This window comes from Zingiber officinale, chromosome 7A, assembly GCF_018446385.1.
Source record: "Zingiber officinale cultivar Zhangliang chromosome 7A, Zo_v1.1, whole genome shotgun sequence".
Lineage (NCBI taxonomy): Eukaryota > Viridiplantae > Streptophyta > Magnoliopsida > Zingiberales > Zingiberaceae > Zingiber > Zingiber officinale.
The window spans coordinates 98,948,292-99,020,380 of record NC_055998.1 but is presented as its reverse complement, the minus strand read 5'-3'; the positions used below and the strand labels follow the sequence as shown (position 1 = coordinate 99,020,380).

At 39.9% G+C, this 72,089-nt stretch overlaps 3 protein-coding genes across 4 annotated transcripts; all 3 read right to left on the bottom strand.

Annotated features, from left to right (window-relative positions):
* Positions 1 to 30,027: 30,027 nt before the first annotated feature.
* Positions 30,028 to 36,734, bottom strand: LOC122001878 (probable alpha-1,6-mannosyltransferase MNN10). Its single transcript, XM_042556854.1, has 6 exons — positions 36,178 to 36,734; positions 36,046 to 36,078; positions 35,863 to 35,953; positions 30,434 to 30,694; positions 30,282 to 30,363; positions 30,028 to 30,162 (listed from the first exon to the last, which is right to left on the bottom strand). Exons 1-6 carry the CDS (start codon positions 36,631 to 36,633, stop codon positions 30,099 to 30,101), a joined length of 987 nt encoding a protein of 328 aa, XP_042412788.1. The 5' UTR covers positions 36,634 to 36,734; the 3' UTR covers positions 30,028 to 30,098.
* A 194-nt stretch (positions 36,735 to 36,928) lies between these two features.
* On the bottom strand, positions 36,929 to 37,835 carry LOC122001879. The gene is made up of 3 exons (XM_042556855.1): positions 37,650 to 37,835; positions 37,468 to 37,529; positions 36,929 to 37,358 (listed from the first exon to the last, which is right to left on the bottom strand). The coding sequence occupies exons 1-3, from the start codon at positions 37,749 to 37,751 to the stop codon at positions 37,031 to 37,033; spliced, it is 492 nt and encodes a 163-aa protein (XP_042412789.1). The 5' UTR covers positions 37,752 to 37,835; the 3' UTR covers positions 36,929 to 37,030.
* A 10,269-nt stretch (positions 37,836 to 48,104) lies between these two features.
* LOC122001877 (xyloglucan galactosyltransferase KATAMARI1 homolog) lies at positions 48,105 to 50,648 on the bottom strand. 2 transcript variants are annotated; one of them, XM_042556853.1, is made up of 2 exons: positions 50,372 to 50,648; positions 48,105 to 50,229 (listed from the first exon to the last, which is right to left on the bottom strand). In XM_042556853.1, the coding sequence occupies exon 2, from the start codon at positions 50,135 to 50,137 to the stop codon at positions 48,446 to 48,448; it is 1,692 nt and encodes a 563-aa protein (XP_042412787.1). In that variant the 5' UTR covers positions 50,138 to 50,229; positions 50,372 to 50,648; the 3' UTR covers positions 48,105 to 48,445. The 2 variants fall into 2 exon arrangements, with proteins under 2 accessions (XP_042412787.1, XP_042412786.1); XM_042556852.1 differs by having other exon boundaries at positions 48,105 to 50,213; positions 50,372 to 50,647.
* Between the last annotated feature and the right edge of the window lie 21,441 nt (positions 50,649 to 72,089).

The window sequence follows — 72,089 nt, the reverse complement described above, 5'->3', positions numbered from 1 at the left end:
CAAGTCTAATTGGAGTTTAAACTTCCCTAAGCCTTTTATTTCTTCTTGGACGAAACTTCAAGGGCATGTTCCTAGATTTTTAAGCAACATCAACCATGAATAGCATATTAATAACATCACATAACATATTAGGTATCATGAGAGAAAGCATAAGCAAGTCTAATCGGAGTTTAAACTTTCCTAAGCCTTTTATTTCTTCTTGGCCGAAACATTACAAGGGCATGTTCCTAGGTGTTTAAGCTACATAAATCATGAATAACATCTTAATAGCATCACATAACATATTAGGTATCATGAGAGAAAGCATAAGCAAGTCTCATTGGAGTTTAAACTTCCGTAAGCCTTTTATTTCTTCTTGGCCGAAACTTCAAGGGCATGTTACTAGGTTTTTAAACTACATAAATCATGAATAGTATCTTAATAACATCACATAACATATTAGGTATCATGAGAGAAAGCATAAGCAAGTCTAATTGGAGTTTAAACTTCCCTAAGCCTTTTATTTCTTCTTGGCCGAAACTTCAAGGGCATGTTCCTAGATTTTTAAGCAACATCAACCATGAATAGCATCTTAATAACATCACATAACATATTAGATATCATGAGAGAAAGCATAAGCAAGTCTAATCGGAGTTTAAACTTTCCTAAGCCTTTTATTTCTTCTTGGCCGAAACATTACAAGGGCATGTTCCTAGGTTTTTAAGCTACATAAATCATGAATAGCATCTTAATAACATCACATAACATATTAGGTATCATGAGAGAAAACATAAGCAAGTCTCATTGGAGTTTAAACTTCCCTAAGCCTTTTATTTCTTCTTGGCCGAAACTTCAACGGCATGTTCCTAGGTTTTTAAGCTACATAAATCATGAATAGCATCTTAATAACATCACATAACATATTATGTATCATGAGAGAAAGCATAAGCAAGTCTCATTGGAGTTTAAACTTCCCTAAGCCTTTTATTTCTTCTTGGACGAAACTTCAAGGGCATGTTCCTAGGGTTTTAACCTACATAAATCATGAATAGCATCATAATAACATCACATAACATATTAGGTATCATGAGAGAAAGCATAAGCAAGTCTCATTGGAGTTTAAACTTCCCTAAGCCTTTATTTCTTCTTGGCCGAAACTTCAAGGGCATGTTCCTAGGTTTTTAAGTTACATAAATCATGAATAGCATCTTAATAACATCACATAACATATTATGTATCATGAGAGAAAGCATAAGCAAGTCTCATAGGAGTTTAAACTTCCCTAAGCCTTTTATTTCTTCTTGGCTGAAACTTCAAGGGCATGTTCCTAGGTTTTTAAGCTACATAAATCATGAATAGCATCTTAATAACATCACAAAACATATTAGGTATCATGAGAGAAATCATAAGCAAGTCTCATTGGAGTTTAAACTTCTCTGAGCCTTTTATTTCTTTTTGGCCGAAACTTCAAGGGCATGTTCCTAGGTTTTTAAGCAACATAAACAAAACAACGAGGAAAACTACTTGTACTGCAGGTGAGGGGAAATACTTACATCATCTTGCTTGGTTTACTAAGAAAATACCCTTGGTGGAGAAGAAGAAGAAGACTTTTCGTTTCTAGAACTCCCTTTTCCTTATTTTGCTTGTAAGAAGAAGTATATTTTAAGGACCTCTCTTTGTGAAGTTTTCCTAGGAAGAAACCTTTAGCTTGAATTCGGCAATGGGAGAGAAGAGGCTTAGGCTTTCGGTGGAGGGAGAAGAAGGAGGAAGAAGAAAAAGAATAACTTTTCTTTCTCTTATTTCCATTTATTCTAAATGAAGGGTGAAAAGAAAATGAACTTTTCATTCTAAGTGGAGGGAGAAAGGAAAGATAAACTTTTCTTCTAAGTGAAGGGAGAAAGGAAAGATAAACTTTTCTTCTAAGTGAAGGGAGAAAGGTGTCCCTTCACCCTCCCTACCCTTAACCACAAATTCCATTTCCTTTCTAACAATACTTCCTCCTGGGCTATTGGTTATCCCATACTACTTAAAACTTACCACTTGTTAAGAGGTTCAAGGTTCAAGCCTTGACCACTCTTCTTTTTCTTTTCTTTTTGGTTCCATTTTCTCTTATTCTTAAAAGAAATTCATATGAAATTGCTGGGCGTTACAATCCCCCATACCTTCTAAAAAGTTCGTCCTCGAACTTAGAATAGCTCTGGGAATTTTTGTTTCATATCGTCCTCACGTTCCCAGGTGGCTTCTTCAAATCGTTGATTTTGCAACCGGACCTTTACTAAGGGCACTTCTTTGTTCCTTAGTCTTTTGACTTCTCGATCTAGTATCTGAATTGGACGACTTTCATAACTTAGGTCCTCTTGAACTTGCACTGTCTATGGCTCGATCACTTGATTCATATTGGGAATATATTTCTTGAGCATTAAAACATGGAACACGTTGTGAATAGCCGACATCTCCGGAGGTAGCTTTAGTTCGTAAGCTACCTTGCCGATTCTTTTCAGGATCTGATACGGTCCCACATAGCGCGGGCTTAGCTTACCCTTCTTTCCGAATCTCATCACTCCTTTCATAGGAGCTACCTTGAGAAACACTGAATTCCAACGGCCTACGTCGCTTATCTGTATAGTTCTTTTGCCGGCTCTGAGCAGTTTCTATTCTTTGGGGAATGTTCTGTATAGCCCGGGTGGTGTCGTCAATGAAATCTGTTCGGAGTCTCATCTCCTTCTTTTCACCACCTTTGTACCAGCATATAGGGGACCTACATCTCCTCCCGTAAAGAGCCTCATAGGGCGCCATTCCAATAGTAGCTTGGTAGCTATTATTGTAGGCAAATTCCGCTAAGCATAGATATCGGCACCAACTCCCCTTAAAATCTAAGGCGCAAGCTCATAACATATCTTCTAGTACTTGATTCACCCTTTCTGTTTGTCCGTCAGTCTGAGGATGGAAGGCAGTACTGAATAATAGTTTCGTGCCAAGAGCCTTCAGAACATATTCCCAGAAATAAGAAATAAAGTGACCATCTCTATCAGAATTGATGATCTTCGGAATCCCATGTAATCTAATAATTTCCTTAGTATATAATTGAGTCAGTTGCTCAGTCGAGTAGGTCATCTTGATTGCTAGGAAGCGGGCGGATTTCGTCAATCTGTCTACGATTACCCATATAGCATCATATCCGTTCGTCATTTTGGGTAGTCCTGAGATGAAATCCATAGAAATATCCTCCCATTTCTATTCTGGAATCTGAATTGGCTGTAGTACTCCTCCAGGTCTCTGGTGTTCTGCTTTAACTCTCTGGCAGGTCAAGCAGGTACTGACATACTGAGCAACGTCTCTTTTCATACCGAACCACCAGAATTTCCTTTTCAGGTCTTGGTACATCTTGGTGGATCCAGGATGCATCGCATAGGGTGTTATGTGAGCTTCCTCAAATATACTTTTTCGTAACTCTGAATCGTTGGGAATACATAAACGATCTCTGAGGTATAGTACCCCGCTGCCAGCGATACGGAATCCATCATCCTTTCCTTCTAGGACCTCCTGCTTGATCCTTTGGATGCTTGGGTCACGTGCTTGCTTTTCTAATATATCGTCGAACAACGTCAATGCTATTGTCAAGGTAGAGAGTTGTCCGGACATGATTTCGATCCCGTAACACATAATTTCCCTTTGCTTTCCAATAAATTCAAACATCGGTTCTGCTTCAGGCCGGAAGATCACCCTTCTTTTACGGCACTCGATCGAAGCACCGTACTTGCTCAGGAAATCCATGCCCAATATAATGTCATAATCCTGCATGTCGAGCACTATTAGATCACAATAGAGTTCTCTGTCTACGATTCTGATGGGTGCGGCTCGCAACATATGAGTAGATGACATCACTTTTCCCGATGGTAGGGTCGTTAAGAACTTGCAATCTAAAGCTTGTGGTGGCATGTCTATCTTCTTTGTGAAAGGCGTAGAGACGAACGATTGTGTTGCCCCAGTATCAAATAATACAGTAGCATGCTGACTAAAAATAAATATCTGACTTGTGACAACCGTAGAAGCATTTGCCACGTCTTCCTTGGTGAGAGAGAAAATCCTGGCATTTGTCGTAACTAGCGGGGCTTCTAATCTCCCTTGGCTTATCTGAGTACCTTCTATCGAAGCTTGCATCTGGTGTAGTTGTGAGGGAGCACCCCTGTTCTGAATATACTACTGAGGAGGTGTCTGAACCTAGGTAGGGCAGCCTCTGGCTCTATGCCCTTCCAGTCCACAGTTGAAGCACCTATTTGTGCCCTTGTGGCACACTCCGGGATGCTTTTTCCCACATGTAGTACACTGAGGGTACGTGGGTTGTTTGTTTGCTGGACCGCCCTTAGAGTTGTTCCATTGCTTTCTCTTACCACTGTGATTTCCTTTCCAGCTAGCTTTGGTACTTTGAGGTTTCTGTCCTCCTGACTAGGCTTGACTCTTGCCCTCGTTCAGCGCCTTCAGGTAGTGTTCAGTGATTAGGGCACTGCTGAACAGCTCTTCTGCGGTATGTGGTCTATTAACCCCGTTGGCCACATTCAGATCTATTTCGGGTCGGAGCATCTTCAGCATGAGTCAGACCCTTTCTCTTTCGGTACTGACCAACTCTGGGTATAGGCGCGCGAGTCGGTTGAATCTTTTCACAACTTCATTAACTGATAGGTCTTGCCGGAACTCGGTGAACTCGTCGTAGTGCTTGTTTGTCACACGCATATGGAAGAATTCTTCAAAAAATTCAGCTTGAAAGTCCGCCCATCTCATTTGGTTCACTTGCCTCTTTACTTTAACCCTGTCCCACTAGACCCGACCCCGGGCCGGGTCTGGCCCGGACTCGGCCCGGGCCCGTAACCGGGTCAACGGGCCGGTTGCCCGTTGACCCGGTTCGCCGGGTCGAACCGGAACCGGCCCGACATTTTTTTTTTTAAACGGCTTGAACCGCCGGTTCCAACGGCTATGAAACGCCGGTTAACCGGCGGTTCGTAGCCGTTGGGAGGGTTTTTTAGGTATTTTTTTTCAACGGTTAGGATCATTTGATCGTTTTTTGATCAATGGCTATGATTTAGTGTCCGTTACTATCAAAACTCTATAAATAGAGAGCTCATTTCATCATTTTTCACACACATCTTCTCTACTCTTAATCTCATTTTCGTATTCTCTAATCTCTACACGCTTTCGTTTTCAATTTTCAATTACAATGGAAGGAGGCCGCGGAGGTGCATCATCTCGAGCTCGGAAGGGAAAGCAAATAATGAATCCGCGGGAGGAGGACCCCAACCCCAACATTCAATCCACCGATGATGAGATCGAGCATCTTCCTAATCTGACACCCGAAACACAAGGAAGTACCGATGCAATTACTTCTAAGGTTCGGGAACTTCCTCCTCTAAAGTCTTCTATTTTTACTAAACATTTTGAGAAGGTCACTCTTCCGTCGGGAGAAATGCGTGCAAAATGTAAGCACTGCAATGCTTCCTACAAATTCCAAGCCGGCGGCGGCTATGGGTTGTTGAAACGACATGTAGAAACGAAGCACCCGACGGAATATGGACTCGACCGTTCTCAAACACAATTATCAAGATTTTCTTCAACTAGCGGTAGTACCGATTCCGGTTTATTTTTATATTCGGATAATAAATTAAGAGAATTATTAGCTAAATTTGTTTCCGTAGAACATCTTTCTTTTAGTTTTGGATCTAAATGCACATTTGAAGATTTTTGTAAAGAATCTCTTAATCCATGTGCTAAACGTGTTCCTAGGACTACACTTACTCGTACAATTAAAAAATTAGTAAAACAAGGAAAAAAAATTTAATTGATGAATTTAGTAAATTAGATAATAAAGTTTCTTTATGTTCCGATATTTGGAGTGATCATTGGCAAACACATTCGTATATGGGTGTGACTTGCCATTGGATCGATAACTCTTGGAACCTCCAAAAAAGATTATTAGCTTATAGAGTTTTTGATGAATCACATAATGCTCATAATATCGCACAATTATTATGTTTAATTTTAGAAGAATATGGTTTAACTCATAAAATATTTTCAATATCATTAGATAATGCTAGTTCTAATACCGCTTGTATAGATGATCTAAAATTTGTTTGTCAACCTATTATTGGAGGTTTATTTTTCATATTCGTTGTGTATGCCATGTTTTAAATTTATGTGTTCAAGATGATTTAAAAATTTTAGAAAGTTATATTAAACCAATTAGAATTGCAATTTCTTATTTATGGTCTCATCCATCTATAATGAAACAATGGGGTAGGTTTTGTAAAATTAATGGAATGAGACCTAAAAAATTTCCACGTGATGTACCAACACGTTGGAATTCAACATACCAATTATTACAAGATTCATTTCAATATAAAGAATTATTATGTTCATTTTTGTACAAAACACTAATACTAATATATATTTATTTTCACAACAATGGAATATTTGTAGTAGTATTTGTGAAATTTTAAAAGTATTTAATGATGCAACCGAACAATTTTCTGGTGTTTATTATCTCACTGCTCAATTAGTTTTAGAAAATTTTTCTAATATAGTATTAGTTTTAAATGAACATATTAATAATGAATCTTTATCTCCTTGCATCTTAGCTATGAAAACTAAATGGGAAAAATATTTTTATTTAATTCCTGAAATTTATTTAATTGCATTTACTTTAGATCCTAGATTTAAATTAGAAGTTTTACAAGAAATGTTAACTTTATATTATGATGCTTTAATTCCAATTAAAGATTCTTCTTCCCCTGATCCCGCTAATATTATATATAATGTTAGAATTTATTTATATGATATTTATAATCAATATTATGCAAAATATGGAACACAAATTAATATTTCTGAAATTCAACAAACTACTAGTAGTAATTTAAAACTTACAAAAGCACAACTCTTATTAAAAGAACGGACAAAACGTCCACGGGGATCCTCAAGTTCCACACAGGAACTTGAGAATTATTTTACGACTTCTTTTGATTTGAATGAAGCAGATAGCGAAAACTTCGATATCTTAAAGTGGTGGTCACAGAAGGCTCAAAGCTTTCCCGTTCTCTCCGTGATCGTAAAAGAAATTTTAGCTTGTCCAGTGTCAACTGTTGCTGTGGAGCAGACGTTCAGTGCCGGCGGCAACATATTAGATGAACGACGATCAACTTTGTCTCCCGACTCATTGGAAGCCCAAGCATTACTGGACGATTGGACCAGAGCAGAGAAAAGAATCCAAGGAATGCAACTTTCAGATGACGAAGTTGAAGATTTTGATACTGAAGGAACAAATACAACAGGAACAGGAAATGGAAGTGAATGAAAATGTAAAAGGATAAAAATGTAAAAGAACTACGTGGGCTTTGATTTCCCTAAAGGGATACGTAGGCAACTTAAATAAGTGCAAGCCCTTTTTTTAATAAATTTTAATTTCTAATTTTTAATGTTTAATGTTTAATTTTTAATTTTTGATTTTTAATTTTTCTTAACATATTAATCTTGAACCGTGACGAACCGTGACGAACCGTGAACCGTAACCGTCTTGGGCGGTTAAGGTTAAGGGTCGACCTGCCTGAACCGTCGAACCGGCGGTTCCGAACCGTCGAACCGTCGGTTCCGAACCGTGGTTAGGTCTATGTCCCACCACATTCTAGCATCTCCCGAAAGGCAGAATAATGCACACTTGACCTTTTCATGTTCAAGCCAGTCCAGTAGCTCTACTATACTTTCTACAGTCTTGAACCAGGCTTGAGCGTCCCATGGTTCACAAGTGCCAGAGAAATTTTCCGGCCTATCGGTGGTACTGGTGCAGCTGTAGGTACGACTGGCATCTGATTCTGGTTCACTGGTGGGGTGGTAGGGTTCCCTTGCTGATTCATCAAAGCATTAATCACTTGCTATTGTTCTGTAACCTGACGTTGGAGTTCAGTAACTACATGCATCAGATCAGGTGGGGGTACTGTCTCATCGACTCTATTATTGTGTCTTCTAGCAATGTTTATCTTCATCAATGACAACAAGGCTAGCATAAGATTATTATCATTTTAACCTACATTCATGCATACTTAAACTAAAGCATTCCTTATCATACATAAAAGAAATATAATAGGCATAGAACTTCTTACTTGGAGTGGAAGGATGGACGCTTGATGTGTGTGAAGTGGAAAGGCAGACCTGCTCTGATACCAAACTGTAACGCTTGCCCTTCCTCTACTGAGCAAGGGCGGCGCTACGCGAACATACATACATGCATATATAATCATTGCAGCATAAAATTCTATTTTTGTCGCGGATCAGATTCTTGCAAGGCGTGGTACTATCAGAGCACCAGAGGCATAGCGGAATAAGAAGCAAGATGGATGCAACGACTCGACCCGATGGCGGTGGCTATAGATGGCAGCAGCTAGGGTTGAAGCATATTGAAGACAGTCAAGGAAAAGGCCATAATAGTTGAAAAATTAATTTCCAAATTTATTGCTTTTATTTACTGTGATGTATGCTAGCATAGGTTAAAATCCTCATTTTTAAATAACTAAGTGGGAGAGGGATTTTAATAAATCCCATGGTCTCCATTACTGGTTTGTAAGTGATGCAACAAGCTTGCGTGTTGGCTCTGAGTGTCTCCCTCCACAATGGATGGGTTTGTTGCGGATCACTAGATCAAACTTCCTTTTATGGATAGTTATAGGAAATTATTTAGGAGCGTGTGATCTTCTCCAACTGAAGGGGCACAATCCTATTTAATGGACTTAGTATCAAGTAATGGTATACACTTAGACGCATTCAATAGTATCCTCCCCAACGGAGGCACTGCTATTGTTTTGTGTGACCAAAGTGAAATCAACTATTAATTTTATTTATCCTAAAGTTAGGATGACAAGATAATAAAATTAATGGGTCACACCCTCCTCTTACAAATGTTGAATTTGTATACGTCCACACTAACGTGGCATGCAATATTCACGGTGATTTGAGGTGTTGGTTAATTTAAAATAGTATTGTTTGAAGAATCAATATTATTCTAAATTTAGAGTCTTGACCAAAGTTTATTTCTGTGATTCTTAGGATGACTTTCAACCCACTGGTCATTATACTGAAAGAGAACAAACTTACTGGTCCAAACTATATAGATTGGAAAAGAAACATGGACATTGTTCTTACTGCTGAGAGCTATAAGTTTGTACTGACTGAGGCTTGCCCTGATGCACCTGACGGTGACTCTACCCCAGTGGAGATTGACTATCATAAGAAATAGGTAAAAGCTGATGAGATGGCGCGGTGTTACATTTTGGCATCAATGTCAAATGTATTGCAACATCAGCATCAAGATTTACCAACAGCTTATCATATAATGAACAATCTCAAAGAACTCTTTGGGCACCAGAGTCGGACTGCTAGGCAAGAGGCAATAAGAAAGCTAATGACAGCCACCATGTCTGAGGGGATACCCGTAAGGGACCATATCCTCAAAATGATGGCTTATTTGAATGAAATACAAGTCCTTGGAGGAGAAATCGATGGGGAAACCCAGGTCGATATAATTCTCCAAACGCTACCAAGAAGTTTTGAGCAATTCTGCCTGAACTATAACATGAACAAAAGAGAGTATACGTTGGGCACCAGAGTCGGACTGCTAGGCAAGAGGCAATGAGAAAGCTAATGACAGCCACCATGTCTGAGGGGACACCCGTAAGGGACCATATCCTCAAAATGATGGCTTATTTGAATGAAATACAAGTCCTTGGAGGAGAAATCGATGGGGAAACTCAGGTCGATATAATTCTCCAAACGCTACCAAGAAGTTTTGAGCAGTTCTGCCTGAACTATAACATGAACAAAAGAGAGTATACGTTGGCGGAACTTCTGACAGAACTACAGGTAGCAGAAGGTATTTTTCGTCAAAGTTCTTAGATTCACTATGCTGAAAATGATTCTACTTCTAAGTCGAAAGGCAAGAAGAAGAAGAAGCAGGTCTTTTCAGCAAAGAAGGTGAATAAACCTCAGGGTACAGGACAGAAAGCTGGAATGAAGAAGCCGAAGAGCAAGTGCTTCATCTGCAAGCAGTCTAGACATTGGAAAGCGGACTGACCTCGTAGGAACCAGAACAATAAAAGTATATCTCATATTCTAGTAGTTGAAACATGTTTAACGGTGTTATCTACCAGCACCTGGTGTGTAGATACGGAGCCACTGATCATGTCTGTAATTCTTTGCAGGGGTTTCAGGAAACCCGACGACTATTTGATGGAGAGATAACTGTCTACATGGGCAATGCTACTAAGGTGGCGGCTGTTGCAGTGGGAGATGTCTACTTATCATTTGATAGGAATAGAAATTTGATTTTAAGAAATTGTCTTTATGTATCCAGTTTTAGAAAGAATTTAATTTCAGTTTCTAAACTGTATTTGGATGGATATTCTGTTTCCTTTAGTAACAATGTCGTTATAAAGAGAAATAAGGTGATTATCTGTTATGGTGCATTGGTTGGCAATTTATACACTTTAAATCTAATTTTTCCCACAAAGCAAAATATGAAAATTAATAACACATCTTCTAACTCTAATAAGAGAAAAGAACCTTCGAAAACGAACCAAACGTATCTTTGTCATCTAAGGCTTGGACATATTAACTTAAGTAGGATTCAAAGGCTTGTAGCCGAGGGACTCTTGGGTTCATTAGAGTTGAAAAATTTTTCAACATGTGAATCTTGCTTGGAAGGCAAAATGACCAAGAGACCTTTTAAGGCCAAGGGGTATAGAGCCAAAGATGCGTTAGAACTGGTTCATTCTGATTTGTGTGGTCCTATGTCTATCCAGGTAAGAGGTGGTTATGAATACTTCGTCTCCTTTATAGTCGATTATTCAAGATACAGATATATTTACTTGATGCGCCGCAAGTCTGAATGCTTTGACAAGTTCAAAGAATATAGGGCTGATGTGGAGAAACGTCTTGGTAAAAGTATCAAGACACTACGGTCTGACCATGGTGGCGAATACCTCTTTGGAGAGTTTAGGAATTACTTATCAGAAGTCTGCACCTGGTACACCCCAACAGAATAGTGTGGCAGAACGAAGAAATAAGACTCTTATGGAAATGGTTAGATCGATGATGAGTTATTCAGAATTACCAAATTCGTTTTGGGGATATACTCTGGAAACAGCAGTGTACATTCTGAATATGATACCTTCTAAAACAGTTCCTTCTACTCCCATGGAATTATGGAATGGACGAAAGCCTAGTCTGAATCATATCCGGATATGGGGTAGTCCGACACATGTGCTGAAGGGAGATACTGACAAGTTGGAATCACGTACAGAAGTTTGTCTGTTTGTGGGATATCCTAAGGGAACGAAAGGTGGTTTGTTTTATAATCCTAAAAATCAGAAAATCATTATTAGCACCAATGCTCGATTTTTAGAAGAAGATTATGTAATAAATCATAAGCCCATGAGTGAAATTGTTCTAGAAGAAATTAGAGAGGACACGTCTACTTTAGTACCAACAGTACAAGATGAAGTACCACAAAAAACTACAACACGTGTCACACATGATACACGTACAGAAGTTTGTCTGTTTGTGGGATATCCTAAGGGAACGAAAGGTGGTTTGTTTTATAATCCTAAAAATCAGAAAATCATTATTAGCACCAATGCTCGATTTTTAGAAGAAGATTATGTAATAAATCATAAGCCCATGAGTGAAATTGTTCTAGAAGAAATTAGAGAGGACACGTCTACTTTAGTACCAACAGTACAAGATGAAGTACCACAAAAAACTACAACACGTGTCACACATGATACACAGCCAGAGACAGTGTCTCGTCGTAGTGGGAGGGTTGTAAGGCAACCTGAGAGATTCATGTTTTTGGGAGAGTCTTCAGACTTGATCCCAGGTAAACATGAACCTGATCCTAGAACATATGACGAAACACTCCAAGATATAGATGCAGTATCTTGGCAAAAGGCAATGAATTCCAAAATAGAATCTATGTATTCTAATAAGGTCTGGAAGCTTGCAGAACCACCTGATGGTGTAAAAGCCATTGGATGCAAGTGGATCTACAAAAGGAAAAGAGAGATAGATGGGAAGGTAGAAATCTTCAAAGCAAGACTTGTTGCGAAAGGGTACACTCAGAAAGAGGGAATCGATTATGATGAGACTTTTTCGCCGGTAGCTATGCTTAAGTCTATCCGGATACTCTTATCCATTGCCGCTCATATGGATTATGAGATTTGGCAAATGGATGTCAAGACAGTTTTCCTTAATGGAAGTCTTGAAGAAAACATCCATATGAAGCAACCAGAAGGGTTCATTGAAAAGGGCAAAGAGCATCTAGTGCGTAAGCTCAATCGGTCCATTTATGGACTGAAGCAAGCTTCAAGATCTTGGAACATCCGGTTTAATGAAGTAATCCAATCATATGGATTTATTCAGTGTCCGGATGAGTCTTGTGTATACAAGAAGTGTAACGGAAACGTCGTGGTATTTCTTGTACTATACATAGATGATATTTTGTTAATTGGCAACAATGTCAAGGTATTATCGGACGTAAGGATATGGTTGTCCAAACAATTTGATATGAAGGACTTAGGAGAATGTGCACACATTCTTGGGATACAAGTTATAAGGGATCGTAAGAAAGAATGTTGTGCCTATCTCAAGATTTATATATAGATACAATTCTTGCTCATTTTAGCATGCAAAACTCCAAGAAAGGTTTCTTACCTTTTAGGCATGGAGTAGCTTTATCTAAAGAGATGTCTCCGAAGACATCAAAGGAGATAGAGGACATGAAGACAGTTCCTTATGCTTCAGCTGTATGAAGCCTTATGTATGTAATGCTATGTACGAGACCTGATATCTGTTTGCCGTGGGCATGGTTAGCAGATATGAGAGTAACCCTGGACAAGGACATTGGACTGCGGTAAATCATATATTAAAGTACCTGAGAAGCACTAGAGACTATATACTAGTTTACCAAGCATACGATTTGCTCCCTGTGGGTTACACGGATTCGGACTTCCAATCAGATATGGACAACAGTAAGTCTACATCAGGCTATGTGTTTACTCTAGGAGGTGGAGTCATTGCATGGAGGAGTGTTAAGCAGAAATGCGTCTCGGACTCAACCATGGAAGCTGAATATGTGACAGCTTCTGAGGCAGCCAAAGAAGTTGTATGGCTCAGGAACTTTCTAATGGACTTAGATGTGATTCCTGGTTTGCCCAAGATCATCACAATTTATTGTGATAATAGCGGTGCAGTTGCAAACTCAAAGGAACCACGAGCCCATAAGGCAAGTAAACATATAGAGCGCAAGTACCACCTGATACGAGACATCGTCAAGCGAGGAGAAGTTGTCGTCGCCAAGATTGCATCAGCGGATAATCTGGCAGATCTTTTCACTAAGGTCCTTCCGGCGAAAGCTTTTGATCGGCATGTGGAGGGGCTGGGAATCAGATGTATGACAACATATATGGCAGCTTAGTCTTTTAGTATAAGTGGGAGATTGTTGGAGTGTATACTAAAATCCTACCTTTTGTAAACATTTATTTTTGAAATAAAAGAATCACATTAGTCAATATCTGCATTTATTTATTAAATGTAATTGTTCAATTAATTTATATAGTAGATAACATGGAGTGTGGTGTCACACTCAGAAGATCATGTTGTCGGTTCTCTATAAATTATAAACAGTTGCTCACGACTAAGATGAAAAGGAAGAAACCATCAGAATAGTCGTAGTGTAATTAAGTATTAGTTTATCTTAACTAATAAATTACACTGATACACTTTAAGTGTATTGAGTAGGACCATTTAGGTAAGTTCTTTTTGTACTGACTTAGTAAAAGAACTAGACCTTAGTTATTATGAAAGTGTGTGCTCTTAATCCTAATATAATAACAAGCACATATATTTAATATTTATTTATTTGACTTATCAAAGGGTGAGGTTTAGCTCGATAAATCAATATGTCCGATAAGTTGGGAAATGATATTACTTATAGTGTGTGTTGTTGATTATAGAAGGAATCTGTGTCCTAATTATCTAGGTTGAGAATGTCCCCAAGAGGAGCTCATAAGGATTGTCATGTTAAACCCTGCAAGTGGACTTAGTCTGACATGACAATAAAGTTGAGTGGTACTACTCTTGGAGCTAGATATTAATTAAGTGAGTTGTCAGTAACTTACTTAATTAGTGGGCATTCGTAATCTTAAACACAGGGAGACTAACACACTCATGATAAGAAAGAGCCCATAATGTAATTTAGGATTGGTGCAGTAGTGCGATAATAACTCTATACTGCAATGAGTTATTATCGATGAACTTGAGTTGTGTGTTCGGGGCGAGCACGGGATACTTAAGCTCATTGAAAGGCCAAAACCAATTTCTCCTCTAGGTCCCTATCGTAACCTCATTATAGCCTCAAGTCCATCCAAATGTAAGACTCTTCTTGATGTCCAAGAAGTGGGCCGGTCCAATGCTTGGTGACCAAGCAAGGGCCGGCCACATCCTCTTTATAGGGGTCGGCCCTTTGTTTGGTGACCAAGCATGAAGGGGCCGACCACAATATTCAAACAAGGAGGGTTGTTTTTGAATTTTTAAAATCTTCTCTTTGTAGAAAACTATAAGTTTTAAAAGAGAGATTTTAATTTTAAAAACTTTCCTTATTTGAATTTGGCCACATGTTTTAATAGAGAGTTTTAAAAGTTTTAAAACTTTCCTTTTTTAATCATTCTCATGGTTTAAGAAAAAAAAAAGAAGATAAGTTTTAAAATTAAAATTTCTATCATCATGTTAAAAAAGGAAATTTTATAAGAGAAGTTTTAAATTTTAAAACATGATTTTAATTTTTAGAACTTTCCTTTTTTAACTCATACTTTAGGAAAGAGAGCTTGTAAATTTATAAGAAGATTTCTTCTTGTAAAATTTTAAAAAATATATTTCCTTATTCCTCTTGATGAGGTGGCCGACCACCTTGCTTGGTGCCCAAGCAAGTAGCCGGCCATAATAAAATAAATAAAATCATCACAAAATCAAAATTGGTGATTGATTCAATCAAGAGGAAAGAAAAGGAAAAATTAAAAGATAAAAGGAAAAACTCTTAGATGATTTTATTTTTTGTAAAAAGTTTTTCCTTATTTGCCTTGGGCAAGTAATATAAAAGAAGGGGTGAGGGGCTTCATGAGATACAACTCTTATTCTTTGGCTTGGAGACTCTCTTGGTGGTTGGCCCCTCTCTCCCTCTCTTCTCCCTTTGCTCTCTTTTCTATTGTGGTGGTGGTGGCCGAATATTACAAGGAGGAGAAGCTCTTTTGGGTGGTGTTCATCTTGGAGGATCGTCACCCACACGACGTCCAAGGCGAGGTGAGGAATACGGCAGAAGATCTCGAGGTCATTAGCTTACAAAGAGAAGGTATAACTAGTAATTTTCTTCCGTATCATATTAGTTATTTTCTTTGTAAGAATTCTAAATACAAGAGGCAATTAGATCTAGTTTTTCGAGTTTGTGTTTTCTTCTTTTTCAAATTTGTGATTCGATTGTTCTTTTTTGTTAACCTAGAGTTATTTAAGGAAATTAAATATTAGCTTTCCTTAAAAGACTTTGTCTAGGCGGTGGTGGTTGCTCCCATATCCAAGAAGGCCATGTGCCTTGCCATGCAGTCCTGGAAGCCAATTTTAAAAATTAATATTTAATAAAATTAATAACTTAGGTAGATTTGAATCAATAGTATTAAGTTCCGCTTGCGATTCAAATCTAAACCATTAAGAACAGATAAGTTAAATTTGGAATCAATGATGTTATGTTCCGTCTGCGATTCCTAGTTTAACTTCTAAAGAACACAATAGGTTATTTAATGAAAGGTTCGACACTTATACAAAAAAATTGTGTACAGTGGAATCAGTATGTTTTCCTAGGATTAACCAACAATAGCATCATATCCGTTCGTCGTTTTGGGTAGTCCTGAGATGAAATCCATAGAAATATCCTCCCATTTCTATTCTGGAATTTGAATTGGCTGTACTACTCCTCCAGGTCTCTGGTGTTCTGCTTTAACTCTCTGGCAGGTTTGGCAGGTCAGACAGGTACTGACATACTGAGCCACGTCTCTTTTCATACCGAACCACCAGAATTTCCTTTTCAGGTCTTGGTACATCTTGGTAGATCCAGGATGCATCGCATAGGGTGTTACGTGAGCTTCCTCAAATATACTTTTTCGTAACTCTGAATCGTTGGGAATACATAAACGATCTCTGAGGTATAGTACCCCGCTGCCAGCGATACGGAATCCATCATCCTTTCCTTCTAGGACCTCTTGCTTGATCCTTTGGATGCTTGGGTCACGTGCTTGCTTTTCTAATATATCGTCGAACAGCGTTGATGCTATTGTCAAGGTAGAGAACTGTCCGGACATGATTTCGACCATGTAACACATAATTTCCCTTTGCTTTCCAATAAATTCAAACATCGGTTCTGCTTCAGGCCGGAAGATCACCCTTCTTTTATGGCACTCGATCGAAGCACCGTACTTGCTCAGGAAATCCATGCCCAATATAATGTCATAATCCTGCATGTCGAGTACTATCAGATCACAATAGAGTTCTCTATCTACGATGCTGATGGGTGCGGCTCGCATCATATGAGTAGATGGCATCACTTCTCCCGATGGTAGGGTCGTTAAGAACTTGCAATCTAAAGCTTGTGGTGGCATGTCTATCTTCTTTGTGAAAGGCGTAGAGACGAACGAGTGCGTTGTCCCATTATCAAATAATACAGTAGCATGCTGACTAAAAATAAATATCTGACTTGTGACAACCGTAGAAGCATTTGCCACGTCTTCTTTGGTGAGAGAGAAAATCCTGGCATTTGTCGTAACTGGCGGGGCTTCCAATCTCCCTTGGCTTATCTGAGTACCTTCTATCACAGCTTGCATCTGATGTAGCTGTGAGGGAGCACCCCTGTTCTGAATATACTACTGAGGAGGTGTCTGAACCTGGGTAGGGCAGTCTCTGGCTCTATGCCCTTCCAGTCCACGGTTGAAGCACCTATTTGTGCCCTTGTGGCACACCCCGGGATGCTTCTTCCCACATGTAGTACACTGAGGGTACGTGGGTTGTTTGTTTGCTGGACCGCCCTTAGAGTTGTTCCATTTCTTTCTTTTACCACTGTGATTTCCTTTCCAGCTAGATTTGGTACTTTGAGGTTCCTGTCCTCCTGACTGAGCTTGACTCTTGCCCTCGTTCAGCGCCTTCAGGCAGTGTTTGGTGATTAGGGCACTGCTGAACAGCTCTTCTGCGGTCTGTGGTCTATTAATCCCGCTGGCCACATTCAGAGCTATTTCGGGTCAAAGCATCTTCAGCATGAGTCGGACCCTTTCTCTTTCGGTACTGACTAACTCTGGGCATAGGCGCGCGAGTCGTTTGAATCTTTTCACAACTTCATTAACTGATAGGTCATCTTGTTGGAACTCGGTGAACTCGTCGTAGTGCTTGTTTGTCACACGCATATGGAAGAATTCTTCAAAAAATTCAGCTTCAAAGTCCGCCCATCTCATTTAGTTCACTTGCCTCTTTGCTTAACCCTGTCCCACCACATTCTAACATCTCCCGAAAGGCAGAATGATGCACACTTGACCTTTTCATGTTCAGGTCAGTCCAGTAGCTCTACTATAGTTTTTACAGTCTTGAATCAGGCTTGAGCGTCCCATGGTTCACAAGTGTCAGAGAAATTTTCCGGCTTCAGTCTCTGCCACTGAATTAGATACGCCTCTTGTCGAACTACAGGGGCTGGGCCTATTGGTGGTACTGGTGCAGCTGTAGGTACGACTGGCATCTGATTCTGGTTCACTGGTGGGGTGGTAGGGTTCCCTTGCTGATTCATCAAAGCATTAATCACTTGCTATTGTTCTGTAACCTGACGCTGGAGTTCAGTAACTACATGCATTAGATCAGGTGGGGGTACTGTCTCATCGACTCTATTATTGTGTCTTCTAGCAATGCTTATCTTCATCAATGACAACAAGACTAGCATAAGATTATTATCATTTTAACCTACATTCATGCAAACTTAAACTAAAGCATTCCTTATCATACATAAAAGAAATAGAATAGGCATAGAACTTCTTACTTGGAGTGGAAGGATGGATGCTTGATGTGTGTGTAGTGGAAAGGCAGACCTGCTCTGATACCAAACTGTAACGCCCGCCCTTCCTCTACTGATAGCAAGGGCGGCGCTACGCGAACATACATACATGCATATGCAATCATTGCAACATAAAATTCTATTTTTGTCGCGGATCAGATTCTTGCAAGGCGTGGTACTATCAGAGCACCAGAGGCGCAGCGGAATAAGAAGCAAGATGGATACGACGACTCGTCCCGATGGCGGTGGCTATAGATGGCAGCAGCTAGGGTTGAAGCATACTGAAGACAGTCAAGGAAAATGTCATAATAGTTGGAAAATTAATTTCCAAATTTATTTCTTTTATTTACTGTGATGTTTATGTGCATATGATGTATGCTAGCATAGGTTAAAATCCTCATTTTTAAATAACTAAGTGGAAGAGAGATTTTAATAAATCCCATGGTCTCCATTACTGGTTTGTAAGTGATGCAACAAGCTTGCGTGTTGGTCTGAGTGCCTCCCTCTACAACGGATGGGTTTGTTACGGATCACTAGATCAAACTTCCTTTTATGGATGGTTATAGGAAATTATTTAGAAGTGTGTGATCTTCTCCAACTGAAGGGGCACAATCCTATTTAATGGACTTAGTATCAAGTAATGGTATACACTTAGACGCATTCAATAGTATCCTCCCCAACGGAATCACTGCTATTGTTTTGTGTGACTAAAGTGAAACCAACTATTAATTTTATTTGTCATAAAGTTAGGATGACAAGATAATAAAATTAATGGGTCACACCCTCCTCTTACAAATATTGAATTTGTATGCGTCCACACTAACGTGGCATGCAATATTCACGGTGATTTGAGGTGTTGGTTAATTTAAAATAGTATTGTTTGAGGAATCTGTAGGACCGTTGCGGCCGGCTAGAAGGGGGTTGTTGGATAGTCCTATAAAATAAAAAACAAAACAAACCTTCTCGAATTCTTTAAGCTAACACTTGCATAAATAAAGCAAAGCAAATAAATAAATCATTAAAAAGACGAGACACAAAAAGGTTTACTTGGTTACAACCGATGTGGTTGTTAATCCAAGGAAGATTAAGCTCACTTAAAAACTCCTTCTGGTGGATAAGCCTCGTACAGCGTTGAAGTGGAGAAAACAGAAGCTCAACTCTAGACTAAAGCTTACAAGCGTTGGAATTACAATTCAGAGTTCGTTGAAAAGCTTCTGGACCAAGGCTATATTTATAGCCTTGGTCGGTGCGCCCTGAAGGGTTCCATGCGCCCTGGGGGGGATAAACTCTATCCCCCAACGATCAGATCGAGTCAAAACTCGATCCTGGTCAAAAGGCTGGTCCGAGCGCCCGGAAGGGTTCCAGGCGCCTCGGAGGGCTCCGGGCGCCCCGTATTGCTCCGGGCGCCCTGGAGCCCAAAGTCAACAAACGTTGACTTTTTCGTCCGGGACCACTTCTCTGGTTCAGTCCCGCCTCGGTCCGATTCTTCTCCTCCAGATCCGCTCGCTTGGGTGATTTCTACCATCCGGAAAAGGGCTCACCCGAACCCAACTTCCGGTTTTCTCGAGCAGCCTTCCACTCCGGCTTCTTGTCCCTCGGAATCGCCGCGTGTTTCCTTCTTGTCCACCAGCGTACTCATCCGCAGTCTTTGTCCCTCGGTCGCATCCCGTGCCGACCTTCTAGCTAGCTGCGTCTCTTACTCCCCGAGCAATCTTCCGCTCTGGCTTTCATCCCTCGGAACCACCGCACGCTTCTTTCTCGTCCACCGGGGTACTCTTCCGCAGCACCTCGTCCCTCGGACGCACCGCGTGCCGTCCTTCTCGCTAGCTGCGTCTTCCGCTCGAGTACCTGTGCTCCAAAGCTCCTGCACACTTAGAGACAAGGTTAAAACAACACAGGACCTAACTTAACTTGTTGATCACACCAAAACAACCTTGGGGTTCCAACAATCTCCCCCTTTTTGATGTGATCAACCCAAGTTAAGCTAGGGACAAAAATAGATATGAAAAATGAAATAATTTCTATTGCAATAACATGCAACATGATAGAAAAAATTAAATTTAAAAAATTCCAATTTTCAATTTCTGCCTCCCCTAGACTTATACTTTTTTTATTCTCTCCCTTTGATCACATAAAAAATTGGGGTTGCAAGAAAAATTTAAGGGTTGATACTTAGAAACATTATAGACATTCTTTGGATAACTTTGTGTTATAGGGTTTGGTTTAACTTTGTGTTAGATTCAGGTGTAGCTTTGGGCTCAACAAATAGACATTCTTTGGATAAACTTCTGGGTTATGGTGAGTCACCTGGACATCATTAGAGTAACCATGCCTTCGAGGTTTTTCAAATAGTTATATCCACTGAACTTAATACAAAACCTTGGTCTAACTGGTTAGGATCCGTAAGGGGTAGCTTCGGCTAGTTCCACTTAGCCAAATGCACCAGGTCGAAGCCATATCTTCCTAGACATGAATAGACTAAGCTTCCCTAACGTACTATCATCCAAAAATTCACCAGTACCATTTTTCAAATTAAACTTGAACCCTTTTCTAATTAATCCTAAGTACCCTGCCGGGTAAATTTGTTTGGGTTACCATTTCGAGTAGGTTAGTTTCGGAGGTGTCAGCTATTCTGGAGCCTCCCCCTGACTTATTGGCTTTCCTTTTAAGATTTTTGTATAATTAGAGTTGGTTTTAGTTAAGTTTTAATGTTTAATTTGTAATTTAAAATTTAAATTTTTAATTTTGAATTAATTAAATTTGTCAAATTATCTTTCTTTAAAAGAGTGTATTTAATATTTAAATTTTCATTCAATTTCAATTTTATTAGGTTAATTGAATTATCTTTCTTTAATAACTTATTTTTAAAGTTTAAGTTTTTATTAATTTTTAAATTTGAATTAATTAAATTGTTTGAATTATATTTCTTTAAAGGTTTATCTTTTAGCTTGTTATTAATTGTTAATTTTGAATTTTCTAGATTAATTTTGTTTAATATGTTATTTTTAACATTTAATTTTAAGTTTGTTAAGTTCGGTTTTGATTTTATCAGAGTGTTTGAGTTTATTCTTATATTTTCTTTACCTTTTAAGTTGATATAATTAGTAGAATTTATTAGATAAGTTTTATCTTTAATATTTAATTTTTTGTTTGAATTATCAAATTTGTTTAGGTTTAAATTCGAATTTTTAGATTTATTAATTATTTTAAGATTTTCTGTATTTTCTAAATTAATTATATTTGTTTTATTAGAAAATAGTCTAGGGGTATTTTTTGTATTTTCTGAATTAATTATATTTGTTTTATTAGAAAATAGTCTAGGGGTATTTTCTATATTTTCTGAATTAATTATATTTATTTTATCAGAAAATCTCTTAGGGGTATTTTTGCAGGTATTGTCATGTACGCTGATATGGTGCGTGAATGTGGGTCGGTGAGATGATCTGGCAAGAAGTCAAAGCCACAGAAGGGTCTAAAGTCACGCCAGCCTGGAGGCCAGAAGTCTAGCCCTCGTGGCTAGTCAAAAGTTACATCAGCCTGGAGGTCAAAAGTCTAGCCTCCGTGGCGAGGCCATCGTAGGAATCAAGAATCAGAATTACAAGGTCAAGATGCCGACGTACGTGAATAGAGTCAAAAGCTTCAGTCGTGGGACTGGTCAAAGGACCGTATTTACGAGGTGAGCCGGATCTGACCTTGAAGGGAGGCAAAAGTAGACCCGACCCATGGGATCAAAGTCGATTGAGGATCAGAGTCATGGGTCAGGTATAATCAGGGATTGTGCACGACCAGGGAGTCAGCTTATGGATTGGATGGGTATACCGAATAAAACTTCTGATGAAGCTATGCAGGTCGGGAACAAACCCAGCGTGCAGGTCGGAACGCTCATGCCTTGGATAACAACAAACAGATGTGGGTCAGGAAGCAGACCCAGCGTGCAGGTTGGGACGCTCATGCCTTGGATAACAACAGATAGATATGGGTCGGCGGACAGACCCAGCGTGCAGGTCGGGACGCTCATGCCTTGGATAACAACAGACAGATATGGGTCGGCGGACAGACCCAGCGTGCAGGTCGGGACGCTCATGCCCTGGATAACAACAGACAGATATAGGTCGACGGACAGACCCAGCGTGCAGGTCGGGACGCTCATGCCCTGGATAACAACAGACAGATATGGGTTGGCGGACAGACCCAGCGTGCAGGTCGGGACGCTCATGCCCTGGATAATAACGGACAGAGAGGGGTTGGCGGACAGACCCAACGTTCAGGTCGGGACGCTCATGCCCTGGATAACAACAAACAGATGTGGGTCAGGAAGCAGACCCAGCGTGCAGGTCGGAACACTCATGCCCTGGATAATAACAAACAGATGTGGGTCGGGAAGCAGACCCAGCGTGCAGGTTGGAACATTCATAGGAAGGCAGACAAAGGCGAGTCAGGAATCAGACCCAGCGTGCAGGTCGGGACGTTCATACAATGAACAAATGGTGGGAAGATGCAGGTGGGGAAGTAGATCTAGCGCGCAGGCTAGGATGTACATGCTTCGAATGACGCATACGAAGGTAGGTCAGGAAACCAGACACTACATGACAAATAGGCCTGCAAGGAATCGTAACCGCTTGTCAAAGAATAATCATAGCATGTCAGGGAATATTCTAACAGAGGGAGGCTCATGCTCTTCTCGATTCCTTCGCCAGCCTGTAAGAGAAAGCCACGTGTCGACCGCCGCCAGACAGAGCCTGACACCTGACATTCCCTGACATTCACCAGGTTCCAGAAACCTCAATTGTAGTATAAAAGGGATGCTTTGTCCCTTACGGAGGTACGCTTCCTCATTATTTTTTTACCAGTCTTTTACTTTTCTTGCTATCTCTGTGATTTCTGGGGAAAAAGTACCTGACTTGAGCATCGGAGGGCCTGACCCGGGGACTTTTTCCCTGGTTTCTGGTCTCTAACGACCGTGTGACCTGTCTGAGTGTGCGCAGAACAACAGTGTCATCATCCTGGTTCTTTCTTTTCGTATAATCGCTCGTGTGTACCTGTCCAGGGAGGACCTCGCTGACTCGGCATCTCAACGACTCTCCGTCAACTTTTAGCACAACAAGGCCCGCCTTCATCCGACTCAGCTTCCGGACGGGATCATACGATATTTTCACATATACTTTCAGACATATCCAAATTAACATGCACATATTTTAAGCTACTACTAGCGAGGCTGTTTTGATAAATATTACTAACCTTGAGCGCAACCCCTAATTCAGCAGGCTTCTCCGTTGGATCTGACTCGAGTTCGAATTCGCTTTTGACTTGATCGTCTGACTCCAACGGTTTCTCGTGAAGCTTGATCAACTGGGTCCAGAGCTTACGCGCATTCTTGCACTTTTCTAGTCTGCATAAAACATTGTTAGGTAAAACACTACAAATAATCTTACTTGCATTTTTGTTCAGTTCCGAGTCCTGAGAGGGTTTTCTCAATATTAGCACATAATCGAAATCTAAGCTTCCTAAGAAGCATTCCATTAATCGCTTCCAGTAGTTGAAATCTTGATCATATGGTGGTGGAACGTGGGGGTTCCGTCCTTCTAGAAGAGTCATTGAATGCTGAAGATGGAAAACTAAAAAGTGGTGCCAAAACTTGGTCTTGGATTAGCAGTGCGGGAAGAAAAAAATATAGTATTGCACTAATCTCGAGAAAAATAATAAAATATTAATAAAAATATTAATAAAAAAATATTATTTCAAAATTTTGAAAATGTAATATTTTATCAATACTAGGCAATGGTGAAAAGATGACGATGTATTTTTCAAAAACAGTTTTATTTTAAAGATCAACGATATCTAAATTTTTCTTTAAAAAATATCCCCTATGCCTGATTGGTGGTTGCACCAAATCAGAGCGGTACCTGCTCTGATACCACTTGTTGGATCGTGAAGTTTCGATAGAGGGGGGGTGAATATCGATTACAAAAATTTCGATAAGAGTAAGCGCAGCGGAAAAGAAAATCAATGCTAACACAGAACCAATTTTACTTGGTTCGGAGCCTGTGTCGACTCGTACTCCAAGGCCCGCACACGAGGGTGCTTTCGATGGGCAATTTACTAGCAATTCGATAACTATTACAAACTAATACAAGAATACTAATGAAAAACAAAGTAAAGCTATACCGACAGAAGAAGAAATTAAAAGAACAGCGTTTCGGAACTTCGCAGCGTTACAGGAGCGTAGGAAAGCAGATTCTGAGTTGTTGTTGAAGCTCTGCATCTGCCCCTTCTTTTATATGAAGCTCGGGGCGTCCTGGATCCCTTCCGGGCGCCCTGGTGAGACGTGGCAGGTCCAACCAGTGAGCTCCATGTGGCGACGCCGCGTTTGGATAAATTTTGCCTCCCGGCCGCCCGGACCTCCGAGCGCCCGGATCCCCTCCGGACGCTCGGACCACCTTTTTCCAGGGAGCACCTTTCCTGCAAAACAAGGTTAGTCCGAGACAAATATATAAATTATAACCTGCAAAACACAGTGTTAGTTCAGTTTATAATTTAGCAAAAAAGAGTATGACTTAGATTCCGTCTTTCCGAGACCGAAATCTAGTCACGATCTCGACTTAGATATCCGAAATGGATCTAAGCCGGATCGACGCCTAATGTTCCCTTCCCGGGAACGCGTCCTCACAGTCACTCCCTTCCATTAACTTACGTTTACTCACCTGCCAGACGTCCGGTCAGCCCTTCGACCCGTATGGACTTCTCGCCAAGCGTCCGGTCAGCCCGTCAACCCGCTTGGACTTCTTGGCAGCTATCCGGTCAGCCCATCAACCTAGCTGGACTTCTCGCCAAGCGTCCGGTCAGCCCGTCGACCCGCTTGGACTTCTTGCCAAACATCCGGTCAGCCCGTCGACCTGTCTGGACTTAGTCTGCACACTCGTTCAGAGTGTTAGATAACGATAAACCTAACTTAACCTGATTTGTCATTCATCAAAACCTGAGTTAGATCGTTAGTGCTAACTGCACCAACACGTGCTACCTCTACATGAAGTCAGTAGAATCAGCGCCTACGAATCAGCAAAGGAACTTTGGAAGAAGTTCCTAGAGCTACACGAAGATACGTCCGAAGCCAAGCTCACAAAATGAGATCTACTCTGAAACCAATTGACCAACCTACGGATGAAAGAAGGAGAGTTAGTAGCACAACTGCACGCCAAGCTGAAGGAGTTAACAACCGAACTTACGAATCTCGAAGAACAGGTAACAAACCGAGATTTGTTAAGGTATGCCTTAAATGCTTTCCATAGGACACAAGACTGGACGTCTATAATAGATTCTTATTACATTTCAAAAGATCTAGAAGTAAGTACTTTAGAGATTTATTTTCTACTTTAGAATTTCACGAATCTAGATGTGCAGAATTAAAAAGGAGCTCAGTCAGAACATTGCCCTAAATGCAAAAATAAAAGATCAAGACTCCAAGTATCCATCGACGAAGATAAAGTGGCGTTAATGGTAAGAAAATTTAGTAAGTTCATTAAATCTAATAAATTTATTAAGTCGCGGGCGAAAAAAATACTTTCGGAGCAAAAGGAAGGCCCGATGCTACAACTGCCAAGGAGAATGACACATCAAAAACGATTGCCCCGATCTAAAGAAGAAGGACAAGGGCAAAAGACCAACAAGATCGAAACACAAGAATCTAAAGGCCGCATGGGATGAATTGTCGTCCTCCGAGTTCGAGATTGAAGCCTGCGCCGGATTAGCTCTAATGACATATCACCAAAGAGAAGATGAAAGTAGCTTAGAGATGAGCATCGATGAAGGGTGAAGATCATCATAGGAAAGTTACGATGAAGGGGGAGCATCAGAACATGAGATAAGTGAGGTACATGCACTATCTCCCAAGCAATCTTTTGAATTTATCAAAATACTTTCCAAAAATATGTGCAAATTAGAGAAAGAAAGTGTTGATTTAAAAAAACAATTAGTTAATGCATGTCCACTAAAATTGTTTGATAATTTAGAATTAGAAAACAAAAAATTAAAAACACAAATTGAAAAACTGAAAGATAACCATGCATGTTTTAACTATATTTAAAAATCAAAGTTTAGAAAGTATGGTAGAATTAACTGGTATATTAGGAATCACTAAGGATAGATCAGGAAAATCCCTAGGAATCATGTGCCACATACATTTTAGTGAATCCAATCGAAAGAAATTTATATTGGATTCCTAAATCTTATTTAGATAATTAAATAAATTTTTGTTTGGATGTCTTTATCTTATTAGACAAAGTAATGTATGCTAGAAATTTAATTTACCTGATTTATTCTTGACGACAAAATCAATCATTTTTGTTAACTTTCTAGTCAATTTTTTTCGAAAATGACATTTTAAAAATATTTCGCAAACTTATTTTTAGAAAAGTTAATTTTTAATATTAAAAATTCAAGAAAAAAAACTCTAGAATTTTAAAATTTTTTAGTATTCTACAATATATTTTTCATATTTAGAAAATTTTCAGAGTTGAAAAATATTTTTAAGATTAATTTTCACAAAACTGATTGTTCTAATGAAATAAATCAATTATGTTCATTAAACCAATTTTTTTGTGAATACTTTTCTACTGATAAAACTTATTCTATTTAAGTTTCACAAAAAATTTTAGGATTTTTTCAAAATAGATAACAAATTTCTAAATTATTTTTGTCGAAACAAAAGATTCATTAGTAAAGATAGAATATTTTTTAAAATTATATCTAAAACACGTTAGTTTATTGATAACTCTTGTTAAGTACCCCTAGAAAAATATTTAAATTTTCTAAAAGTTTATTTTATTTTGATGTGATCAAAGAGGGAGAAATATAAGTACAAGCTAAGGGGAAGTAAGAATTTTATTTCTTAATTCATTACAATATTTGATTCTAATTGCAACATCTTTACATAATTTATGATATTGCATTTTTAACCCTAACTTGAACTTGGATTGATGCACGTCAAAAACGGAGAGATTGTAAGTACCCCGTGGTAGTTTTGATGTGATTAACCAAGTTAAGTTAGGTTCTGTGTGTATTTGATCCTAATGTCTAAATGTGCAGGAGCTTAGAAACACAAGAAGTCAAGCGGAAGATGTAGCTAGCAAGAAAAATGACACTGGAAGGGAGTCAATGGGCTCGATACATCCGAAGGACGAGATGTTGTAGAAGAATACACCGGCGGACGAGAAGGACGTGCGTGGCGATCCGAGGAACGAAAAGCTTGGGAGGAAGACTGCTCGAAGAGAAAGCCAGAGTTGAGTCCGGGTGAGCCCAATTCCGGATGGAAGAAATCACCTCGGTGATCGGAATAGTGGAAAAGCAAACGGAGAGCTATGGAGCTGCTGGAGACGCCCTCGCACCTTTTTGGTGGAAGGCGCCTTCAATCCGTTGAAGGCACCCTCGTGCCTTTTTGGAAGGCGCATTCAACCCCCTTGAAGGCGTCTTAGACTGAGCAAACAGTAACTGTTAGTGAAAATAGAGTTTTATCTTCACACGGATAACGCTTGCCACACTGGAGGCGCCTTCCAGCCTATTGAAGGCGTCTTCAACCCTCGGATAAGATTTTTCAAGAGCTATAAAATAGCCTCTGGAGCTAGGAAATTAACAACAAATTCTGTATTAACTTTCCTAGTCATTCTTAAATTGTTAATGTGTGTAAAAAGCTTTTCCGCCTTCAACGAATGAGATCTTCTAGTATTTTTCAACGCCTTGGATTAACAACCACTTAGGTTGTAACCAAGTAAAATTCCGACATTTTACCTACTCTTTTTAAGTTATTATTTCTTTTATTATTGTTATTTTTATTGTACTACTAATCAAATTAAAAGAACGAGAAAGAGTCATTTTTTTTAGGCAATTCATCACTCTCTTGTCGGCCTCGTTATACCAAAGGTTGATAAAATATTGGACAAAGAAAGACTTAGTAATTTAAAGTCAATCGAATACTAATCAAGGATGAGTCCCTAGCAAGTCAGAATTGACATGTACTAATCATAAGAGAAAGTTTAGAAGACATGAGGGTCCCTTGGTATAAAGGTACTCGGTGTGAATACTAATGTTCAACATTATGAACACTATTTAGGGCTTCTACTACAATGTTTAAGATTTTTCTACTGTTTTTATGGTTTAGAGTTTCTATTACAATAACAATCAGCCGATAAACAATGACGATCGATAGTTATTGTAGCAAATAAAAAGTTACGAAATTAATTGATCAAATTGATTAATATGGATTAGTTGAATTGAGCAATGACTGTTGTTATTGTAGTAACTTGACTGATCCTTATCAAGAGAGTTGATCAATCAACTATCGTCGTTGTTTGAATAAATAAAAAGTCTGTTGCTCAATTGACTGCTGTCGCTATTCGAGCAAATAAAAAGTTCAAAACTTGATTGAGAACCAAGCAAATAAAAAGTTCAAAACTTGATTGAGAACTTGATTGGTTGCCCATAAGTCGATTGATGGCTTTGCAATAGCAAATAAAAAATTTCTGAGTTGACTATGACACTCAACTATTTGAGCGTCAATCGATTGAGGAATAATAACAATCAATCATAGTCAAACCAAAGTTGATAGGAATTATTTTACACAACGATTTCCATAATCAGCTCCAACTTAAAAGTTATAAAAAAGTATTTTGAAAATATTTTCAAAACCGATTATTGAAGATTTTAAAGGAGAATACTTTTTCATTTCTAGACTTCAAGAGGTAATCCAATGACAAACAATGAATAAAAGCAAAGATTTAATTTGTAAATCATTTCAGTTATATTTGATCATTTTCGTATTTCAGTTATTGCATTGCTTGTATAACAACATATTGCCTAGTTTAAATTTAATAATAAAAATATAAATAATTATTTGTCAAATAATTTTAAAAGAGGTAAGACTAATTTTGGTTTTAATTTGGTTTCTACAACCTCTCCCTTCAAAATACTCACTTAAAGCCTTCGAATAAAATATACTTATTACAATTTAACTTTGTATTACTTCTCAATACTTGAGACGTGAAGTTAGAGATGCACTTAACTTAATTATGATTATTTTTAACTCCATTAAGAATTTTATTTATCATTATCTTTTTCAAACTGCTTTCTAGTCCTAAGTAAATGAACCCAAGCATTCATGAACAAACTTGATGTTCGACTTGGTAAGAATTTATTTATATTCGTTCAATATATATAAGATTAATTAAACAAACAAGCTTGAACAGCTCGTTAAGCTAAACAAACAAGCTTGAACACATATGTGTTCAGCTCGTTAACGTTCGTGAACAATGTTCGTGAACAACGTTCATGAACAATGTTCATGAACCATATTCATTAATAAAGCTCTTTTCAATATGCTAAATAAACAATAAAATAAAATAAAATAAATAAATAAATTTAAATTATCAAACTCAATATCCAATCAAACAACTAAAACTTTCAAACAATCAAACAAGCTTGAATTGAGAGTTTGATAACATCTAAATGAACCAAGCTCGAACCAAGCTCAAGCCAAGCTCGAACCAAGCTCAAGCCAAGCTTGAATTGAGAGCTTGATAACATCTAAACGAACCAATCTCAAGTCAAGCTTCAAACAAGCTCAAGCTCATAAAAAATAAACCAAGTCAAGTTTGAACACTCATTTCAAAAGATTGGTTCATTTTAAGCTCGGCTCGGCTTGATTACCTTATCAAACAAGCTTGAATACCCCAAAACTCAGCTCGGCTCGGCTTGTTTACAGCTCTAGTCCTAAACGGGTCAGAGAAACAATAAAAAGAAATGCCACTTTTAATGCTCTTTTTTTAAGTTAAAACGAGATTACATTGCCATATTATTAACTAAAACTCATCAAAAAATAATCTGACAGAAAAATTTCTTCGTGAAAAAGAAAATCCTCACCTTTATATGATATCTGACGGTCTCTAAATGGACTCCATTTTAGACTAATTTTTCAGATTCCAAAATATCGCTGATGGAAATCCACGGCTCGTTTTTGTACCCCAGGAGTTCTAATGCTAAGCAAACAAGTACAGCACAGATTTCACGATAAAGTTCAGTTAAATCCAATCAAACAGACCGCTGTAGCCTAAGTAGAGGATAGGAGCAAATGAACATTTAAACGACAGTTCTTAACTGTTGCAGTATCTCATCGACCCATTTCTTCTTCTCGTCCAGGCCAGCAAGGTGTACCAAAAAGTCCCCATCAGAGTAAACTCCTGCAATAGCATGGCAACCATTTTAATCAATCAGTTTCCTGTATGAGTAAGAACTGAGCGGCGGGACTACCGTTCCAAGTAACCAGAGGGGACGAAATAAAGCGATAAAAATATTTCCAAGAAGGAACCCAAGGATAGGAGTTGAACAGGCACTGCATCTGCGATGTGACAACATGGCTGTGCAATTCCTCCTCAGGGAGGCTATCAATTAGGTACTTCAGTGCTGCATTATCACCACTCTTGGTTGAGCCAAACTGAATAAAAGATGTTTGATTCCACCAAGAGTCTAAGAAGTCCTCGCTCCATTTTGATTGTCGAATGAAGAAAACTCCTATACAGCAAAACCACAAGAAAGTGAAAAGCCTGCATTTTGGATTAAAAAGTCATATTCGAAAGGTGGATATGCTATACAGTGTTTGTTTGCCTGTACCTAAAGCTGAATGGAGTGATTTGGAGTTATTTGGCATTCCACAACTACAATTCATTTTTAACCCCCTCCTCCCATAAAGAAGGGTAGAGAACAGCAGCAAGAATACTTTGCACTCTGCTTCCAGCCTTCAGGGTATAATATCCTCTTGTTCCCTTTCTAAATGTGTCATTTGGAGTAGTGTTAGAGCCTGTCACTTGAAATGAGTGTTGAAAATAAGCTACTTGATTGCATTTGGATTTTATCATGTTTATGAAGAGGTTCACGAATTGTTCGAATTGTTACTTTATAACCTAAACAAAGTTCTCAACTATGTGGTAAATGAATCCAGAAAGGTGTAGTGTTTTCCAGAGAATGACTCCTTGGAAGCTAGAAGTAATGGAAACTAAACTCTTTTAGCTTTCCAGCAAGTTATAAATCATATTCAAATTTCCAAGGAGGCTGAAAAGGGTGCTAGTTAAAAGTGTCATCCTCGAAGTTGAATATTGAAACTTGTGTTTTTTGGGTTTATCCATATGCACTCAAAGCCCTCATTTATAATTTCTTAAAGGTGTGAAAAATAAAATGGCATCCCTTATTATCAAAACCAAGGAAGGGTTACCCATTTGATTTTTCATCAAAAGGGCACCCCAATGCAATCCTAATCCATAATACCCCCATTGAACAAATTTTATAATAGTATAATAAATCTCATCGGTTTTATTCATTTTCCTTGGTTCCCTCTCGTGAGAACCTTTCTTTCCAGAATCTCCCCTCCAAGCTCTATATCCTTGCTTGTCCATCGAAGGCGCCTCTCCCACACTATTAATCTCATTTGGTCATCGGCTAGAAATCATTTGGTCATCGGCTAGAAATCATTTGACAGTTCAAATCTATGGTTTATCTGCTAATTGAAAGAATTACACTTTAATCATGTATGCACAAAACAAATTTCAAATCAAATACAAAAGAAGTTCCTTGACCTACAACCCTTTGCACCATTTCCCAATCGAACTTTCAGATATTTTTCACATGGATGGAGCTGAGTTATTGAGGTCACAAAACGTACGTAATTGTGCAATAGAGGGCTTTAGCTGGGAGGTTGGCATCCAGACCCTTACATGGAAGAAAAAGTAGATGGACGAAAGAAAAAAAGAAGTGTAGATGTGAATAAAAGGAAGGATATTTCTTTTGTTTAATCCAATCATTTTCCAATTATCATCAATCCTCTTCTCCATCATGCATAGGAAGCATGGACAAAACTAATTTTGATGCAAAAATGTATTCCTGACCAATTATTATTAGGGTGAAGCTACTCTAACTACCTCTTTCCTCATTAATTGGTTGGCTCTCAAAAGTAAACTTTTGCACAACTTTCAGTATTCTTTTAAGTACCCACTCTCAAGATGGACTCCTAAATTCTCTTCCTAATAGTTTGGACAGATGGTGTATGATATTCAACCCTCCACTCAACATAAACTTTGAGTCAAAAGCATAAAAATATGGATATCTTTGTTGGATATCCCCTAAACTTTTTTTTTTTTGAAAAGAGGATATTGAGTGACCATAGCCACTCCTTTTATAAGGTAACTTAGATCATACATGAGACATAGATAGAGCTGTTCTAGAGGTTTGAACAGATCCATCAAATTGAGACATCTATCAACGTTTGGAACAGAAAACATTCCTTACAATTAAAACTAGGTTCTTGTTCTCTAAGGGCATCTCCAATAGTTAGAGTCGTATAATAGCTTTTTTGTAGTCTCCAATGTCACGTTAATGCCACATCAAAAATATAAAAATCTACCACTCTCTCCACAATCAAATAACCTCCCTACGACTTTTTCGTGGACTCTATATTATCAAATCACACATGTTTATTTATTATTTTTTTCATTTAATATCTCTATGTATAATTTTCATCATTAATTACTGGGCCGTCTACATTGTTAATTTTGAGAAGAAGGAGCAGCTTTGAAATTTCACCACCGCTCTTAAACTACAAACCTCAAACCTTTCCTCCATAATGGTTAGAGCTTTTTTCTTCAGTTTTTTCATTTCACAAACCTCTTTAACAACCTCTCATTGGAGATGCCCTAATAGTATCCATAAGCACGCATCTACACCCTTTGATTTGATTCATTCTAATATATGGGGTCGAAGCCATTCTTGGTTTAAGTACATTGTAGTTTTCATTGATAACTACTCCTAAATGGCATGGTGTTTCCTAATGAAAGAGTAAAATTTTCGTTGTATTTTCTTCTTCTATGTCAAGACTGAGAGCCAAATTGGTGTGTCTTCTAATGTTTTTTGCAGTGATAATGCTAGAGTATTTCTCTTATTTCTTTTGAGCCATAATATTCTTCACTAAACTTTCTGTCAACATTTGCCATAACAAATCAATGAAACATGGAAGACAATTCACACTGAGTCAACATTGCTCATACATTACTCCTATATATATACACACCCCTTTTTCTTTATATGGAAATGCACTTTTTGTTGCATGTGATCTTACAAATTGGGTGTCATCCTTCACTCTTCGTGACCAAATTTCTTCTATAATTTCTTTTCCCAAGGATGTTATATATTCTCACCCTTTATAGGTATTCTATTTTGCCTACCTTGAACATCTAGGATCTTCTACACAAGATAAGTTATCTCCATGCTTTGTCAAATGTGTATTTTTTGATTATTTTCGTCTCAAAAAATCTATTACTCCCACTCTCCAGAGTCACATTGTCTTATGTGACTTTTATTAGAGTTGACTTCGATCTTTATCTCTTCAGCCTCTCCATCTAAGTCAATAAAGGATAATGTTCTTATTCTTTTCTCATTGTCACTTCTCATGACTCTTACTATTAAACCCCCATTTTGGACCAGCCTCTTCTGCAGGTGTACAATTGAAGATCAAGACACAAGCATTCTTTAGCACTTTCTAGTGACTCTCTAGCCTTCGAGTCATCTGCCACAGCTGCAGAACATGCTTCTAATTTATATCTTCTTTGTTTCAATGAAGCTACTAGAAAAATGTTATCCTTTACATCAACTTCTATTTTTTTTATCCAGTGTCATTGTCACCTAAATATTATACCTTTTTCCATCTTTAGCTTCATAGTTAGTTCTTAGAAATGTCCTTCAGTATTTTCTTTACCTTCCATGAAAATCTATGGGGAATGCAATTACTCTCCAATCGGCACTGTAGACTAGTTGAAAGCACACCTAATGGCTAAAGCATGGACTCATATTTATGGTGCAGATTAACTCAACACATTTTCCAAAATGGCTAAGATCACTTTAGTTTGTCTCTTTCTCACCATGGCAACGGCTTTTCATTGACATCTTCATCAAATCAGCATCAAGAATGCTTCATGGTGATATTACTGAGAAAGTTCTTATATTACTGAGTAACCTTCAGAGTTTATTGCTCAAGGGAGGCTGACCTAGAGTTCAAGGTGAAAAGAAACCATTATATAAGTTGAAGCAAGCTCTAAGGGATTGGCTTGGAAGTTCAAATCGATCTACTCAGTATGGCATGACTCACTTAATATGTTATTGCATTTATCAGGTAGTGTTTCCCTATTGTTTATATGCACGATATTATCATCACTGGTGATGATTTTATTATGATCATATAATTGAGTCTGTCACTACATCAACGTTTTTCCAACTATAAAGGCTTAGGTTGACTCAGTTAATTCCTTGGTATAAAGGTTGATATTAGTTATATCTGTCAACGAAAGTATGTAGTTGATATGTCTGAAAAGTTTGGCATGTTAAGGACAAAATGTATCGACACACTTGCAGATCTTAACACCACAATCTTAACACCACATTAGCACTAGGATAGGAGGAATAACTGTTAAATCCCAGAAAAATATAAAAGTCTTGTAGTAAAACTGAACAACATTAGAGTTATACAACATACCATTACAATTAATGTGATGAATTTCTATAACCTTCATGTCATGAACATTGAGAAGCAACTTTGAATTCTATGGTCCCTCAAGAATGTTCCAATAAAAGGTCTCTTGGGTAGATTCCCCTCAAATAAACGATCCACATTATCATGATCTTGCTAATATAATCCTCAAGGACCTCACAAATTTTGTAGGATTAAATAAGTTGAGTTTCCATTATTGTGGACTTAAATGTACATAAATAATACACTTGTCATATTCCATATTGAATAATAATGGATAGTTGAGGGGACTGACTAAGTAATTGGTTTGATTTTTCCCATAACAGTTTTATGGAATCTTTTATAGGTCCAATAATGATGCTACTGGCAACATCCTCTTCCCCCTTGCAATCTTTTAGAAGATTTTGTTGGACAATTTTCGTTGCTGGAGATATTATGGAAATTGCTGAATTGAAATTAAGATTCAACTTCAACTTATCTGTTGAGTGATCTGAGCTGATAATCTCAACTACGAAGTAGGGAAGAGCCCAGCCCAACCGAGCTGAGTACTCCTGTCGAGTCCAAGTGGCCAAGTTGGAAGAAAGAGTTGTCGAGGCCTACGTGATGCAATTTCCTTAACACAGATTTGTCCTTCGGTTGTGTTTCGAGGTTACGATGGACGTCCATTTCCCAGGATACAACGGTAGCAAAAATGCAAGAAGATTTTGGGGAAACGGTAGCAAAAACTTATTCAACTTTTTACACACATGAAAGAGAATCTCTCCCCATGTATTTGTTCATAACTATAGTGCTTGTGAAACAATATAAACCAACAACCTTGCCTTGAAACTTCCAATGTGGGACTAAGGTTTCATTGACAATGAAGACTCCTCCTTCCTTTCCACCGCTTTTTCATTTATATTTGTAACAGATTTATCCCAAGCAAGTAACAAACTATGAAAAAAAATGTTCTCTTATGATAAAACATTTTTCAAAGTAAATTTCCTCTGCAAACACTAAAACTTTTTAGGTTCATCTAAGACATACAAGAACGGTCAGTTTCCAATATTAAATTAGTGGCGGCAGAAACAAAAGGATACATATATGTTCTTTCCATACCTAAATTGGGAAATCTTGCAAAGTTAAAACTTGAGAGAAGGAAGGAAATTTGAAAAAGAAAAAAAAAAAGTACCTGAATTTACTCCATTGAAGTCCTTTGTTACCACCAAATCCGGTGATGAGTGGAAGTCTCTGTGACCAATTGCTGCGAGCAGAACATTCTCCTAGATATATCCCATAACTATCAAATTTATTTTACATAGAAGTCTATTGAAATAATAATTTTGTACCTAAGATAAATTCAAACAGATCTTACCAATGACATATTCGGGTTCGTCACCAATGTGTCCTGTACAGCAAAAAAAATAAAAAAAACAAGAACGAAGTAAACGCGTAGTTCAAGAAATGTCTTTGTAAACATTCGCCACAGTGGCTGGAGGCTACTCACAGCGTCGTTCCAGAAGACCCAATCGTAGTGAGGGAGGTGCGCTCGTACTGCCAGTATCTTGCTCCAGTTCGGCGGACGACTACGATCCACCAGATCCCCCGCATCAATGTACCGATACCCCATCTGCGTCGCGTACGCCTGCTTGTTTCCCTGCGTCGCTGCCCTCAACCCTTGGAATGCCTGACGCCGCCGTTGCGGGCCGCCTGCGCCCTCGTCGGAGAGGCTAACCATAGCGATCCGTCGGGACCGGCTCGCCGCGTCTTCAGTGGGGAATCCCGGAGGAAGCGACATGCACTGGCGGCCGAGGGAATTGGCTAGGCGGAGGAGGGCGGCGGTGGCGTGGAGGGAGAGGAGGACGAGGATGAACGCAGCGGTGGCGCCGAGCAGGATGAGGAACCGCATTGGCCGGGTGCGCGATCGGTGCTTAGCCCACCGCGACGGCGGTTTCGGTGCCATCCACAAGCTCCCGCTCCTCCTCACTACCGACTAGCTGTCACTGAGCACCGCGAGTAGTTTGCTAAAGACAACGAAGGGCAATGACCGACAGCTCCACGATCACATCAGCCCAAGACGCTACAAGATCAAATGTATCGGTAGGACAGGGAGCACATTTTGTCCCGCTTCCCCAGAACAAATAGCGCGCCACGTTTACGAAATGGCTGTGGTCCCAGGGATAACCTCCTCTTTTGCTGATGCTGACGTTAAAACCGAGAGCGATAGAGAGAGAGAGAGAGAGGGAGGAATTCTTTAGTTGCTTTTTATTCATATCATTCGCATCTCACCGGTTTGCAATGGGCTTACTAAACTCGCCAAAAGAGGAAGCACGAAAGCATTCAAATCGAGATAGAAATGATCAGTTAATGGCGTCGAGAACAGCCCCGCCGATCTCATTCCCATCACCGCCGTTGCACTCTCCACGCTTAGCTCCGCTGCTGTTCCATGTCTCGGCCGCTGCTGCCTTCTTCTTGAACTTGTGCTCTTTCTTCGCCTTCTTGATCTTCCGGCTGGACGAGGACACGGAGGTGCGCGATCGCAGCAGAGAGAGGTGGTGCTCGCAGTAAGGATGACCGTCGACCGCCGCATTCCTGCATTGCCACCTCTTCCCGTCGCTCCTCCTGCACGTCGTCGCCACCTCGGTCGAGCCCCTCTTCGCCGCCTGATCCCTCGCCTCGCCCTCATCGCTAACAGAAGCACCACATTCAGCAAATCAAAAGAAGACTAACCAAAATAGAAAGCCAATAAGGAAGGAGGCTTTGACAGCCAATGTCAAAAAAGAAGCATATCTGATACTTCATCGCTATCGCCTTCCCCGCGTAATCGGCGCTCCCTTCTTCCTGTTTCGACTCCATCAGCTGCTCAACAGATTGCAACAAACATTGCGAAGCAAAAAAAGATAATGCAGGCGGATACCAGATCAATATGTAGGTTCTCAAGACAACAAAGAACGCAGAGCATAAACAGGGATCCAATACCTCGAGCAATGTCGGAAACTTGAAGGAGGAAGGAGGAGGAGGAGGAGGAGGAGACAGCCCAGTGCCCATCATCATCTTGGCTGCTTGCTTCCGTATCCTCATTGCGGTCGATCTCACTCTCCCTCGAAGTCTCCGAATCGCAACTCTGAGCAAGGAAGATAGGGGCTCGGGGTTCCTTGTCGATCTGCTCAGCTAGTCGCCCTAAACCCATCCATTTATAGCAAACCATCTCCGCGAAACGAACTCTATTCCATTTGCTACCTCAGTTCTTCAGTCACTTTTGCTCGATGAAGCTGGGCCGGGCCTGATCCGTTGACCCGAAAACCATATCAAGCAGGGCACGAACCCGGTTAGAACATTTAAAAAATATAAAAAAAAATAAATATATATTAATTTTTTAATTTTTAATTTGTTTTGCAAGAAAAATCGAAAGGCGCCTCAGATTTTACAAACCATTTTCAAAACAAAATATCAAATGGTGTCCTTCCCTCTCCCATAATTTTATTCCGAAATTATCCCTTAACCTAGAACTTTGTTATAAGAGTTATCCGATAACTTTTACAACGTGTAATAACTATCATATAATTTCTATAACATGAAGAAGTTATTAGGTAGAAGTTACCTAGTAGTTGCTACAATATATTAAGAATGATTTTATGATTTAGGATTTATACCACGTAGAAGCTACCCAGTAGTTATTACAATATATAGAAGCTATAAAGTAGTTGCAGCAACGTATTTAATGTGAGTTTAAAATTTAAGATTTACAGTTTAGAATATTTGAATATTATTATATCAAAATATCTTTCACAACTGTTTTAAAGTTATTTGGATGAAGTTTAAATAATTTAATAAAATTGATAAATAATATTTTAATATAATAGTATTCAGATATCCTAAATTTTAAACTTACACTAAACACGTTATAACAGTTACTCGGTAGCTTCTATATGTTGTAGCAACTGTTGGGACCGAAAAGTAGCTAGGGGGGTGAATAGCTCGTCGCGTGCTCACGGTCGGCGTTGCTTGTTTCTTCAAAGATGTGCAGCGGAAATGTACAAGGAACAAAATACAACGCTAACAAATGGATTTTACTTGGTATCCACCTCACAAGAGGTGACTAATCCAAGAATCCACACACTCACGCACCCTCCACTATGAAACACACTCCTCTACGATAACTACCGAAGGCGGAGAAGCCTTTACAAACTCTCAATACAAGAAGAAAGGAAATGATATGAAATACAAGTAAAAGCTTACAATAAGCCCTAACCCTAACTTCTCTTCTTGCTTTTGATCCGCCTCTTGACTTGGAAAAACCTCCAAGAATCTTCAAGAACTGGCGATCTGAACTTGAGAGAGAGTTGTGGAGTCGCTGGTGAAGATCGGAGATGAATCATGTAAGCACTGCTGAAGGAATCGCTCGCCTGCAGCTAAATACGACGCCAACGGTCGGATCCCGATCGATTGGATTGCTCCCAATCTATTGGGGAGGCTTTGGATCTATCAACCGATCGATCCAAAGTGCCTCTGTGCTCTCTGGAATAGCCTGGATCGATCGGCTGATCGATCCAGGGTTTATCGCGCACAAACAGCAGCTCCCAATCGATCCACTGATCGATTGGGACCTTTGGATCGATCCACGGATCGATCCAAAGGGGTTCTGTTCTTGGGGACTCACCTGATCGATCAGCTGATCGATTGGGCATGATCCAATCGATCGGCTGATCGATCCAAATCTGCTGGATCGATCGGCTGATCGATCCAGATCTGCTGAATCAATCGGCTGATCAATCCAGATCTTGGTTTTTACCCAAAAGTAAGTCCAAAGCCCCCTAAACCAACATCCAGTCAACCATGATTTGTTGGTACATAAAACCAAGCATCCGGTCACCCTTGACCAGCTAGGACTCTCTCACCAAGTGTCTGGTCAATCCCTTTGACCCACTTGGACTTTTCTCCTCTTGCCAAGTATCCGGTCAATCCCTTTGACCTACTTGGACTTTCACCAGATGTCTGGTCAACCTTGACCCATCTGGATTTCCCCGTGCCTGGCTTCACTCACCAGGACTTCCTTTCTACCTAGCTTCACTCACTAAGATTTCTCTTCTGCCTGGCTTCACTCACTAGGACTTTCACCTAGCTTCACTCACTAGGATTTCCTTCTGTCTGGCTTCACTCACCAGGACTTTCACCTAGCTTTACTCACTAGGATTTTCAGTCAAGTATCCAGTCAACCTTGACCTACTTGACTCTCCTTCACAATCTCCCCACATAAACAATTGCACCTGCAATGTTCATGTGTTGTCTACAAGTATTGTCAAACATCGAAATCAAATCATCAAGACTCGAGCTTGACTCACTTCAGGCACAATCAAACAGGTCAACCTTGACCTAGGGAATATTGCACCAACAATCTCCCCCTATTTGATGTTTGACAATACCACATGTTAAGTTAGGAAATTAGGCTAATCCCATAGCCTCAACTCCCTTCATGTCAATATCTGAATGATGGTTCCCTCCATTCTTCTCCTTTTCTAGAGGGCAAACAACCCCTTTAGGTACTGAAGGCCTAACTTAACCATGCATTCTCCCCCTATTGACACACATCATAACCATGCCCCCATATTTGGGCACACATCAACCACAACCTCTCCCCCTGAAGAGTTGCTTATCGTTGTTCACAACTTCACTCGTTGTGATCAACATGATAATAAAGATCTCATACCCTTCATTATCATCAATGCTCACCCTTGAGCATTAACCACTTGAACAACCCAAATGAAGGTCTCATACCCTTCATTTTTATCAAATACTCATCCATGAGCAAACTCCACTTAAACAATGAGGATATCCACTCCTCATTAATTTCAATGCCCAACCTTGAACATTTTCTCTAAAAGAAGGTTAAGCAACTTCCAAGGTTCATGAAAAATTATTTTCATGTCTTTAAAGAGTCCCTCCCCCTAAGGACATGGTGGTAACTTCTGTCATTGCACCAACAATGCATTGGAATCCCTAAACCTCTAGGAAACCCAAATTTAGAAGTTTTGAGGTTCAAAAATTCAATATTGAAACAAACCTCAACCTAAACTTTAATTTAGTCTTTCTTAACCAATACATCCTTGTTTTCAACACGAAAACACCCTTTTTATGTATACAAATGTATTTTTAAGGGTTTGGAATGGTTACTTTGACTAACCATGGTTCAAAAATACTGAAATCAGGCTTTACCAGCTAAAATGAGCAACTTCGATCGATTGGAGTTGGGTCCCAATCGATCGGACCATGCTGAATCGATCCACTGATCGATTCAGGTAGTGTGGATCGATCGGTGGATCGATCCAGTAAGCTACTGCTCGCGGGATTTGCCTTCCCAATCGATCGCCCGATCGATTGAGGCATTCCAATCGATCGGGTCATCGATTGGAGTTCTGATAGTTGTTGAAATTCCATTTCAGTCAGCTTCAGAAACCCCTAGAAAATTCTACAAAAATCCAAAAATTGTGAAAATTTGTGTAGACATTATTTAGGGCATATTTTATCATGGAAAAATAGTTTTCTAAGAAAATAATTCATACTTTCAAAGATTGACACAAACTTGAAAACTTACAAAAACTTTAGTGTTTTCTTCAAGTTTGTGTTTAACTATTCAATGGCGATTACTATCAAAAGATAGCCTTCACCAAGGTTTTCCAAAATCATTTTAAAAATATTTTCAAAACCAATATCCCACCATGTTCCTTGGGCTTAATGCACATGTTTTGTACATTAGCTTTCTCAATGATGGGAAAACACATAACTATGTGTTTTAATAAACTTAAAACTCAAAAGAATGCACTAATTCAACATCTTGAATTTTGTTCATCATCGTTACATCTCACTTATATCTAATGTGCACTAAAACACATACAAGTAATCTTATAGGTCTTTGTGAGATGTAAATTTTGGTTTTGCCCTAATCTAGGGATCATGCATATCTATCTAGGCATTTTGAGTGGTAAACATCCACCAAGGATGTTAATTGTTAATTCCACTTGTTTATAAATGTCTTTTGTCCTTGATTTTAAGGAAATAAACATAGTGCATGATAATGTTAAGACATATATCAAAACGAAATAATTTTTAAAAGAAAATTTCCTATAACTACATGATGTATGTATGTCATAACATGATATTTTTTATGTTTTTCATAATAAAATGTGAATGCAAAAATAATCATGATGTCATGACATATAATGGGCAAACAATCATGGCAAGATTTAGCATAAATAAAATATACCTAGATTATCTATCTAAGTATCCTTAAGCACATAGCTAATCCTAAAACTTAAACCCTAGATTGCCCAAAGTGCTTCAAGAAAGTGTCAAAACCTAAATTGGCATTTTTAATTCTCTTGATTAATTTATGCCGATTGAAATTAAGCATATTCCTCAAGTGTTGGCATATTTCATTTTTCCACAAGAGTAGCACTTTAAATTAAGGCTTAGATTTACCTTAAATTACTAAGAAAATACCAAAATCCCAACTTGGTATTTCTTATATTTTCCCAAATTGTGCCAAATAAAATTAAAATCAATATCTTCAATTTTGGCACACTTTACTCTTCCAAAGTGTAAATCATAAATCTATTTCATTTTCAAAGGTTAATAATAACCTTGAAAATGCTCCTTGAGTGTCAATTTCTTCAAAGTTGGATTAACTACCCTTCTTCTTAGAGTTGACACTCTCTAACCCATTTATGGGGTAGAGAAAATGCTTCTAGGAACCCAATACTTATTGGTGCTCCTTGGATGCTCTAGGTATTCACTAGGGATAACTTCTCTAGATACCTTCCTAGTGACCTTGCTTAGCTTCTTAGAATCCTTGGTCACCTTTTCTAGATCAATCCTAGGGATTGCTTCCCTTGTGACCTTGTTTGTGACTTTCTTAGACTTCTTAAAAGTCTTAGTCACATTTGTCGTTACAAAAATACTTCTAGGGATAACTTCCCTTGTATCCTTGACTTGACCTCTAGATTTAGGATTTGTTCCATAGCTATATGGAACCCTATGGTAAGTAGGTACATCCTTTTTGATTTTAGGTTTGTATCCCAACCCTCTATGACCCTTGGATGACCCTTGTTATCCTAAACCTAGATTTTGCTCATTTTGCCCTTTAAGGATATTTTCCATCCTTTTTAGGGTCTTTTCTAGTTTGTCAAGTTTTGACATCAAGACTTGATTTTCCATCACTAAGTCCTTAATTTTTGATTTTTTCATTAAATCCATGAGCATTTTTGTTTCTAGATTTGTAGCTAAAATCCTTAGAGTTCTTGCCTAGACGTTTATTTGCATTCCTAGCCCTAGGTGTAGTGGTTTTAGCATGAAAAGCTACATGATTTTTTTTAACTTTATCATGCCTCCTATTTTCATGGTAAATAGCATTGAAATGATATAGGTTAGTACTAGCATGCTCTTTACCATAATTTAAAGGGGTAGGCTCAATAAAAGTTACCTTTCTTTTTACCTTGGAGGCTCCCCCTTGAATTGAGCTTCCTCCAAGAGCCTTGACCACCTTCTTCTTCCCCTTAGGGCATTGACTTCGGTAATGCCCCTTTTGGTTGCACAAGAAGCACACAATGTGCTCCTTGCTCTTCTTTGTTCCGGGGATGGTCTCCTTGGGCTTCTCCTTGCTCTTTTGTGCCACTAGGCCCTTCTTCTTAGCCAATTTAGGGCATTTACTTTTGTAATGCCCTTTTTCCCTACATTTAAAGCATATAATATGGTTTTTATTATTAATTGTAATTGTTATACCTTTGCTTGTAGGGGTGACATCTTCTCCTTTTGATCCGGAGGTAGAAGCTTCCTCTCGATCCAAAGATGATACTCCTCCATTTGATTTAGCTTGACTTGTGGAGGTGGAAGCTCATTCATCCTCTTCTTCTTTTGACCCGGATGTGGAGGCTTCTCCTTCTCCTTGATCCGGTGTCACCGAAATTTCCTCCCCCTCAATCCTAGAGGTGGAAGCTTCTTCATCTTCATCTTGTACATGGAACAAGGAGTATGCTCCCTCCTTGCCCTCTTCATTGCATTCCGTTGAAGATGAGACTTCTTGGACTTCTTCTTCTTCGGAAGTTGAGCATCTCTCAACTTCGGAGTCCTCTTCCTCTTCCTTTTGATTTTGCTCCAATGAGTTACCCTCTTTGGATTCTTCTTGGATTGGTGCAGTGGAGGGGATTTCATAGAGCTTCGCCAACTTGCCCCAAAGCTCTTTGGCATCTTCATATTGTCCAATTTTGCATAGAATTGTGCTAGGTAATAAATTAACCAATAATTTGGTTACCTTGTCATTTGCTTCGCACCTTTGGACTTGCTCCGGGCTCCATTTGCTCCTCTTGAGAACTTTTCCCTTTGGATTCGTTGGAGCTTCGAAGCTTTCCATAAGAGCAAACCATTGCTCTATCTCCACCATTAAGAAGTTTTCGATCCTTGATTTCCAAAGATGGAAACTTGTAGATGTGTACGGTGGAGCCACCCTTGTGTCAAATCCAAGTCCATCTTGGAATTGCATCTTGAAGTTGAGCTTCTTGAATTCTTTGACTTTGATGAATTTGCTCCAACTTCTTCACCCTCTAGCTTTGCTTGTTTTGTTTGCCCCTTCCGGCGATGATTCCGGTGAAGAGCGACCTCGCTCTGATACCACTTGTTGGGACCGAAAAGTAGCTAGAGGGGGGGTGAATAGCTCGTCGCGTGCTCGTGATCGGCATTGCTTGTTTCTTCAAAGATGTGCAGCGGAAATGTACAAGGAACAAAATACAACGCTAACAAATGGATTTTACTTGGTATCCACCTCACAAGAGGTGACTAATCCAAAGATCCACACACTCACGCACCCTCCACTATGAAACACACTCCTCTACGGTAACTACCGAAGGCGGAGAAGCTTTTACAAACTCTCAATACAAGAAGAAAGGAAAGGATATGAAATACAAGCAAAAGCTTACAATAAGCCCTAACCCTAACTTCTCTTCTTGCTTTTGATCCGCCTCTTGACTTGGAAAAACCTCCAAGAATCTTCAAGAACTGGCGATCTGAACTTGAGAGAGAGCTGTGGAGTCACTGGTGAAGATCGGAGATGAATCGTGTAAGCACTGCTGAAGGAAACGCTCGCCTGCAGCTAAATACGACGCCAACGGTCGGATCCCGATCGATTGGATTGCTCCCAATCAATCGGGGAGGCTTTGGATCGATCAACAGATCAATCCAGAGTGCTTCTGTGCTCTCTGGAATAGCCTGGATCGATCGGCTGATCGATCCAGGGCTTATCGTGCACAAACAGCAGCTCCCAATCGATCCACTGATCGATTGGGACCTTTGGATCGATCCACGGATCGATCCAAAGGGGTTCTGTTCGTGGGGACTTACCTGATCGATCAGCTGATCGATTGGGCATGATCCAATCGATCGGCTGATCAATCCAAATCTGCTGGATCGATCGGTTGATCGATCCAGATCTGCTGGATCAATCGGCTGATCAATCCAGATCTTGGTTTTTGCCCAAAAGCAAGTCCAAAGCTCCCTAAACCAACATCCAGTCAACCATGACTTGTTGGTACATAAAACCTAGCATCCGGTCACCCTTGACCAGCTAGGACTCTCTCACCAAGTGTCTGGTCAATCCCTTTGACCCACTTGGACTTTTCTCCTCGTGCCAAGTATCCGGTCAATCTCTTTGACCTACTTGGACTTTCACCAGATGTCTGGTTAACCTTGACCCATCTGGATTTCCCCGTGCCTGGCATCACTCATTAGGACTTCCCTTCTACCTAGCTTCACTCACTAAGATTTCTCTTCTGCCTGGCTTCACTCACCAGGACTTTCACCTAGCTTCACTCACTAGGATTTCCTTCTGCCTGGCTTCACTCACCAGGACTTTCACCTAGCTTCACTCACTAGGATTTTCAGTCAAGTATCCAGTCAACCTTGACCTACTTGACTCTCCTTCACAATCTCCCCACATAAACAATTGCACCTGCAATGTTCATGTGTTGTCTACAAGTATTGTCAAACATCGAAACCAAATCATCAAGACTCGAGCTTGACTCACTTCAGGCCCAATCAAACAGGTCAACCTTGACCTATGGAATATTGCACCAACAGCAACTACTGAGTAGTTTTTACATGTAGCAGCTACTAGGTAATTTCTACACAGTATAAATTTTAAATCCTAAACTCACCTTGAATACATTATAGCAACTACTGAGTAGCTTCTACACGGTATAAATTTTAAATCTTAAACTCATCCTAAACATGTTGTAGCAACTATTAGTAGTTTCTATATGTTATAGAAGCTACCGGGTAGCTACTACACTTTGTAGAAGTTACTCAATAGCTTCTATAACAATGTTGGGTCAAAGGATAATTTTTAGATAACATCATGAGAGGACACCCATTTGATCCTTTTAGAAAAGGGACGCTCAGCTAATGTTTCTTTTAATTTGGGGTGTCCTTTTAATTTTTACCTAATTTTATTATACCTTTGCATAGCATTACTTTTAAGAGAGAACTCGTTGATGGGAAGTAGAAATTTTCACTCATTGGTTCCTATATATTTAAGCAAGGCTTATTTATCTTACCTCGGCATGGTGCAACAGCAAAGTACTTAACATGATACTCAAACTCAAGTATTCACGATTTGAATATTAATTACGATGCATTACAGAGAATTCTCTTTTAATGAAACGAAAAATCTAGGACATTGACTGCTCGTACTTTCAAATTTATTCGGTGGACAAATCAATTTTCAAATTTACTTGATGGACGAATCAAGAGGAAAACCATCCACCTCCGGGACTAATTGTATGTGAGATTAAATACCTGGATTAATAAAAAAATATATATATACTTATTTATCATGCTTAGACACCATAATATCATTCACTAGCATCTAAGCATATTTTAGGTTGAATTTATCATCTTCTTAGATTGGGAATATGAGATATTTTTGACAATTTTTGAAACCACAACCTTAAAGTTTCATATTTGCCAAAACATATGCCATATTTTCATATTTATCAAAGGACATATTTTGCCAAAGGCGGTCAACTTGTCAAAAAGAGTCCAACTTTATGTTATTCAAATTTATTTAATAAAATAATTAAGTCAATCTAATATGAATTTAAAATGAATTAAATTATTGAAATGATTGTTAAAATTTAATTTGATTTTTTTTTATTAACTTGGACTTAGTTCAAATTTGATTTAAGCTTAATTCATATCAAAATTTCAATTTGAATTTGTTTAATTGTTAAAAAATTTTATATCTTTAAATTTATTTAGTTGGTCGTTTAAAGAACTTATTTGTCTATTTGTAAGTTTGATAAGAATGTTATTAATAAATATAGTTCATTCATAAATATTATTCACTAATAATTTATAATTTTTTATTCGTGAATACTAGCGATTTAAATGCATGCATTTATGCTCGTTCATTTAATTAACCATATGTATATTAAATAAATAAATAAAATTCTTAAAAAATAAAACATCAAATTTGATCATGAATATTTGATTTATTTACCATTCTATTTTTTCCCAAGTGTAATGAGGAAAATACCTTTTTGTTCGAATCTGGTCTCCCAAATTGCATATACACTAAATACTCTATCGCCCAAATCATAAAAAAAAAAAAGGTCAAATCGATTAAGGCATTTTACCTAAAATATTTAATAGCTTAAGGACTCAAAGTTACATAACATAATAAAATAGCATGAGAAAGCAAGCATGAATCCAATGGTAATAATTGTAAGCTAATTGATGTATTTGATAATTCAGTTCAAGTTTCATTCTACTAATTCTAAAGGTTGATATTTTTTTTTTGATTTGTTTAGCGAGTAAATTTAAAACATAGTTTATACATATTTAGAGATCGATCTTTAAAATATTCATGCCCCTAATGAGATTCATTCAAATATGAAAAATGATATGCTCAAGGAAAAAATTTCAAGGGAATAGACACATAAAATGATATGATCCACAAAAAGTGAAATAATGGACCATGAATTTATATGTCTATCTTTAAATTTTTTCTTACGTATTTTAGTGATAATACATTGATAGCTCAGATTATGGTTAAAGAGAGTTAATAGCATGGTTGAATAATAGAAAAATTCCTGCCCCGTGACTTTTCAATTTATCATGCATCTAACAATCTAATCCTAATTTCGGTAATGAGCGATTGACCTAAAGATACTGATCGGCTTTAAGTATTTTTTATTTTTTTTATGGTCAATAAAAAACTTCGATAGGATCATACAAATTACTCTTATAAATATCAACCATGAAAACCAAAAAACTATTAGGAGACTAATAGAGATAAAATGGTGTCCATGTGTGATGCAATTTTGAACCGTTTTTAGCCATCATGATGTTTTCGAAAAAGTACCCCCAGCGGCCTTAAAAAGCTCAAAATCATGGTTAAACAATAAAAATATCATTAAAAAGGTAAAAGAATTTAGTGCATATATTCTGTGCAGATGAACAAAGGATGACTTGTTTATAACACATCGAAGCTATCTCAACTCAAGTTTACTTCAACCCTAGAATTAGCACCACCTATCTGATTTTACCCCCTTTCGAGCCACCTGAAGTGCTTCCTTCAACCTCCTTAGCTTATAAATCACACTTAGTTGTAAATACACAAGTAGGCGAAGAGAATTTGCAGTTTGTACTAACCCATCATCCTTATTATGTCTTCGTAAAATATGCGAAACAGGAGTTATAAGAGAGGCCTCAAACTAAGTGTACCGTGTAGATCAAGTTTGATTCCTTTGTTCAATCTTCCAAGAATTCTTAGCAGCTTCAGCAGATGAACTACCGGAATCGGCATTCCCATCTTTGGGCTCAGAGAAGAAAGGATCCCATTCATGTTCCCCAACTGCCCTCTGTTCTCCTTCCAACAAAGCATACTTCCAGCTGTTCTTCTCCACAAAATCTTTATCTTCTCTTCGGTCCGTTACATCCCTCTTTAACTTCATTACTTTGTCGATCATCGCCTGCACTGCCACATCGAATGCATCCTTCAATGTCTTCAGTTTAGACTGAGGATCTGCGTAGACAACTCTGGGTATGAGGCTTATGACCTGCTCCCTCATTGCCTTCACATCATCAGGATGAACTTGCTTTAGCCTTTCTTCAATACTAGCATTCCTCTTTCTAATATCATCCTCAGGAATGAACACGGAGTAGGCCGAGAAGTTTCGCGGGAGATGCCAAGTGTATTGGACATATGCCGATCCGGGATGAAAGAAAACCGGTATGCAACCCGCCACGATCGAATCGAAAGCCGATCTCCTTGTATACGAATCGCCCTGCGGTTGCAAGCAGAACAGAGAGGTCTGGAACATCTGCATTATGCTGCTGGGGGAACGGCACTTGCTCTCCCCTAAGCCGCACTCTAGCAATTTGCAAGCTTTGGAAGACCTACATTGCTCTATGATCTGCCCTCTGATTGAATTGGGGCTGCCGGGGCGAGGAGCTCCGGCGAAAGAGAATAGATGCTTCCTCTCCAGCTTCCTCATTCGGTCCTGCCAAGCAAACACATCGGCATCATTTGCAGGGTGGAAATATGTGGGATAAGGGATAGCGAAATCGTTGGCGTTCCAGGGGCTGGACTCCACCACCAGCATAGACATGTTCTTGGCCGCCGGCAAGAGCAGGAGCTTACTTCCCCAATCGGAGTCGGAATCCGTCTGCCTCCGGAAGTCCCAGGTGATCCTCCCTGCCACCAAGAAATGATCTCGACCGCCCATCACGCTCCACTCCGGCCGTTTCATCAGCCACTCGACCAAATCCAGCGACGAGGCATCCCTCGCCGAGGTGTTGTGCCCCCAGAGATAGCGCGAGATGTCGAAGCCGGCGTAGAACGGAACGAATATGGCGGCCGCGAGGGATGAGTCGTTGGTCAGGCACTCGTACTGCTTCATCCGGTTGTTGAAGATGACGTCCACGGCGAACTGGCTGGTCGCGTACCATCCGGTGTCGGAGAAGACGCCCTCGGAGTTCTCCAGCGGCGGCCCGAGGCCGGCGTTGGTGGTGAACTTGCACATGTCCATCCAAAGGCTCAGCTTCCTGCAGTCCCTGACCATGTCGTCGTTGAACCGCGGAGGGAGGTCGTGGACGTAGACGTACCGCCCGCCGCAGGGGTCGCTCTTGCTTGGTGGCGCTGAAGCAGCGCCGCTTGACGGCTCGGATTCATGCGGCGGCGGAGGAGGTTCCGATCGAGATGAATGCGGCGCGAGTAGCTGACTGTCTTTCGAAACACCTTGTCGCTCTCGGGGATTGATCGAAATCGAGAAGATGGAAAGGGATTGCTGGGGCGGATTGGACGTCCTCCGGCTGCTGAGCACATTGAAGTGGAAGTAGAAGATGAAAACCCAGAAGAAGACGCAGAGACCGGCGAGGAAGCACACCCGCGGTCGGTGGGGTTTGCCGCTCCCCTTCTCCATCTGCTTGTGATTCTCGACGCCGCCCGGTGGCCGCTACAGCTTCTTAGGGCTATGAACCCTAATTTCTTCAGCACCACTGAAACAGCGAGCCACTACGAAATGAGACGCAGAACGAGATCATAAAATTCCCAAAATCCCATCTTTATGCCTCAAAATACAAATTCTGAGCTGCAGACGCGGGAAAAAAAAACAAATTTTCACAAGATTTGAGCAAGAGACAGAGGAGAGACGGACCTGGACGCCTCGAAACTAGCGGCCGAGGCCGAGGATTCAACAAATCGGTGAGAAAATTATCAGAATATAGTCGGAGAAACCCACGCCGGAGAAGGCGGAAGAAGTTTCTCTTCGCCAACGACGTGGAGCAAAACCGAAATGAAGCAGACCCGCCATTTAGGGGCGGCGCCCACCTTCTCCACCGGTCGTCTAGGTGGCCGGCTGCGTGCGACACCCACACGTGGAATAAACCTCACCGCGTGTCGGTGCCGTCGAGGGTAATGCCCGAAACCATTAATCCGCGTAGTGGAAAGCCGGTTGATTTTCACCATTATGCGACCGTGCGACGAGGTGCATAGCCACGTGGCGCTAAGCGGGTAGGCGAGATCGAATCTAGCAGACCGCGCCGCGTTTCCCGCAAGATCCGGCGCATTTTTTTAAAAAAATTAATTCAAATGTGAGATCTGTAGTATCGTTTTCATTGAAATAATATTTTAATTTTAAAATTTTAAAACGACATCACATTCTAAAGAAATAATTCAAATATCTTTTTAATCATAATAAAAATAATGGGCACCCATATATATTTCCATGCCCCCTTTTATATATATATATATATATATATATATATATAATTCGGCATGATCAGTTCCCACCTGCTAAGAAATAAATGATGGAAATTATAACGACAACCATTACTGGTTGGTGGATGGGAGAAAGTGGAAAATAATACAGTAAAAATTAAAAGAATATTTTTAATTTTTATTATTATCAAAAGAATATTTCAAGCTGAAAAAATATTTAAAATTTTTTGTATTTTAATTTTCATTACAAAAATACTTCTCATTATTATAACAATTTTATAAAAAACTAATTCAACATTGTAAAAAATTATTGAATCTGCTTTAATAATAGTTAAAAATTGTCTAAAAATTATTTTAATACCATCAAAGCTACTGAATAATTTTAACCAAGTTTTAAGACTATTATAATGGGATTAGACCAATCTATAAAAATGATAATTTAAGATTGAAATACTCTCCTTTATATAAGGTGTTTTTTTAAAAGATAAAAACTAAAAATAGCGTTTTGATATATTTTTTTTTTCTACATTAAACAGAGAGAAATATTTGGTGAAATTTGAAAAAAAAAACATTAATTATAGTACGATTGAATAGATATGCATTCATTGAAAAGTTGGAGAGTGAGTGGGTCCAAAGGCCAATCATCATCACCACAACGAAACAGGGGAGACAAAGCTGTGTGATTCAAGAAAGCAGAGGTTGCATCAAGCAGAAGAGAATAAACTTTCGCTTTCGTCCACCGAAACTGAAGGCCAACGCGGAGGAAGAAGGACTCTTGGACGATGCGAGCGTATTCCTTTTCCAAATATTTGGAAAATTGCAGCTCAATCATGGCAGAATGATCGGACAGAGGGGCCGCGGAATAGGGCGAGCAAGCAAATGAAGAAGACACAAGTATTATTTATTTATTGAGGAAAATTTTAAAGGGCCTATTTTTATTTATTATTAAAAAACATCTTATTTCACGTCAATATATTTTAGTTTTTAAAAGTATCTTATTTTTAATGTTATTGTAGGTTCATAACTGTTAAATATAAACACTGCAATTTTAATCCACACAGGTAAATTATGTTGTAGAAATTATGCACCATTAACTGCTGCTACTATATAGATACTACCAATACTAATAAATTATGTTGTAGCCCTTATAGTTATAACTGTTATAATATATGATCTAGAGAGTAGGATGTGGTAGATGGGGGTTAATAAATCCACTGAGATTATTCCAAAATTAGATCGGTGCTTGGGTACTCAGGTATTGCAGCTTCATAGCTATTCCGACCTCTCTATTCCTCTCTATTCCGACCTCTCAGTCCTTTCCTCTTAGACCTCCCGACCCATGGTTACTTGGACCTCCCAACTCCATAACTATTAGCACCCCCGTCTCCATTATCTTTCGGACCTCTCGGTTTCATATATAGCTACTTGAATATGGCTCTATAGCTATTTGAACCTCCCGACTTCATAGCTATTCAAGAAACGATCCCTCGAAATAATAATCACACAAATCTTGATTATTTTAGAAAAAAAAGTGACATAAATAGATCTTATATTATTTAAAAAATTAATTAATAACAAAATGAGTATGGAATAGAAGGAAAATTTTTGTCAATTTCATTTATTTTAGAAAAAAAAACCACAGTTACAAATAAACCTTACATTAAAGAAAAAAAAAATCTATCAATCTCGCTTATTAGGAAAAAGAAAGTAGCATAAATAAATCTCATATAATGTAAGGAATTAAATAGTGACCACATAAAGAGTGGAACATAATGAAAATGTCCGCTTTTCCTCTATAAAAAATAGTCAGTTTCAATCTTTAAAGTATGCATACATATATGCATCACTATATACATTGAAACTCCGTGTTAACCTTGTGACGGATTAACGGAGACACTGGGGATGAGCGTATTCACTTTTTGCTATCACTATTGATCCTGTCCGAACGCTGAATCAACGGACGCTGGGCACGTGGCGCTCTCCGGGTCGCCGATGTAGATCTCCGGCTAGTCTCACGAAGCTCCGGCGAACCTGCACAGAAGTCGGGCCGGGAAGGGGTTCCCGGCGGCGACCCTCCGACGCTCAAGTCAGGTAAGCAAGTGGTGAAAAAAGTAGCTCCAAAGCTTGTAGAACGCGTACCTCCGGCGAAGTCTGCGGCTCTCTATATAGAGCGGTGAAAGAGCTTCTACACACCCACCGAGGCGCGTACGTGTCCGCAGCCCATACCTCGGTATGTGTTTGTCAGAAAGCTTACCTGACGCCATACTGCAACAACCCATCGCGCCTTCGATGGGACAACAGGACACCCCGTTGTCAGACTAGGAGTATGACTTAGCCATACGACTTGACGGCTGTCAGCAGATATTCTTGTCCCTATTTACCCACCGCCGGCCAGGACGTCCATCCGGCCGGCTAGACGAAGAGCGCCGTCCGGAAGGCTTTAATTCCCTGCGCCGGCCGGGCGGCGCGCCCATTACGTCCTGCCTTCTCTTAGGCCTTCCGCTCGGTCATTATTTACTGTTTCATTGAGCGCCCACTATCAGATGTTTACTGGCAGACCGATCGGCTTGCCCTTTTCTCCTGAGTCCGGTCGGCTCACCCTTCTTCGACAGACCACCTGGCCTTTTGACCTCCACGTGGCGTTGACCCCTCGTTAGGGGGTCCCGGGCTCTTACCACCGGATCACTTGCCTTCCCCTCGAGTCTAGTCGAAGGAGGCGAAGTCCGACTGACTGGACTGCCGATCTGACTGAGCAATGATCACTGCATTAGGCCGCTCGGCCAGACCTAGGGATACTCATCCGTTCGGCGGTATCTTGTCCGTGCCTTGTGTTCTCTTGGAATCCATGTCCGATGCTCTCCCCTACTACCCATCACGTGCGCTGCGCACGGTAAGGGGACCTCATTAAATGCGGCCAGTATCCTGCTGACACGTGGCAATCGTGTGTTTGTCAGAGTATGGCGGTGATGTCACTTCCGATGGGACATCCGCCGTTTGAAATGAACGGCTGGATGATGACCTCATTATCGACGACCTGGATCGGACGGTGTAAATTGATCGCGGCCGCCCTTATAAAGCTCCCGACCCCAGCTCTTCGCCGCATTTCGACCTTATCGTCTCCAGCCATCCCTCTGTTCCTTTTTTCCGGCGACCTTGCGTTTCAGCTCTCCGACGACTCTACAACCCCCTTCGATCATCTTCTTTGCCCGTAAGGATTCTTTTTCCTTGCTGCCTCTCCTTTTTTCTCTCTATTAGCTATTTCTTTCATCATCCCGCATTCTTTCCCTGTTTTTATTTCTCCCTCCTTCCATCGCGCGTCCATCCCTAGCCTTATACCATGACCAACACCTCACAGCCGGCCGGCGGTGCTCCGGGTCTTTGGTATTCGACCATGGAAAGCCGGTTCGACGAGGAGGACGCCTTGCGCCTCACTCGAACCTATGATCTGCCGACCGACCACCAAATAGTGTTAGCCACACCGGCCGATCGACCTCATGAACCGCCGCCCGGCACCGTTCTATTCTTCCGAGACCAATTTTTGGCCGGGCTACGCTTTCCACCCCACAAGTTCTTCTTACAAATCTGTAATTATTTTCACATTCCGCTCGGCCAGGTAGTCCCTAACTCCATTAGGCTGTTGAGCGGAGTGATAGTCCTTTTTAAACTGAACAACATCCCCCTCGACCCTAAGATTTTTCACTATTTTTTTTATCCCAAGCAAGCCGAGTGGGGTACCTTTATTTTCCAATCTAGGATAGGTTTCGTCCTTTTTGATAATATGTCAAGCTTCAACAAACATTGGAAGGAGCACTTTTTCTATGTGCGTTTTCCCGAGCTGCCAACTTTTCGTACCAAGTGGCAGACGGTGCAACCGAAGCTCGGCAAATTTAGAGGTGATGCGGCCTACCTTCATGCGGCCGAGCGGTTGGTGGGTCAACGCTATCACATTGACAAGCTGCTCCTCCCAGGAGTAATGTATATATTCGGCCTGTCTTCCACCCCAGCCGATCTGCCTTGCAGCATGAGTAAGCGATTCTCATCCCTCCTTTTTCTTTTGTTCTAATTGATTTAATCTTTGTTTCTGCAGCTGAAGTTATGTGGCATGCTAAGGCGACCGAGAAGCTCAAATTGAAAGCCGCTCAGATTGAGGCGGTGAAGAACAAGGAGGTCGCCGAGCGGAGCCTTGATCCAGCCGATCCGACCGGCGAATTAGGCGAGGGGACCCAGGATGCCCCTGAAGCCTTAGCAGCTACTACCTCTCACGACGAGGCAGCGGGCGGCACAGAACCTTCTACCCAAGCCTAGGTGGAGGGCCGTTCAGCCGATGATGTTCCGCTACTCACTCGGAAGCGTCGACGACCAGAATCTGCATCTGCCTCAATTCCACTTGATGAGCCACAACCCGAGCGGGGCGCGGATGCTCCGGTGTTGTCCGGGACGGTTTCCCTAGAGAGTACCCCGACCCCACATGGCTCTCCGAGGGCAAGCTCTGAGGTGCCGCCGTCCAGCCCTTCAAGAACTCTGCGCCGTATCAAGCGTTTGGGCGAGCTTCCTTCCTCGTCCACCGGTGGGCCATCCGATAAGGCCGATGCTTCTCAGGGCGAGCCGAGCGGCCAGAACTTAATTAAAACCGTCCTGCGCCTTCCCTCAGAGGAATACATTGTAGGACCGTTAGATTCGATAGAGGGGGGGTGAATATCGATTCGAAAATACAGAATATAAGCGCAGCGGAAAAGTAAATGAACACAGTTGTTTTTACTTCGTTCGGAGCCTGTGACGACTCCTACTCGAAGGCCCGTGGTCCTTGACCACTTTCGTTGGGCAATCACTAACAGGTCGAAATATGATTACAGAATAAATACAGGAAATGCTAGTGAAAACAAAGTAATACCGACAAGGAAATTAACTAAAAACCGAAGGAGCACTTTGTCGGAGCTTTGTTGGCGTCGCAGCAGAGCAGCAGGACCAGCAGTAGAAGAGTTCTCAGATTGATGATTGATCCAGAAGCTCCTGCCTGGGGCTTCTTTTATATGCTGCTCCGGGTGCCTGGATTCCTTCCGGGCGCCTGGAATGTGACGTAGCTGCTCAAACCGAGATGCTCCACGTGGCGACGACTTGGCTGGATATAATTTGCCTTCCGGGCGCTCGGATCCCCTCCGGGCGCCTGGACCACCTTGTTCTAGAAATCTCCTTCTTCCTGCAAAACAAAGTTAGTCCGAGGCAATATATATCCTGCAAAACAGATTGTTAGCACATTTTATCATAGTATGAATTAGCACAAGTAGTATGACTTAGATTCCGTCTTTCCGAGACCGGAATCTAGTCACGATCTCGACTTAGATATCCGAAATGGATCTAAGCCAGATCGACGCCCAATATTCTCTTCCCGGGAACGCGTCCTCGCAGTCACTCCCCTCTAGTGACTTACCTCACTTACCTACCAGACGTCCGGTCAGCCCGTCGACCCGTCTGGACTTCTCGCCAAGCGTCCGGTCAGCCCGTCGACCCGCTTGGACTTCTCGCCAAGCGTCCAGTCAGCCCGTCGACCCGCTTGGACTTCTCGCCAGCTATCCGGTCAGCCCGTCGACCTAGCTGGACTTCGTGCCAGACATCTGGTCAGCCCGTCGACCTGTCTGGACTTCTCCTGCACACTCGATCAAAGTGTCAGATAACAACGAACCTAACTTAACCTGATTTGTCATTCATCAAAACCTGAGTTAGACCGTTAGTGCTACCCGCACCAACATACATGGCTGCTGCTGATCGGCCAGTGGTCCCCGAGCAGCAAATCACCTTGACGGGCCCTCTTGCAAAAGCTTGGGAGGACGCTCGGCACCGAATAAAAGCGATAACTCCCGGGCAGCTCGGCGACAGTAACCTTCAACAGGCCACCGGGGTATGCTCTTTTTCTTTGTTCGTGTATTTGAATTAAGTTTTTAACCTGTTCACTTTTGCTCGTAGAACTGGGTGGAGCAGATTGCTGTTAGCAATCGGTTGGCCGAGTTGGAGGATGAATTGAAAAAACTCAAGGCCGCGGGGGACAGCCAACAGTTGACGGTCGCTCTGGAGAAGGCCAAAAAATTACTGGAAGCCGAACGGAAACGGGCTTCCGATCTGGCGAGCAAGGTCGTTCGGCTTGAAGCGATGGTCAAACAACGAGATAAGGAGATCAAGACGGCGATCACTCGGAAGCGACAGGCCATCGATGACATGGACCGAATGAAGGTAGAGATCAGAGGGCTGGAGCAACGCATCAAGGATCTGGATGCTCTTCTGGCCACCAAGAAGGAGAGTCGTTCGGCCGATCTTTAAAGATTTGATGTAGATTTGAAGGATCTCCAAGCTGCTAGCGACGCTGCCCACGCCGAGCTCAAAGAGTAACAAGAGGGGGAGTCGGCTCGCTCCGACGAGGTGAGGAAGGCATTCGTCCGCTCGGATGCCTTTGGGGAGAAATTTACTGACAAGATCTCCCTCACCTTTGAAGAGGCGATCAAAGCGGCTGTGGATCACTTAAAGGCCAAAGGCCACCTGCCCACCGAGCTGACCATCCCTCCCGAGGACCTCGCGACCGTGATGGGCGCCATCCCTGATGCTCTTTTTGATTTCGACGCATGAAGAGTGTTTCTTATGAACTTTTTTGTATTCCCGCCGTTCGGCCAAACTTATTTTTGCTGTAACTTTTTTGGTTAGCCCTGTGCTTAATAGATAATCTTTTCCTTTCCTTCAACTTTTGTTTTGACAAGAAATTTTTCTCTCGTCATAACTAAAGTGTTCTTTAAAACTCCTCCGCTCGGCACCACGCTCTGTCAAACTAAAGTCGATTGTCTTTAATAACGTCTTTCATCATGCGACTGAGCAGCCGCTCGGCATGAGAACGCCCTTTGTTGGTACGGTAATTATCTTTAGTTCTCATTGACCAATTTTTGCTTTGTGCCTTACCCCCAAAGGGGTTTTCCGTATATTTTTGATAAGCGAGCCGCTCAGCCGTATGTTGGTCCAGGCTATCGTTGATTGTATCATGTGAATGGCTATCCGCTCGGACGTTTATAGACGCCGGCTCGTCTCTCGATATTTAACGTCGGAGCTCGACGGTCTTCCGCTCGGACGTTTATAGACGCCGGCTCGTCTCTCGATATTTAACGTCGGAGCTCGACGGTCTTCCGCTCGGACGTTTATAGACGCCGGCTCGTCTCGATATTTAACGTCGGAGCTCGACGATCTTCCGCTCGGCCGTTATAGACGCCGGCTCGTCTCGATATTTAACGCCGGAGCTCGGCGATCTTCCTTCGGACGCTTATAGACGCCGGCTCGTCTCTCGATATTTAACGTCGGAGCTCGACGGTCTTCCGCTCGGAGCGTTTACAGACGCCGGCTCGTCAATCGATATTTAACGTCGGAGCTCGACGGTCTTCCGCTCGGACGTTTATAGACGCCGGCTCGTCTCTCGATATTTAACGTCGGAGCTCGACGGTCTTCCGCTCGGACGTTTATAGACGCCGGCTCGTCTCTCGATATTTAACATCGGAGCTCGACGGTCTTCCGCTCGGACGTTTATAGACGCCGGCTCGTCTCTCGATATTTAACGTCGGAGCTCGACGGTCTTCCGCTCGGACGTTTATAGACGCCGGCTCGTCTCTCGATATTTAACGTCGGAGCTCGACGGCCTTTACGGCTAACTTCGATACTGCCGATCGGCGGAACCCTTGGCCATCCTTTGAATTAATTTCGCTTCCTGCATTACAAGGACACGGGCGACCGAAATATATATACATTTACATTTAGCGCACCTTTCACCCCGCTCGGATAACGTACTCCCGGCCGAACGGCCCGGGGTCTTCTTCGTCGAGCGCTTGGCTCGGATAACATACTCCCGGCCGAACGGCTCGGGGTCTTCTTTGTCAAGCGTTTGGCTCGAATATTATACCTCCGGCCGAACGGCGCGGGGCCTTCTTTATCGAGCGCTTGGCTCTGTTATCATACCTCCGGCCGAACGGCTCGGGGCCTTCATTATCGAGCCTTTTGCTCCGATGATATACGCCCGACCGATCGGCACGAGCCTTCTTTCGGAAAATTACAATGAATTCTATGCCCGAAAGAAACTATATCTGAAAGACTAACCTGCCGATCAGCATAAGATCTGACTCAATTTCTCAACTCCCGAATACCCGTGGAGTGAGGTGGCTACAATGTACTCGTCGAAATTTATCAAGGCCAGGAGGATGGCGAAACTTCCCGGCCGGTCCTCCATGGCCGCTCAGCCCACCAGAGATGGAGGCGGCCTGCTGATTTATTCTTTTACTTGAGCCTTCGGCTCCCGTTGATCCACGAGCCTTCGTCATCGAGCGCCTGGCTCGGATACTATACCTCCAGCCGAACGGCTCGGGGCCTTCGGCCTCGAGTGCTTGGCTCGGATCTTATACACCATGAAGATAGGCCGCTCGGCCGATAACGCCAATTGCTCACATTATAACATTTTGCCTTCTACATTTCAAATATACAACCAAACGGAAAATATACAGCACATATTCTATTGGTGCACCTTTCACCCTGCCCCAGATAGGCTGGAGATAATTTGCGCTTCATGGTGGATCCAAGTGTCAATCCATATTCAACCGCTCGGCAGCTCGTCCACCCAACTCCCTCGTATGCGGTCGATTCATCGCCTGACATCAAACTTCCGCTCTTGAGGTTCCAGAAGGAGGGGCTTGCTATAAGTTGAATTCGGGAGATGAAGTATCTGCTTTTCAAGGAAATGGGACTGTGGCAATCGGTGCTTCCGCTCGGGAGAAGCGTCCGCTCGGAGGGCCTTGCCTTTTCTGTTGTCCCGTATTGGTATTTCATCTAACGAAGATCCCTGATTGCGATTCACTGCTACAGCATCAGGAGGCGTCCGGAATAGGGCCCGACGGAATAGAACGGTAGCCGGTGGTGTTTCCGCTCGACCACCAGACGCTGACGTTGCTTGCTTCTCCGGCCGCTCGGCTGTTGCTTTCTGTTTTTGCTCCACAAGCTTGGCGGCCCTTATCTCGATCAGAGCGTCGAGTTCCTCCGTCGAAAGCGTCACCGTATGTTGTCGTCCAGCCTCGTCCATTGTTTCCGTTCGGATGCAGGAGCGTTCCCACAGACGGCGCCAAATTGATCCTGTCCGAACGCTGAATCAACGGACGCTGGGCACGTGGCGCTCTCCGGGTCGCTGATGTAGATCTCCGGCTAGTCTCACGAAGCTCCGGCGAACCTGCACAGAAGTCGGGCCGGGAAGGGGTTCCCGGCGGCGACCCTCCGACGCTCAAGTCAGGTAAGCAAGTGGTGGAAAAAGTAGTTCCAAAGCTTGTAGAACGCGTACCTCCGGCGAAGTCTGCGGCTCTTTATATAGAGCGGTGAAAGAGCTTCTACACGCCCACCGAGGCGCGTACGTGTCCGCAGCCCATACCTCGGTATGTGTTTGTCAGAAAGCTTACCTGACGCCATACTGCAACAGTCCCATCGCGCCTTCGATGGGACAACAGGACACCCCGTTGTCAGACTAGGAGTATGGCTTAGCCATACGACTTGACGACTGTCAGCGGATGTTCCTGTCCCTATTTACCCACCACCGGCCAGGACGTCCATCAGGCCGGCTAGTCGAAGAGCCCCGTCCGGAAGGCTTTAATTCCCTGTGTCGGCCGGGCGGCGCGCCCATTACGTCCTGCCTTCTCTTAGGCCTTCCGCTCGGTCATTATTTACTGTTTCATTGAGCGTCGGAACCCCGATCCCTGTCAGTGCGCCTTTTACTATCAGATGTTTACTGGCAGACCGATCGGCTTGTCCTTTTCTCCTGAGTCCGGTCGGCTCACCCTTCTTCGACGGACCACCTGACCTTTTGACCTCCACGTAGCGTTGACCCCTCGTTAGGGGGTCCCGGGCTCTTACCACCGGATCAACTATATATATTAAAACCCTAATATTCATCTTCTTCATCCTCTAATTTGAACATCAGAATAATTATCTCGGAGAACTTTGACTGTTATTCTAACTCTTTTCTTATTATTTTTCTGTCTAAGCTTCCAATCATATTATTGTAGTCATTATCATCTTACGATTGACGATTAATTTGATAACTGAATGAATTTATCCGTCGTTGATCTGCTGATACTCATGTACAGGATGAATATAGATATTGTATGTTGATTCATACCGATCAACATTATATTTTAATAGTATTTTGACTCTGTTAGCAAAGCTATTATAATGTAAACGTTTCATTTCTAATCAAAATATTAATTACATCATAATTATATTGCTATAAGATAAATAATTTATTTATGATTAATTAGTATTATATTAAAACTGTGCTACACTAATCTGAGAAATAAGAGTAATTTAAAAAAAATAAAAAATATATATACACAATAAAATATATTTTTAATAATAAATGAAAAAGAGACATCTTTCACAATTCGAACGTAAGAATTTTATTTATTTATTTTTTGATTGGGAAGAAAGGAAAGAATGATTTGATTTACCAAGACAAATGAAAAATGGATGGATTGTCGTTACTTCCGTTGACAAACTGATAATTAATTAATGACCGTTGATTTATGAAGAAGATTAACTATGTCGGATTCTCTGCTATTTTATCAGAGCATCCATAATGTTATAATATTATAATATTCATCATCTCTCATAAAAAAATATGAGATCCATTATCACATATATTTATTAGCATCTATAAGAACATTGGATGTTAAATGACCGTTATAATGCCCATTTAATATCCCCTCTCCATTGTGAGTGGGCATTATAATGCTCACTCACAAGAGAGAGGAGAGAGGGTGTTCAAAGATTTGAACACCTTTGAACACACTCTATCTTAATTTTTTAATATTTTCTTTTCCTTTTTTAAATTATAAATTTTTTAATATTATTTAAAAATTAATAAAATGGATGAATAAATGGATGGTGAGGCCTATATTAATGTTAAAAGGGATGTGAGTGAAAAAATATGTTGTTATAATGAGTATGTGGCAGTGAGCCCCATATTTTTTGATGAGGTAGTGGATGTTATAATGAATCAGCGTTGCGGATGCTCTAATGCTATAATGTTATAACACCCACCACCTCATCAAAAAGTATGGGGTCCACTACCACATACTCATTATAACAGCATTCTTCTTTCACTCACATGCCTTTTAATATTAACACTCATTATTTATGGATCTCACAATCCACTCAACCATCCTAAAATTATATCATATTAAATAAATATATTTTAAAATATTTAAATTATTATTATTATTTTTAATAATAATATTACTTTTAAAAATATAATTTTATTATTTTTCAAAAATAATATTAATTTTTTAAATATATTTATTAAATAAAATAGATGGTTGTGAGGAAACGAAATTACAATGTTATGAAAACGAAATTATAAAGTTGGGAAAACGAAATTACAACTGAGTGCCTAAAATTATAAAGCTGGGAAAATAAGATTACAACTTGTTAGTGCAATCGACCTCCAAGGTTTTAATGTCAAACAAATATGTTTAAGTATGTTTAAGTATGGAACTTGATCTAGGGAAGTCCTAGTTGTAGGCTAGGCAAGGGAAGTCCTAGTTGGAGGCTAGGCAGGGGAAATCTCGGTATATCGTGGAAGCCAGGTGGATAGGTCTGGAGGACTTGATCCCTGGGTAGCTGAATACTGAGGCAAGGGAAATCTCGGTATATCGTGGAAGCCAGGTAGATAGGTTTGGAGGATCTGATCCCTAGGTAGCCGAATACTGAGTCTTGGTGAGTGAGGTCTGGTGGAGAAAATCCTAGGGGATGGTAACCTTAGGTAACGAGAAGTCTTGGAGGAGTGAACTCCAAGCAAGGTTGATCGGATGGTTTTCAGTCGACCGCGCGAGGTCGACCGGATCAGCTGATCTCGGTAAATCTAGGATTAGGTTTACCATTATATTCTGTATTACTATTATTGTTGTTGGTTAATATAGTATTGCAGGAAAGGTTTTAGTGGATCAGGTGATCAGACACTAAGCAGGCAAAGTCCAAACATGTCTGGAGGACCATGTTTGGTAGGTAAGTTGAGGTAAACAACTGGAGGAGTGATAATGAGGTTGGGTTCCTGAAAGGAACAACCTAAGGTCACTAATCCAACTGAAGAAACCGGGAAGGTTTCCAAGTTGAGATCAAGACAGTTTTACTGTCTAATATTACTCATGCATTATATATATATATATATATTACTGTGCTAACCTTTGTTGTGCAAGGATACTTTGCTTAATTCTGTGTTGCAGGTTCGGCTGGATCGGTCGACCGAACCAAGTTGACTCAGCACAGGTCAGCTCATCAGCATCGCTCAGAAGCAAAAGGAAATAGAGTTGATCGGTTGACCGAACCCTTGGATCGGTCGACTGATAACAAGTCTGTCACACTCGTAAAACAAATTAACAATGTATATTCCACGGAACCCCTTAACTACACAATCATGCTGTAATAACGAGCCCAGGATCGAACCTCAAGGAACTAGCGGTAGGATGATAATCTAGGATTGTACGTTATTCTCGTTTTGGGGGTTTTAATATGAAAATGGGGGTTTTAAGCTTTGAATGTAAATCTAACAAATGAAAAGCACAACAATAAGAAATTAATCTAATGCATAAATGAAACCTAACTAGGTGCCAATGATCAAACCATAACGCATTGTCACCCTACGTCATAATTAAACCATCAACATACTTAAACTAAATATGAAATAACGAGACGCAATTAAATCTGATCTACAACACCAATTCAAACCCTAACTTAAAACTACCTAACTAAACAATTAATCAAGCATCAATTAAACATGAATTAAACTTAAACAAGGGAATGGAATGCTAGATTACTTGCTAGAACATAATAAACATTAAAAGAAATCGGATCTAAGCTATAAAACAGTAGCAAAATGAAATAAAATGGTAAACCAATCCATTCTCACAATCAATCTAACAAGCTTCACTCTCTTGCCGTCACACAAGAGTGCCAAAGTCGAGAACACCCAACTCCGGACCTCAATGAAGAACCTCAGTTGCGTCTCAGTTCAAGGAATGCTTAGCAACACCGGCGGACCACCTCCGGCGAGCTAGAACAACCATAAACCCAAGAATGACCCGAAACCTACAAATCTGATCTCTGGATCTGAATGGAAGCTGCGGATGATGGTATGCTGTCGGATGGAGTTCAGGAACACCGGAGGACCACCGCCGATAGTTGCTGATGTGAATCGGAGTCTCATATTGGAGGAATACCTCCAAATCTGAGCTAAATAGAGGAATGCCGAGAGCCAAATTCCACCGGAGGGAACACCCTCCGATGGCTCCAGAAGATCGGGATGAGCTGCCGTAGAGATTATCCACCAAGGTTGAAGCTTGAGAGGATGATCGGAGAATGAAAGGGGTCGGAATCCGGAAGAAGACGCGTGCCGGGACGAAGCTGCGCAAAGGAGTCGATGAAGCAGAAGGAACACTGTAGCTTCTGTTTTGAATCAAATCCAGATCTGAACGGACGGCTGAAATCGATTTGGAGCTTGATCAACAGTGAAAAGTCACTTAAAATCCGATCTGAAGGTACTGATCTTGATCTAAGGTCTGGATCTACTCTCCCTTAAGTCAGATTGACCAGATCTTTACTGGATGGTTCAGATCTGTCCAATCTTCGATGAACGACCCATAATGCTCCATAGCTTGATCGTCTCGTTTAAACTCCGATTCGAGCACAAATTCGATCCAAATAGATCCAAATCCAAGATCCTTTGATGCCTACAAAATAAGAATCAAATATTAGCATCAAATAACATAAAAAATATAATAATTTGTAATTAGGCCCAAAATCTATACAATGCATAAAATGTGATGTAACCATGATTTAAACTTATGAAATCAACATCAAACCATGCATATATGAATCAAAATAATACAGTAAAATCATGGTTATCAAATCCCCCACACTTAGCCTTGAACGTCCCATGCAAATCAAGAAAACTAAAAATCATCTCCACAAAAAAATTCCCTAGCAATACCTAGAAGATAGTAAAAGGAATTGAACTAAGACCATCTAAAGATCACAAACAATCATGAATACAATCCAAACAATAATCAGTAGGTATGGTAGTTTCAATCCAATTGAAAAATTAAGCAAGTTGCAATCTCACAAAGTATTTACCTAATCTATCTCTCACACTCAAAAATGCAATCAGTAGGTATGGTAGCTTACTCAATGCAACTCACAACATTTCATTACCATAAGCTTGCTTATTTTTTAATTCTCCACCACTATAAATATAGTATACATGAATCAAAAGGATTTTATCAACAAGAATTGAAATGAAAGCAAGAAGAACAATAAAAGTGAATGAAATAGGCAAAAGAAAAGAATTTAGTGAAAAATTGAGGAGATGAGAGAATTGGAGGAATATACTTGATGAGTTGACCAATTTGATGTGTAAAGAGATGAATACCATTTGTTTTTAACAATTCAAAAGATCAAGCTAAACTCCCCTTCAATTTGATGGCTATCCAAAAATTTTGATACTCTATCTCCACACTTTATACTCTTTTGTTTTACCACTGTTTTTCCTTTCTTCTTCACTGTTTTTGCACTTCAATTTCAGCATTTTGAAACTAAAATAATCTCACATCAACTTGCCAAGAAGAGTTCCCTCCCCCACACTTAAAACATTGGTCGTCTCGGACAATAGAAAACATCATGCTTTTAATGCTTAACACACTTAAACCACTGCTTTTCCATTTCTCAATTCTTCAATCTTTCTCAAAACCTGAATTTACAGATTCAAAATTTAATTTCCTATCTAACAACAACCATTTCCAGCCTACTACCAATTCTTTCTCAATCCTACAGCAACCTTACTCACAGAATTCAACAACAATTAGCACAGCTCCAACAACTTTAATTGATTCTGTTCTCTGCAAGTTCACAATATCATAATTTGAAATTTAATGTAATTTGCATAGTTCCTGTTGATGGAAATCTGAATAACAAAGAACTCACTGAATTGAGTTACTTCAGGTTCCAATCACAAACTTGATATGAATTTCAACTGCTCAAGCATTACAACATTCAAAAACTTTATAAATCAGTAATTCAAGATTACAGCAGCAACATATTTCAATTCCTTGGATTGACCACTTGGATTCATCACGAAACTACATAAGGAGCTTGACACATAGCTTATAATAGCTGATATATCACAACTGCATCTTTCACAAAGCTGCCCATTCAGCACTCATTTTTTTCTGTTATGTTATAAATGAGATTCCCATAGTTGCAGATGTTGTTTCAAAAGACACTTGGAAAGGAAAGAACATCAAATGCCAATAAGATAATAATAGTTGCACTTGAAATCCCACTAATCAGAAAATGCAAGAAACTTAACACATGACATCTGCGTCAGATATCTTTTCATCGTAGCACAGCTTCTGCATTTACCACTTCAAAAATGAAATCTGCATGGATCAACTTGTGCAACAATTTACTTGAACATAAAGCCATACTTAAAATCATATTCAAACAGATAAGAAACAAATTTGTCAAAAGAGAATTCCTGAATTTCAGAAACTAGCATAAGCAGATATTTTCAGAAATCTACACTACCTATACTGTTGCCACTTTTCCATCTTCAAATAACCTCTCCACTATTCTGTAATCCTCATTCCGTCTTTCCTCACTACGTACCTTAGTTCTTAATTTCATAATTGAGATTTCAAGACAACTTGAAACAACAGATATCAATTCCTTGGGCTGAACTTCAGGAACACTTCTGAAATTCTATGATATCGCTATTGGACTTGGTTATGGATACCAATGCAATCTACTTAAGCACCAACAGTTCCCAGCAGTAACATAATTCAGATTCTCAGATTAAACAGCTCCAAAAATCAGTTTCACAGAAAAATCTGCTCTTTACTTCAGCAACCACACTTTCATCAGCAACTTAACAGATTAATGTCAGTAAGCCTGGCTGGATTCTGAAATCTGTAACTTTTTCATTCATTCTTCATTCCGCATATCATACCTCCAGGAACCACATATGGAATTTCAGCACCAGCTACAAAGACTCTAGAATGGAGTTAATCTCACATTGAAAATCCACATATTTATTCCTCTCCCAGTCTACCATTTATTCTACAAAGATTTATATTTATTCAAAAATCAATTCTAGAACTTGGAATTCAAAGTAATTTCAGCCTGACCCAAGTGGAATTCAGTTTAACAATTAATCACTTTGTGCACTTGAAATCAAGAGATCAATTCCCATTTAATGTTGTCCCAAGACACACTTCTAGATTTGACACAATTCAGTCCAAGTTTTGTCCACAACCCAACTTGCTGGATTAAGTAGTCGTAATGAAAATCAAAGTACAGAGTTTCAGGAACCAGGAATTTATAGAGTTGCAGCAATAATTTCAGAACTGATCTTTATCGCAATTGAGTTATAGTTTTGATTTGCTATCCATAATGCCTTCTTTTTGCTCAGATACAGGAGAGGACTGGAAAAGAATCAAGCTATAATTTGGTGTGTTATTGAATTTTGGATGAATATGAGTCTTGAGTGTGCTACTACAGGTGACCATCCATTAAGCAATTCAATTCTGATTCAGAAATTCTAATACAGTCTTGTACCAATTTCATTCCATATTCAGAACATCATATATTGAGAGTCTAACTTTGAATCTGTAGTTTAAATTACAGGAATTAGAATTTAGGATTCAAAATTAATAAGGTTCGAAAACTTGATGGCAGAACCAGCAATCCAACAGGCCATTTACACTCCTTCAACTTCACTTCGGAATTGAAATAGGAATTCAGGTTCAATTTATGAAAATTTCAGAAATATACTACAGCAGGATGTAATTTTGCACTCAAAATTAAGGTTAAAACTTGTAGGATTTGACTTAGGATAAAGTATCATTTGACAGTGCCACAATTTCTGAAGAAATTACTGATATATTAGATCTATTTGCATAAATTAGCTTTAGGTTTCAGGAAATGCAGCTTGGTAGAAAAGTCTCAAGTTCAAGGTATCAAGTTTAAATGTTTCATTTTAGACCTCAACTTAAAGATTCAGCTTCAAGGAAATTGCAGAAGCCATATTAATTCAAAAATTAAGTATCTCAACTTCTACAAATCAAGTTTGCAAAATCAGTTTTGATACTTTATAGCAACTTCTTTCTCAAAGCTCTAGAGGCAATACAGAATTCCTTATACACTTTCTTCTACCCAGCTTTCAACTTCTGATAACAGCACTGAATTCCAGTTTAACAAATTAGCTTCTTTCTTCTCTTGACAATTACAAACAGTTTCTGAAATTTTAATCCAAGAAAAGCAAAGAATTCAAGTCGTCATATTCCAAAAATCAGATTCTGATCTCAATTTCAGCTGCAGGTTTTATTTTACTTCCTGAATTATGACTTTAATGTAGGAGCTCCTCTTGAAGTTATTGTTATCAAAATTTGCAATGACAATTGGGTTCAGGATCTTGAATTCCAGCACCAGCAATTTGACTTAGTTACAGTTTCCAGATTTCAGATTTTAAGTTGATTCAAATTTCAATTTGTAGAACACTCAGACAAATAGAAACACCATTTGTCTATGAATTAACCAGAGTTTACTTGAACTTTTCATTGGTTAGAAAATTCACAGGAAATCGGCACAAACAACGTAGTCATATGCTTCCAGCTCTAGAAAACTTCAAAAGGGTAACTTCAGCAGGTCCAGTTCTGTTTCTCAATCTTTGTAGAGTTAACTTCAGCAATTTTCAACTTCTGCAGCTACCAACTTGAATTCCATAAATCCAGATCTTAGTCTTCAAATTCAAAATTGTGATTCCGAGGTAGCTTCACTTGATCTTTTGCTGATTTGGCCAGCTGCATTACAGTGTTGAAATCAGCAACTTCAATATCTTGCGATTCCAGTAAGCTTAAGAAACTGATTTAAGTATCAGATTTAAAACAATTACAAATTCTCCACAATTACACCAAATCAAATCAGTAACTTCACAGCTTAAAATCCTTCACTGTCTGCCTACATTTCTGCTTCTACATCCAGCATTAGCCTTCATTTGTTGTCAACAACCACTCACTTTTTTTTTCCATTCTGCAGATTCTTGGACTTAAATTCCAGAATTTGATCCATCACATATCTCATCTTAAGGATTCGGCTTCAATGAATTCGAAGAAGTTCATTATTCACCATTCTCTTTATCTGTACTCAAGAATTTGACATGCAACTGCAATTCTAGTTCCTGAAATATCAGTTTTCAGTTTCAAAAATTTAAAATCCAAAGAACTCCTTACTGAATCTAGGAAACTCTAAGATGGAATTATATTTGCAGTTTCTGAGCGACAATCCAGATTTAGGACTTTAGTTTCCTCAAACTGAACAAGTATCCAAACATCATGACTGATATTCCGGAAACTAGGAGTTCACTGAATTTCCAGCTTTAGTCTTGATGAGCTTAAAAGTCCAGGAAGTTAGATCCAGCTTCACTGATCTTCACTAATGACCACAAATTCCAGCAATCTAATAGGTTGTTAACTCTCCTTTCCACTCTTGTGTCAATCTTTTCTCTTCCTCCTCATAAGCATTTCCTTTTCTTCCACAGACTTTTACAGCTATAAATAATTGTTTTTACTTTTCAGCCCCAGCTTTTGAGAACTCTGTCTAGTCAATTCGTAAAAGACATAGAAACACAAAAGCACCATTTGTTACTGCAAATCCCAAAGCTTCACTTAAACTTCTCACTTGTTTAAATGTTATACCCAATTTTTGATACATTTTTGGCACAAAATCCAACACTTCTCATTTCCTGCAGTTGTCCTAATTCTGCACTCCACTTTGTTAATTGTTTCCCTAGCAAACTCTAGTAACCTCTTTAGCATTCCATAATTTCTTAATGACATGCATCTTCAACACCTCAAATGCTCAAATAGCTTCTGAATTTACTGCACAACCCATTCATTTCATATCAGAGATATTAAGGACACTATAACATAAAGATAATCCAGAAAACATTTGTTTGTATTGGTTTCGGAAATCCTGATATCAACTTCAGATTCAAGCTGAAATCTTTCTGCAACATCAGCTTACTAAAAGGTCTTACTTAGTACTAAATACACAAGAGCTCAAACTCAAATTGATTGAATTTGCTACTGATACTTCAGGTCTAGAACAACCATGCTCAGCAAACCAACTTCAGATGTCAAATCTGAAATGCTTCTATGCATTAATGTCAGAATGTGCAGGGTTCTGAAATCATTTGCATGCATAAGCATTCCATATCCTTTTTCAACTTAGTATCACCATAGTATCAAACTCCAAAATTCAAAGCTATTGGAACTTGCTCTTAACATGATAAAACTCAAGAAATAGACACATTTAGCATACAATCTTAAGAGCCCTTCATTCATGGCAATATTTCCAGCATTTTCTTTTCTAGAACAATAGCATCCCAACTTTAAAAACCTTAAGCATTTAACTCCATTACATCTTCTCAAAACTTCATCTTTGGCATGAATTTTTTCCAACCATTAACAAGTACATGCAAAAATTCAAAAATACTTCACACCTCCCCCACACTTAATCCTTTATCATCTTGCAAAACCTAACTCATCAAGTATTCAACCAACACTCAATTAAAGAATGACAAACAAGGATTATCAAGAATTAAAATGCTAGATGAGAATGTATAAAGAAAATTGCGAGGAAAAGAATTGGAAAGTATGAAGGGAAACAAAATTGACAAAATCCTCAATTTCCATGCACACCAATGCTATTGTGACTTTGAAAAGAAACTAAGCAAGTTCTAGAGTTTCAATTGCTATGAGTGCATGTCACACAAAGAAAATAATTAGGTATAGGCTAAGGGTGGTCCTCTCTAGGTAATTTTTATATGCAATCAAGCCCAATTGATCAAATTGGAATCCACCACCATTTTAACCAATATCATGTAAGAAAAGCATCCAATTATGTCACATGACCTAAATTTGATGATCAAATTTAAGAAGCTTTTACCATCTTAAAAATATTACTAAAATAATTCATGGAGACTTTTATTCGAAATAACATGCTATGTATACTAAACAAAATGCAAAGTATGGAAACAAAATGTGGAAATAAAATGTAAAATGTAAAAACAAAGTGCAAATGCAAAGTATGAAACCAAAGAAATGTATAAAGAATTTATTAGACACAAAGCATGAATTAAAATGCAAAAGCAAGCAAATCTGGAATCAACTCCCCTTTAATTCACGGTGGTTGAAGAAGGTTCAAAAGGAGTATCCATGCCGGTAATGGAGTAATTGTGGTTCCACTTAAATTCTTTTTATTCGTCCTTTTTTCCATTGAAAATTCTCTCCGGAGGTTTGAGGCGGTTCAGTTCAAGTAACCATTTCAAAATTCTATGACTACCTGCAAGATCAAAGAAAAATACCTCCCGTGCACTCACATGATTAGGAGAAAATGAAATGCAATTAGTGTCTAAACCAAATGGATAAAATTGAGTTTCACATGCTATAAAGTCAAAAATAAGTACCTTAAAGAAATTTCCTGAAAAATCATAAGAAATACTAACCTTATTATGTTCAAAGATTCCTGTGGGTTCTAAAATGATTTCTGTGCCCTCCTCAGCATCAAGGAATGGTTCAGGCTCTGGTTCTAGTGAATGTACAACTTCATGTAGTGATTCTTGGGTGCTTGGCTCCATAGCATAAGTCCCTACACTTACATCTTCAATTCTTGATGATTCTTGAGGTAATGCTTCCGGTAAGCAATCCCCTACACTTAAATTCTCTTCAGGTTCAATACCTGTATCATTCTCAACATCTAAAGCAACAACATTAGTAGAATCAGAAATTTGAACAATTACATCATCGTCACAAATTAAATTAGAAAATTCTTGTGAAGTAATGGAAGTAGGGTCAGGCCTGACAAAATCTCTACTATCCATCTCTCCACTGAAGTTTTGTATTTGTAACCGATTGATGGATGACGCAATTTGATCTAACTGACTCTGTATGTTTTGTATCCTTGCAAATTGTTGCTCTTGATGCTCACTCATTTGTTGAATAACTTCATTGCATTTCCAGACTGACTCTGCAAATTGTTCTTGTACATCCTTA

Excerpts from the sequence above, each read along its gene's own strand:
- LOC122001877 (XM_042556853.1), bottom strand. The coding sequence starts at position 50,137 with ATGGAGAAGGGGAGCGGCAAACCCCACCGACCGCGGGTGTGCTTCCTC.
- LOC122001879 (XM_042556855.1), bottom strand. The coding sequence starts at position 37,751 with ATGAGGATACGGAAGCAAGCAGCCAAGATGATGATGGGCACTGGGCTG. Across the intron at positions 37,530-37,649 it reads AGTTTCCGACATTGCTCGAG|CTGATGGAGTCGAAACAGGA; the intron begins GTATTGGATCCC and ends TCTGTTGAGCAG. Across the intron at positions 37,359-37,467 it reads GGGAAGGCGATAGCGATGAA|CGATGAGGGCGAGGCGAGGG; the intron begins GTATCAGATATG and ends TGCTTCTGTTAG.
- LOC122001878 (XM_042556854.1), bottom strand. The coding sequence starts at position 36,633 with ATGGCACCGAAACCGCCGTCGCGGTGGGCTAAGCACCGATCGCGCACC. Across the intron at positions 36,079-36,177 it reads GGGTCTTCTGGAACGACGCT|GACACATTGGTGACGAACCC; the intron begins GTGAGTAGCCTC and ends TTTGCTGTACAG. Across the intron at positions 35,954-36,045 it reads CGAACCCGAATATGTCATTG|GAGAATGTTCTGCTCGCAGC; the intron begins GTAAGATCTGTT and ends GGATATATCTAG.